This window comes from Prionailurus bengalensis, chromosome D4 (genome assembly GCF_016509475.1).
Source record: "Prionailurus bengalensis isolate Pbe53 chromosome D4, Fcat_Pben_1.1_paternal_pri, whole genome shotgun sequence".
NCBI lineage: Eukaryota > Metazoa > Chordata > Mammalia > Carnivora > Felidae > Prionailurus > Prionailurus bengalensis.
In genome coordinates this window covers 46,188,898-46,260,986 of record NC_057359.1, presented here as the reverse complement: position 1 = coordinate 46,260,986, position 72,089 = coordinate 46,188,898, and the positions used below count along the sequence as shown (strand labels likewise).

General features: G+C 39.9%; 2 long non-coding RNA genes across 2 annotated transcripts; one reads left to right on the top strand and one right to left on the bottom strand.

The window, feature by feature from the left end:
* Positions 1-42,960: 42,960 nt before the first annotated feature.
* LOC122475141 lies at positions 42,961-47,056 on the bottom strand. The gene is made up of 3 exons (XR_006295101.1): positions 47,008-47,056; positions 45,590-45,646; positions 42,961-43,637 (listed from the first exon to the last, which is right to left on the bottom strand). It is a non-coding gene; the product is annotated as an uncharacterized LOC122475141 (long non-coding RNA).
* A 996-nt stretch (positions 47,057-48,052) lies between these two features.
* On the top strand, positions 48,053-62,716 carry LOC122475139. Its single transcript, XR_006295100.1, has 3 exons — positions 48,053-48,103; positions 60,447-60,578; positions 62,003-62,716. It is a non-coding gene; the product is annotated as an uncharacterized LOC122475139 (long non-coding RNA).
* Positions 62,717-72,089: the final 9,373 nt, after the last annotated feature.

Below are 72,089 nucleotides of genomic sequence, written 5' to 3'. Positions count from 1 at the left end.
ATATGTATATACATAAAATTCTCATTATAACAGCTAACAAGTTACAGATATGTTGGCTGAGCTCCAATAACTGCCGTTGCAAGTCTATGCCTTCCCCAAGTACCAATGTCATTCTAGTACGCCTTAATTTCAAGATCCAGAAAACCCCAATGCACCAGTGGGGCACCTCCAGCCTCGGCATAAAAGTAAAAGTTTAAATATTTATTAAATGAGTAAAATTCCGGGTGTTGGCTGTCTATAGTCATAAATTGCTTTAAAAGCAAATATGGACTTTGTCTTACTGTTGTTGTTATTATTGTAGATTCTATGCTTTTTGTAAGTTAAATCATTTCTGCATTCTTCTCTGAAAGGAGTTGTCTGAAGGCTGCAGAATGCTGAGAGTTAGAAAGATTTCTGAGGCGTGGCACCACATTCTCTGATTGGGCAGCTGCTCTCGAACGATGTGGGCCTTTTGCTGTTGACTCACCAGAGGGCAGCAGCTTTGCAGCTTGATGTCAGCACACAAGAATGTCAGACACTTCTCTTTGCCAGCCACCCCCCCACCCAGCCCCCAGGAGTAGCCCAGAATTAAGCAAAGCTGTTTGGGTTAGCTTCTGACTAGCCTCCTGGTTGGGTTTCTCGCTGCCCTGGTTACTATGCTCCAGCAAAGAAAATCCCCACCAGATCTCTGCAGGGGAACAAGAAACGTTTCCAGCTATGTGTCTCTGGGGATACCAATATAATTGCCCGAGGAAGGTTTGGATATTTGGGGGAATGGGTATATTTGGGGGCCTGGGTATGGTTTTCTGGGTGCCCCTTTCCAACACACACACACACACACACACACACACACACACACACACACATACTTATCTTCCCTAGAAAGAAAACAATACAGAAAGAACCTTGCAAACAAGCACTAGCAAAATTTCTAGATTCTAAATGGATTATGCGTTGCTTGTACTCCTGGTATTTGATCTGTTTCAATCTCCCCCACATTTCTGACTTTCCCAACTGAAGCCTCAGATCTAGTTCTAGCCTAGCTGGGATATCCCCGAGGTCCTTTCTACCCTACTAGTCTATGTTCGCATGAAATTAGACAACAAAGAGCTTTCGGAAAGGATCATTTTTTTGATGATGCCCATGGGACCCAGCAGAGCTGTCCGCCCCACAGTAACTAGTCCCAGCTCCTGAGTGCCTAGTTTTATATGTGACCTAGTTTTACATCTCCTGTCCCACCATCTCCCCATTTAACAGAGAAAAGCGTCTTGGTTCTAAGTTAATTAACATGTTCATATTTGCTGTTTTTAGATGGTTCTTGTGGTTTTAGGCAACTGAAAGCAGTAAGCAGACAGTATATTGCATACCCACTTAAAGTAATTGTGGCCAAGGTCAATTAAACCAGTATAGTTAAGCCAAGGTGAAATTGATGGGTCACAGCAACTAAGTCTGTCCTAATTCAACTTGAAAAAGCGTGGGGATCCCAGAGCTTAAGGCTGTTTGATTCCGGGGATCCCAGGGCTTAAGGCTGTTTGATTCCCTTGATGCACTGATATTTGAGGCAAAATCATTCACTGTGATCTCACCCTCATTCCACTTCTTTAACCTGAAGGATGGCACCAGCCTCAACTCCCCATTCCACTTAAATGTCCTCCAGGATTCTCCAGTTTGCTTATTGCAGTGAACTAAATTGTGGCCCCTAAAAAGACATGTCCATGCCTAATGCCTGGAACCTGGGAATATGACCTTATTTGGAAAAAGTTAAGGATCTGGAGATGAGATCATTCTGGATGATACGACTGGGCCCTGAATCCAATGGGAAATGTCCTTATAAGAAACACCCAGAGGAGAGACATGGAGGGGGCCTGGGGAAGAGGACAAAGCCATATAAAGATGGAGGGAGAAGTGGAGTGATACAGTCACAAGCTAAGAAACTCCTGAAGCCACCAAAAGCCAGAAGAGGTGAGGAATGGGTCCTCCTCTAGAGCCTCTGTGGGGAGCACAGCTCTTGCCAATGTTTTGATTTTGGATTTCCTACCTCCAGAATTGTGAAGACCTTTCTGTTGGGTACTTAGTTATAGCAGCCATAGAAAACAAATACAGTTATAAACTCAAATACCTTACAGGAATCATACAAGCAATGAAATGAGCAAGCAGTCCAGATAGGGAAATCGTGGTTTTAGCATCTCATATAATTTTTCATTAACTAAAATTGATCATCTCAAGGCAGGGAAACAACAGGAAGTACAAGTGGTCTTTAGCAAAAGTGAGAACAAATATCCTAGCCAAAAGTAGTATCTATAACCCAGACCCACCTAATTGTTACCATATGAAAACATAAGCCCAGCATGGCCACATCTTCCCATTTTTATTGGATTTTTATTTTAAATCTTTTGTATTTTTTTTGAGAGAGAGAGTGATCCAGAGCATGAGCAGGGAAAGGGAAGAGGAAGAGGGAGAGAGAGATTTTTTTTAAGTTCATTTATTTATTTTGAGAGAGAGAGAGAGAGCATGAGCAGAGGACGGGCAGAGAGAGAGGGAGAGAGAGTCCCAAGCAGGCTCTGAGCTGTTAGCGCAGAGTCCGATATAGGCCTCAATCTCACAAACTGTGAGATTTTTATGACCTGAGCTGAGACCAAGAGTTGGGTATTCAACTGATTGAGCTACTCAGGCACCCATAAATCTCCTACATTTTAAGTGTTGGTTCACAAACCAAATAGGCAAACTGCACTCTGCAGGCCCAACCAAGTATGTTTGAGGACTGAAGTATGACCACAAGTAGCCAGTTGTAGGGAGCACTTTGACTCTTATAACAGTATTTAAAGTATGTGCTACCAATAGTTCATGATAAAACTAAGACCAGGGCCTTGTTTTTCTCCTACTCAACCTGGTCTGCCAACCCACACCACTTACATTCAAAATCTTTCCCATCGTTGGTGTAGGCAGAGAGAAATATTCTGTTGAACCCTAAGATAGTATATCTCCTTCCTCCTTTTAGGCCTTCTAGGCCTTGTGTCTTAGTTTCTATAAGGTAACTTAATTTGGACTCTGACCACTTAGAATCTAGAAGTTGTGTGCGTGCGTGTGTGTGTGTGTGTGTTTGCATGTGTGTCTTGAAGAGGATTACAGATAGGTACCCTGCAGTATGAGTGATTACTTTAGAAGGAAAAATAAAATAAAATTATTCACTAGGGACAAGTAAAATTCAAAGGCCATTTTTCTCTGCTTATTTTATCCCATAATATTAAAATATATTTTTACTAAAAGGATTGGTATTTAGGTCAGATAAAACTGAAGATCTAAAACTCAGACGTAACTTGATAGTGACACAGCCTCTGTATTTACTTTATTAAATGTTGCTATTTCTTTGATCATTTATCTAATCTCTAGAGCTACCCATTTCCCAATTCAGACAGTAGGTGTCCTACAGAGCACTATAAAGTAAGCCATGGTTCAACTAGATTGAATTTTTCAGTCTGTCCATAAAGGTGATTAGGAAGATGGTTATGAGCTTTGAAAGTACCACAAAAATGAATGCAAGACAAAGATTGATATTGTAGGGGCACTTGGGTGACTTAGTAGGTCAAGCATCAACTCTTGATATCGACTCAGGTAGTGATCTCACTGTCAGGAGATCGTGGGTTCGTGCCCCGTTGGGCTCTGTGCTAAGTGAAGCCTGCTTGAGAGTCTCTCCCTCTGCCCCTCCCCCATTCATGTTTTCTCTCTCTCCAAATAAATAAATAAACTTAAGAAAATATTTATATTATAACTCTTGGTTGAGTCTGTAATTAGGAAAGAAAGTTGTATATAATCAATATTCATAATTGGTCCCTATGTTCTTATGGAAATATTCTAAAAATAAATAGGACAGACTTTTGAAGGGTCCCTCTAAAAAATTTAAAAGATTTTCAGAAATAGAAAGAGAAATGAGTTTCCCTACTGGTGGAGAATTTTCCTTTGTCAAATTAAAGTGGAGGATGCAAAGAATTCTAACAACTCAATAAGAAGACAACCCAATTTTAAAATGGGAAAAAGATTTAAATAGGCATTTCACCAAAGAAGATGTATAAACGGTTTATAAGCACATGAAAATGTGTTGAACATCACGAGTCATTAGTGAAAGGCACATCAAACCCATAATAAGGTACCACCTCGACCCACTAGGATCAAATCTGTCACCAAGACAATGAAAAGTGTTGGTAAGGATAAGGAGAGGCAGGAACCCTCCTTAATTAATCAACCCTCCTTGTTGATAAGGATATACAGAGATGTAGCTACTTTGGGAAACAGTTTGACAGTTTCATGTAGAGTTAAATATTAATTTCCATACAACATAGCAATTCTTGTCCTAGATGTCTCCTAAGGAGAAATGAAAAAATGCTTCTACATGAAGACTTGAACATGATGCTCCTAACAGCATTATTAATAATAGTCAAAAAGTGGGAACAGCTGAAATGTCCATTAACTGGTGAATGTACACACAGAATGTTGTATGTCCATGCAATAGCATGTTATTCAACCATAAAAAAGAATGAAATGCTGATATATATATATATGGATATATATATATATATATGAAACATTATACTAAGTAAAAAAAACAGACACAAAAACACCACGTATTATATGATTTTATTTATATGAATTGTCCAAAAAAGATAGTCATAAAAATAGACAGTTGACTAGTGGTTGCCTGCGCCTGGGGTGAGGACGGGAATAACGGGAATGGGGTATCTTACTGGGATGATGAAAATGTTCTAAAAATATTGTAGTTATGGTTACACAGCTCAGTAAGTTTATTAGAAGTTTATTAGAAGTCACCGGATTGTGCACTTCAAATGGGTGAATTTATGGTATGTGAGTTAAATTTCAATAAATCTGTTTTAAAAAGTTAGAGAATCATTAAAAGACTAAAACCTGACATCTAAAAATTTTCTCTTTTATCCTACAATGAATCTGTCAACAAATTTGTCAATAATTCCTACCAAACACCTCTTATTTTTTTTTATCATTTTTGTATTAGTTTATTTATTTATTTTGAGAGAGAGAAAGAAAGTGCAAGCCAGGGAGGGGCAGAGAGAGAGGGAGAGGGAGAATCCCAAGCAAGCTCCACACTGTCAGGACAGAGCCCAATGCGGGGCTCAAACCCACCAGTCATGAGATCAGGACCTGAGGCGAAATCAGAAGTCAGACGCTTAACTGACTGAGCCACCCAGAGCCCCATTTTTATCATTTTATGTATTTCTTTTTTAAAGTTTATTTATTTATTTTGAAAGAGAGAGAGTGTGCGTGTGAGCAGGGGAAGGGCAGGGAGGGGTGGGGAGGGAGAGAGAGAGAGAGAGAGAGAGAGAGAGAGAGAGAGAATCCCAAGTAGGCTCCACACTGTCAGCACAGAGCCCAACTCAGGGCTTGAGCCCATGAACATAATCATGACCTGAGCTGAAATTAAGAGCCCGACACTTAACCGACTGAGCCACCCAGGCACCCCTCATTCTACATAGTTCAAAATATAACATGTACAAAATAGAACACAAAGAAAAAATTTTCTTCCACTATTTTCCCTCAGCCCCCAAATGCCCTTTCTTGGAAGCAATCATTGTTATTCGTTTCTTGTGTGTCTTTCTAGAAATATTTTATGCATCTCTAGAAATATATATGTATGTGTATTCTACCCCCAACACAGACACATACACACACACACACATACACACACACACAGACCCACATACACACAGACACACACACACACACACACTCTTTCCCACAGCTTGCAGCATATTATACATAGTGTTCTACACATTTCTTTTTTTTTACTTAATAATCAATAATCTAAATTTCAGAATCTAAACATATGAATCTAAATATTACTCAAATCTTTTCCGTCTTTACTGTCCCACTTTGCTTGGACCCACTGTATTTTACTTATTTTGAGATGCCATCAGCTATAAAACACACTGGTATTTGGGGACCATTAAGAGAGAAAAAAATGCTGCCAATTAAATTATGACATAAAATTGATTGTAAGATACATCTCAGTTTTGGGGAAAAAAACCCATAATGTTAACAAGTGCATATATATACACAAACATGTAAATAATAAAATATCATATTACAACATTGTTTAGCATCAGACATTGACCCTGGCCCCTTCTCAATTCATACTCTCCTGCCAGAATAATTTTTCTAAGCTCTAAGTTTAATCTTTTCATTTATTTCTCTGCTAAAAATCATTTATGGCTTCCCATTGCTACAGGATGAAGTCCAAATAACTCAGTGTTACAAATGTCAGTGTTACAAGACCCTTCCCTTTCCTGGCTTCATTTCTTTGCACGCTCTAGACAGGCCCAACTATTGACTCTTCCTCAAAAATGTAGCATTCTTTCAAAGTTTTGTGCTCTTGTACATGTTGTCCTCTCTCGCCTGGAATACACTTGACCCTAACTGGGAGGACCTAGCTAAATACCATTTGTCCTCCAAGACTCATCTCCGGGAAAATCGCCATGAACTTCCCCAGTTCAATTAAATGTCCTTTTTGTACTGCCACCCTCGCTGTGCTTAATTCCATCCAGAGCACTCCCTGCCCAGTGTCAGGATTTTTTGCTCCCTTGTCTGTCTTCACCACTCTTATTTTTCTCGCATCACCAGGGATTGCCACAGTGCCTAGTCCATGGTGAGCATTCAATAAATATTTATTGAATGAATGTGTACTTTAGCCCCTGGAAGTAATCAACACATCTGCAATAAGGGAGGTGTGGTCAGCTTATTATAGGGGAAAGTGCACACTGTATCTGAAGTCAGAGGATGCCGGTTACAGGCTCTGAACACTTCCTTTTTTTAATGTGTATTTATTTTTTTAAATGTTTTAGTTATTTATTTTGAGAGAGACAGCATGCAAGCAGGGAAGGAGCAGAAGAGAAGGAGAGAGAGAGAGAGGGAATCCCAAGCAGGCTCCACATTGCCAGTGCGGAGCCCGACATGGGGCTCAATCCCACAAACTGTGAGAATCTGAGCTGAAGTCAAGAGTCAGATGCTTAACCAACTGCAGGCTCTGACACTTCTTCTTTTTTTTTTTAATGTTTCTTTATTTTTGAGAGAGAGAGAGACAGTGTAAGCAGGAGAGGGACAGAGAGAGGGAGACACAGAATCCGAAGCAGGTTCCAGGCTCTGGGCTGTCAGCACAGAGCCTGACGCGGGGCTCGAAATCACGAGCTGCGAGATCATGATCTGAGCCGAAGTCGGACACTTAACCAACTGAGCCACTCAGGCACGCCTCTGACACTACTAACTCTCTGATCTTGGTTTGATGAGACTTGGTCTCATCATCTAAAAATATGAACAGTAACTACCAGCCTAGAAGGGAAAGGACTGGCATGGAGTGGGTGCTCTAAAGACAGCAGCTTTTATTAGAGTGACGGGAACATCCTATGCCGCTGAACAGATTTTGTTTACCCTGAAAGCAGACACACCACGGACATGTGTTGTACTACCAAACGGACTTTGTTTTCCCGTTTTTATTTTGTATCAGTTGAAAAAGAAAGTAACGCCTTTTTAACGCCTTTTGACAGACTTGAAAAGAGGACACAATAACCATGTTTCAGAAATCAAGAGGACAAAAAGACACACAGCCAATTCTTGCTCCCAACTTTACCCCAGCTCCAGTAGGTAATCACCTGTAACCGTTTTTTGTTTGTTTTTATTGTGAGAGAGACCGCATGAGCAGGAGGAAATAGGCAGAGAGAGAGAGGGGGGATCTTTAAAAAAAAAAAAAAGGTTATTTATTTATTTTGAGAGAGAGAGAGAGAGCAGGGGAGGGGCACAGAGGGAATCCCAAACAGGCTCTGCACTGTGCAGAGCCAGATGTGGGGCTTGATTTCATGAACAGTGAGATTACGACCCGAGCTAAAATCAAGAGTCGGAGGCTTAACCAAGCCACCTAGGTGCCTCAAGAGAGAAAGAGAGAGAGAGAGAGACATCTAGAGAGAGAATCTTAAGCAGGCTCCAAGCTCATCCCGGAGCCTGATTCGGGACTTGATCCCACAATCCTGGGATCATGACCTGAGCTGAAATCTCAACCGACTGAGCCACCCAGGCATTCCCACCTTTAACAGTTTTTTTTTAATCCTTCTCATGTTTATTCATAAGACAAATACAAGCACATATAAAAAAATACATATTATTCCTCCCTTTTTCTTACACAACGTGTGCCATGTTATATATATACGCTATTCTATATGTTGCTCTTTCCGCTTAATATCTAAAGGAATTCTGTGACCTTCTAAGTTTGCCCTGCAAAATTCCAATCAAGTAGACAGGTCATGGAAAGGGGTATCTTATTTATCGCTTTTGCATCCTGGCTCTAAACTATAAGCAAAAGTTAAAGGCTTGACTCACAGCTTCAACCACAAAGTAACTATATGACTAAAACAAGGAGCCGTTTGCCTGCCTGTCGCGCCAAGCCACAGGCAAAGAAACCCCAGCCCGGCTGAAAAGGTACAAAGAACGCTGCAAACAGCACTGGAAGGCAGGCTAGTCAGTCTTTAGCACCTACTATTGCCTACCTGGTTTTCATCACGTAAATGATAAGAGCCTTCACCTTTAAAGGAAATGATTATTTTCAGAATTGTAAATAGCTTCCATTTGGGGGCTGTGACTCAGAACAAGATCTGCATTTTTTTTTCCGAGAGCTGGTAGCCTCTAGCCTACCAGCCTAGCTGGTAGGGCAAGGGGATGTTTCGGGCTCTACAAATACCTTTATTCTTTCAGTTCTGTTGATCACATAAATGATAAAGGTACACGTACAAGAATATTAAAACATTTGGCAAAATGAGGATATTAGAATAATAGACCTTTCTTTCACTGGCAAGTTTAGTTATGGCTCAGATTGCCCACGTCCCCTCTGCCTTCTGATTTCTTTCTCAGGCATCCATCACCTGAGTTGGTGGCCCAAAGTCCCAAACTCTCCTCCAAATGGCCCCAGTTTAATCACTATGCCCCCCACTCCAAGTCTCTGACTGCCCACTGCCCTTCCAGAAGTGCTCCACATGAGCAAACAGACTAGTTAGAAGTCAGCACACACAACAGATTCTCTGTCTCATACACAGCAAACCACGTCACTCTGACCCCATTTGTCATGTATACGCACTGCAGGGAATTTAGCAGGAAGATTAAAGATGAGCTTGGAAGAGAACAGAAACTTCCTGATGTCTCAAAGGGATTGTGTCTGACCCATAAGCCCAGCAAGTGGGAACCCAGGTCACCTGTCTACACCGTTCAGACCACAAACACTGCAAGTCCAGCAGGCAAAGAAACATAAGTGTAGGAAGCTATGGGAGTCAGCAGCAAAGGCATCGAATCCAACACAGTGACACGGAAGGATGGAGGGTTATTAGGGCAATAAGGTGAAGCCTCTTAGCAGCTGATTTCTCCGGAAACCATAAGATATTGGCATAATATACTTACTATTAGTGTTTGAGCCAGAACAGTAGGAAAGTCTGAGGAATGAGCTGGGAATGGCCAGGTAGAGAAGGGCAGAGGGAACAAAACACACAAAAGCACTAAGGCTCTAAGTCTGGAAATAACAAGGCATTTGAATACCTCCAGACTGTTCCATGTGAATGCAGACAGAATACCCGGAAGCCAAGGCCAGCATCATGGTGAGAGACGAAATGAGGCTAGAGAAACGGCCAGCTGGTGAAGGATTCTGTGAGGCCATGCTCAGGATCTTGGATTTTAACTTGAAGGCACTACTGGGAGCCACTATAGGATTTTAATCAGAGAATAACAAGATCAGATTTAAGTTGTGGGAAGGTCAATCATAGCATATAGATCACGGATTTGAGTGCTGTGTCCACAGCACCTACTATTCGACTGTCCAAGCTAAGCTGTAACCTCAATGAAAGCAGGGAGTATATCTGCTGTCTTGTTATATCTCTGGTACCTGATACAATGCCTAGCACACTGCTGGTCATGAATGAATGAATGGATGGTGGGATCCAGTCTCATTCGTCTTTGTGTCGCTAATGCTTATGTAGTGATTAGCACCATGGAGGTATTTGATAAAGATCTGTTGAATAAATAAATAAATACTAACTTCTGCCTCATTCTCTCCCAACGCTCCCCTAAAACAAAAAAAAATTGTATAATTTACCCAAATTCCCTATATTGTTTGCCTCTTGTATGCTGTTCCCTCTGGAATTCCCTATGCCTCTTTCCTTTCTATCCTCTGAGTTGCACTTATGCCTCAATACTCGGCTCACATTTTACCCACTTGGGGGTCAGCCCCTAACCACTATGCTGACCCACATAGGATTCCTTCTGACCTACTTACTCCTTGGGTCTGATTATATACTTTCTCATTTGTATAGTTTTTGTTGCATTCATCACATTTGTAGTATAATTTACTTATGTGTGGCTTTAGATTTTGAGTGTCTAGAGGACTGTCTCATTTTGCTTCCTTAACACCCCTCCCAGCTTAGGTCTTGACCACAAGAGACATTCAAGCAATGTCTTTCTGAAATGTAATTGTATATTATTTGAAGCTCTTCATTTTTCATCACTTCTGAAATTGATTCGCTTCAGGGTTTACCATCCAGTGTGTTAAGCAACTCTTCCTTTTCATATCCTAAAGTCACCTCAGGCTACCTTCAGCAAGGGCTTTGGGAGTTGGTGAATAATTCTGTGTCCACAGAACCTATCACCCTTGTGATTTCCTCTCTGTCCTCTCTCCTTTCATGTCTGAAGATTGAAGAGTCCAAAGTCAGATGAGGTAGCCCCTTAATTATCGTTTTTTAAAAAACATTTGTCCTTCGGACACCATCTTTATCCAAACTATCCTGTAGGAAACTTACAGAAGCCAAAACCACAGTACTCTAGGAGCAAACACATCGCACAAATGAAAGGTAATGCATTTTGTCTCATTTACCACATTTTTTCCCAGTGCATGATCATGATTGTAGGTTTTTGAAGGAAAAGCTATAGATCAAATCAGAGTCGTGGCAATAATCTCTGTCTCCTTTTCGTAAACAAGAGCTCAACTCCCAGTGCAGCACCCCCTCACCCCCACCACATGTCTCTTTCCCTGATTACCATTATGGCCACCAACCACTATATACAAGGATTTCTTCCAACCCTGGTTACCAAGCATTGTGTTCAGCAAGATGGAGTGTGCAACTTACTCCTTCCAACTAGAATAGATGAAAAAGGGTGCCTGGGTGACTCAGTAGGTTAAACGTCTGACTCTTGATTTCATCTCAGGTCACGATCTCACGGTTTGTGGGTTTGGGCCCCGCACCAGGTCCCACACTGAGAGCACGGAACCTGCTTGGGATTCTCTCTCCTCCCCCCTCTCTCTCTGCCCCTCCCCAATTGCTCTGTCTTTCAAAATAAATAAACTTAATTAAAAAAAAAATTAGAATAGATGAAAAAACTAGAAACAACTGTCAGTTTTCTCTAAAATTAATCATTTTCCATTTTGCCATTTCCATTTCTAATTCCTGCTCTCAAGGTTTAGTAATCATTATTATTGTATTATTTAATAATCATAATACTTGTAGAGTGCCAGATTTATGTCAGGCACTATTCTAAGTGATTGGTATTATATACATATAGTTATTTAATCCTCATGAAATCCAGATGAAATTCATACCATTATTATCTCTATTTTACAAATGAAGAAACCAAGGCACAGAGAAATTGGGTAATTTGTCGATAACACATATTCTAAATCTAATATGTGGCAGAGTGGAGATTTTAACCTATGCACTCTGACTCTTGGCCTAGAGCTGGGGTTTGGTGGAGAGAAAGGGGTAGGGAAAGCAGACAGTTTTATCTGAGCCTTTGCGCTATTAGCAGTGACTTTGGGTGAATATGCAAACTTGCTGAGCCTCAGTTTTGATGCCTGTAATGTGGAGACAGAAATAGACATTTCAGGGGCACCTGGGTGGCTCAGTCAGTTAAGCGTCTGACTTCAGCTCAGGTCACGATCTCACACTCTGTGAGTTCAAGCCCCACGTCAGGCCCTGTGCTGACAGCTCAGAGCCTGGAGCCTGCTTTGGATTCTGTGTCTCCCTCTCTCTCTGCCCTCTGCTCATGCTCTGTCTCTCTCACTCTCAAAAATGAATAAATGTTTAAAAAAAATTAAAAAAAAAAGAAATAGACATTTCAACAGTTTGTTGAGAGTAGTAAGTATAAACACGCATGTAAAATACCCGGTTGACTGAAAGTACTTCACAAATGTCACGGCTCTTTCTCCTTCACCCAATTAGTTCTCTATTTTTACATTGTCACAACCATTTGAGAGCCACCACCAGAAACCACATGGTTTACTACCCAGTCCTGTCCTATACCAGCTGTGTGAACTGAAGCCCCCATTTCCTCTACTGTAAACTGGCAGTCATAAAACCCATTGTAAGATTAAGTGAGATCATGTTTGAAAGGCTATTAGCACAATGCCTGGCATATGGTAAATGCTCAATAAATGAAAGAAGCTATAATGATGGTGATGATAAAGAAGAGGAGGGGATTATGAAGGACTAAGGCAATGATGTTTTCAGCTCCATTCTCCCTTCCCCCCTAAAAAAACCTGCCATCTGCCCTCCAGGGCTATAAGAAAAAGAAAAGCGTGCCCCCGTTACTTCCTGGAAGGGGGGAAATTACTTGAAGCCCCAGTGACCACACTCAAACACAGTAGTCTCAACCTTCTAGTGCATAAAATCATCTGGGACATTTATTAAAATTGCAGAGGGGCGCCTGGGTGGCGCAGTCGGTTAAGCGTCCGACTTCAGCCAGGTCACGATCTCGCGGTCCGTGGGTTCGAGCCCCGCGTCGGGCTCTGGGCTGATGGCTCAGAGCCTGGAGCCTGTTTCGGATTCTGTATCTCCCTCTCTCTCTGCCCCTCGCCCGTTCATGCTCTGTCTCTCTCTGTCTCAAAAATAAATAAACGTTAAAAAAAAATTTTTTTTTTTAAATTGCAGAAAGCACAAGTTCTGGTCAACAGAAAAATGATGTGGGCCAGAGAACCGGAGATCTACACTTTGAACCAGCTCTCAGGTGATTGCTTTGGTAGCCCTGGGATCACACTAAAATCACTGCCTTGGGATTAAATCAGCACATTTACTGCCTTGAACCAAGATTATTTCTAAGAATCTAAACGGGACTTTCAGTGAGATTTAAGACTGATTGTTGTTTGAAGGGGATTATTTATTAGGAAATATTCATTACTACTGACCAATTCAAAGTATTGTTCAACTATCGGACAGTTTAATTCTTGAGAATAAAATAAATAAATAGACACTCCTTTGACAAATATATGTGTCCTCAAGTACATGTGAGTATTGATCTCAGGACTTTGAAGTATCCATAAAAGAACTGCCAGTCTATTTTCATTATCTCATACAACCTAGTCTTAAATTTCAGCCTGCTAGCCTATAGATGGTTTCACCCAAATTTACCTACTGTTACAGAAAGGATAATGAATTTGTGCATTGTGTAATCCTAAAAGGGCTTTATTGTTTTGTTCAAACTTTATTCCTCATACACTCATCAAGAATGTTTCCATGCAGGGACACCTGGGTGGCTCAGTTGGTTAAGTGTCCAACTGCAGCTCAGGTCATGATCTCATGATTCGTGGCTTCCAGCCCTGCGTCAGGCTCTGCACTGACAGCTTGGAGCCTTCTTTGGATTCTCTGTCTCTCTTTCTCTCTCTGCCCCTCCCCCGAGCATGCATGTGTGCATGCTCCCTCTCTCAAATAAACATTTAAAAAAGTATATAAAAAAAGAATATTTCAATGCACTTCATTAAGTTCACACAATGAACAGCTTCAATATTGGTAAAGAAAATGTATGCATGGATAGTGCCACTTGTTAGATTAAGAAGTTGAGGGGGACAAGTTTCCATTTCCACAGGCCAAAAAAAGTCAACATAATGAATTCATTGTCATCAAATGATTCTGTGCCTGAATCACTAGACTTTGTCTGCCATCAATTAAATTTAGTCAATCTTTGTTGGTTTAGAAAAAAGAACTCTTAAAGATAAAAAAATAAAATTTTCATATTTCACTTATGGCCATGAAAGATTATCATTATGGCTTCCACAGTATTATTAAGAAGTTAAATCTAAAGTCCTTCCAGGGACAAATTTAAGCTCACAACCCAGTAAGGCAGATAAATTCATCTTTACTGATCTTAAAAAAATTTGACACATTTGATAACTTTTCATTATTTCTGGCCAAGCCTTAAGTAAACCAAAAAATACAGGAAATCTGAGAGGTGGTTCTTAATATAAACCAAGGAACTTCACTCAGAGATAATGAGCGCCTCGCCTTTTATAAGGTTTTTCTAGTATTTTTCAAACATTTGTTATGCAAAGAATTAAATCAGGTGCATATCACCAATTCCAGATCTCCTTTTCAACATCACTTTGATCAACTATTTTTAATCCAAACACTTCTTGTAACATTTGGGAGTAAAATGTTTTAATTTAGCCGTTTACAAATGTTTGAAATTAATCATTGGCTCAATTTCATACCAATTTAAAGAAAAAAATTTTAAGAAGCTTAGTTTATGATTTTAAAATTTTTAGGGGCACCTGGGTGGCTCAGTCGGTTAAACGTCCCACTTTGGCTCAGGTCATGATCTCACGGTTGGTGGGTTTGAGCCCTGCATCTGGCTCTGTGCTGACAGCTCAGAGCCTGGAACCTGCTTATGATTCTGTGTCTCCTTCTCTCTCTGCCCTCCCCACTCATGCTGTCTCTCTCTCTCTCTCTCTTTCTCTCTCTCTCTCTCATAAATAAGTAAACTTAAAAAATTTTTTTTTAATTTTATAGCCCATTAACATTTGTTTCAAAAACTAGTTGGGGTCTTATTACATCTGTAATGTCTTAGCCCTACAGTTGAATGTTTTTAATATTATCTTTTAAAATTAGAGGTTAAAAGCATCTATTTCAACTTGCTATTTATCCTGTCCCTTTTAAGGGAAAAATTATTTGTCTAAAAAAAAGTTGGAGGGTGTTTTTAAAGACTAATGGACCATCACAAATTAGAATCACGTGATATCTTTGCTCGGTTGACAATGTAAGAAGCAGGTGTCTATCGGGTTTCTCTTTGGTTTGACAAGCAGGTGTGCGGTATGCTGCTGTTGCTGATCCAGTCAGACACCCAAGTTCAGACAATGGCAATCCAAAGTTCCGAGTCATTTTTGTTTATTCTAGCCAAGGCACGCCTGTGAACTCCATCCAGTCTGGGGAGTCTGCTTGCTCAGGGACAATTTTACTGGGTACATTCAGTGGTGTTTCAAAGTTTACAAGGATGAATACATATATATATATATATATATATATATATATATATATATATAGTTGACTGATTTTCTTTTTATAGAGCCTGACCTCATCTCTCGAAGCCTCCTGGAAGGCAGTATCAGTGTAATCTATGTCTATTCAAAGTAGATGTTGAGGGGAAAGTAATTCTCCAGTTTAGTGTATTTAAATTAGCCTACTACTCTTACTCATGTGTAGACATTCTAAAACCATGTTTTGCACTCAACCACAGTTTGCACTGAACTGAATCCCACGGTAAGCTCTAAAAGGACACATATGAAATATAAAGAATGCTGCTTCTTGGCCTAGGGTCCTTGGGCCCTCTGATCCTATGTGAAAATTCTGTGTGTGTGTAATTGTGCATTTTCCTGAGTAGAAGAACCACAGTTTTCCAGAAATTCTCAATAGGGCACATGATTGCAAAAACTCTCTGGCATGGAGAAAATAATAAATGATTGCTTGTCCTTGCTTTACTACCAAGTGTAATAAAACATAGCAACATTGGATTCTTATGCCCCTTCATAATCGCATCAATAAAAGGCTGATTCTTAGGCCTTTCTCCTCTCCTCAGGGTTACCCTGAGCTTCACTCCAGTAAGAATTTCTCAGGAGGCCAGGCCCTTTTGAGGGCTCTCTGGAGGGTCAGTTCCAGGGACAGAGCACTGATGGAACACCAGATGACTTTAGATGGCACAGGCATGGCAATTAGATAAATTCAGATGGCTACCAAATGTCTCCCTTAACCTTCTCTTTTAGTTCTTCCTGTGATGGCAAAGAAATAGTCCAGTTGGTGTCAGGATTATTTTTACCACCTCTAGAACACTCCCTAGTCTCTCTTTTCAACAGAGAGAGCAAGCCTCAGGCTCAGTCTTCAAAGGCATATATATCTGGCAAGAATTTAATAACATCTCTTTACTCATGGCATTTCTTTTTATAATTACCTTCTCTTTAAGGCAAATAATATTGGTTTTCAATTTACAGCTAGTGAGAACATTTATTTTTTAAATGAATGTATCTAATTTGAAAAAGGGGAGACAACATCATAAAAATAAATGATAGAAATTTGGAAAACACTAGACCCAACAGCTGCTAATCAAGTCATGCTTTTAATTTTTGAGATTGTCTTTTTGTTTTTTAATGTTTGTATTTTTTTAATGTTTCTATTTTATTTTTGAGAGAGGGAGGGACATAGTGCAAGCAGGCAGGGGCAGAGAGGGAGACACAGAATCCAAAGCAGGGTCCAGACTCTGAGCTGTCAGCACAGAGCCTGAGACCGGGCTCGAACGTATGAACCGTGAGATAATGATCTGAGCTGAAGTCAACACTTAACCGACTGAGCCACCCAGGCACCCCAAAACCGACTGTCTTTTGGAAAACTCAAACTAGTTAGGACAAATGTTATAGCCAACCATAGAAATTTCTATTAACCATCTCTGAAAAATAAGTGCAAATGGTGAGGGATGTCTTTAATATTAATCAGGATGTTTTCCAATGCTTGTAGTAGAAAACACAACTAAGGTGCACCTGTGTGGCTCAGCTGGTTAGGCGTCTGACTTCAGTTCAGGTCATGATCTCGTGGTCCATGAGGTCAAGCCCTGCATCTGGCTCAGCGCTGACCGTCAGAGCCTGGAGCCTGGTTCGGATTCTGTGTCTCCTTCTCGTTCTGCCCTTCCCCCACTCATGCTCTGTCTCTCTCTGTCTCTCAAAAATAAATAAACATTTAAAAAGAAAGAAAGAAAGAAAGAAAGAAAGAAAGAAAGAAAGAAAGAAAGAAAGAAAGAAAGAAAGAGAGGAAGGAAGGAAGGAAGGAAGGAAGGAAGGAAGGAAGGAAGGAAGGAAACACAACTAAAAGTTACCTTAACCAGTAAGGACTGTCTCCTAATAGTTTCAGAGCAGATTCAGTCAGTGACTCAGAGACATCATCAAAACCCAGGTTCTCTGCCATTCTTAGCATGTAGTTTTGTCTTCAGATTTATTCCCTCATGATCTCAAGACAGCTTCCAAGACACCAACTCCTCATCTAACAATGACCAGATTCAGGAAAGTGTGAACCACTGTCTTCTGGCCCTTTCAAGAGCAAAGGAAACTTACTCAAAAGTTTCCCAAGTTTTCCTTCACATTTCATTAGCAAGGTTGTACCTCATGCCTATATCTAAATAACATCGCCAAAAAAAAGAAACTACCAGTTGGGCCTTAGCCCAATCCCCATTTGCCCACCAGAGGGACTACTGAAGATACCAGGTCTAATAACAGAACAATACTGGGGTTCTCTTGCCAAGGAAGTATGAAGGGAATGGCTGTTGGGTAGGCAATCCACATTGTTTGCCATGAGCTTGCATTATTAATACAAGATTTTAACAAGTCTGAGGGGTACAAAAAGGTTAAAAATACAAGGTTAAAAGTAGAAGATGGTAGTTTTTTTCAGGGTCCATATAGAGCAAACTCTCAAAAAAATAATAATCTTAGGGGGGTTAAAAAACATGATTAACCAATAATCCTTTTCCCCTATCCCAACCCCTCACATATTGTGAGCAGGAAAAAGATACGCAAGGGCAATCCCACCTCAGTAAAAAAGTGGTTATTGTTGTTCTTGTTAAGAATTTGATCTATTTTTTAAGGCTGCACAATAGTTATCATGGGGAAAAGATAAGATCATTATTGGACTTTGTTAGACCCTTTCATTTTTAAAAGAAATTCACTTACATGTGGAATCTGTCAACGGGCATCTTTATGTCACCCATGCATAGAACGTATAAATATTTAATCTGCCCTGACAGGTAATTTTAGTGATAGTAAATGAAGTAGGATATAAACCTCCAATTCACCGCTCTCAGGTTATTTGTGTTATAAATGCTTTCTAAGCATAATTCTTGGCTTTATTTCCCACCCTAGAATGAATGGAATTAAAGAAATGGCTGAATTAGGATCTGGACGGAGCCATGAGAAGACAGGAAAGGCCATTCGACAAATATTGAGATATTGCTTGAGCATGTAAGGGATATCAGGTTCTTTGCATTTATTCTGACTCAATAATAACTCTTCAAGACAGACAATTTTGTCCAATTTTAAAGATGTAAAATTGAGGACCAAAGAAAGGGAGTCATTTGCTAGAGTTTACAGAGCTAGTAAAGAGTGGAACAAAGATTTGAACGCAAGGTCTTTCTGAATTCAAATCCCATATTATTTCTATTGAACTATCCTGCATTTGTACAGCCCAATACCAAAGGACAAATTCAAGAGGTTATAAAGTGGGTTCAAAACAACAAGTTAAAAGATGTAGAGAAATAGAAAACCAAAAGTCAAGAGCAAATCTAGACAACAAATAGACATTTAACACCTACTGTATGCCAACTGGACTAGAAAAGAGACTGGAAAACCTCTCTAGACATGGTGGGGGAAGGGAGGGAGTCAAGAATCAATAATGACTCTAAGATACTCTGAGATCTAAAGGGAGGGGCTTTTTATATGTTCCTTGGTGTGGGGCCAGAACAGGGAGTAGGTGTGGCTGGGACTTGGGGATAAACAGGCACACCTGGGGAATAAGGAATGTACTTTGCAGGGTGGGGTTGGGGGAAACCTACTTTATGGTAAGGTTGCCTTTTCACCGCTAGGTAAAATTTCCCTTACTTTACACTTCTATGGATCTGGGGGCAAAGTCTAGCTACCTAACTCTAAATTAACTGACAGACTTTTTCTCCTTGATCACGGACGGCCCCAATATTTCCATGGTTTATACATTGGTAGAAGTTATTTTTATCATAAATTTTAGTAATTACAGTTTATCAGGAATTATTAAAGCTATGACAGTATTACCATATTTGAGATCCCTCCAGGAAAATGATTTTAGCATTTCTTTTGCTCACATAACAGAAAGTGGGGCATTGTTGCCTGAGTTGTCATTTGAGTGTCAGTATTATCCAGATATCTGTCACTTAGATTAAATATCATTATCACAGTTGTCGGTCAAAATAATACCACATAGTTTCAGCCATATGACTCATTTGTAGAAAAGAATGCAATTTCTTTTAGTGTATCAATTTTAACCTGCCAATCTTCATAATGGCCTGCATATTTTTCATTAGCCTCTTTCATACTTATCAGTGCTACCAAGAAGACTTGGCAGATATCTGTATTTATCCAAACCTAAGGAAAAACAATGCTAGTGCTAGGACATATTTTCAACTTGGGCTCACCAAAAGCCGATCTAGTTTCAACCCAAAGTGGGATATACCCCGTGCCCTGAAAAGCAAGTTGGGAAAATCCCAGGGGGCCAGACCATGCAACAGAATTTCCCAGCAGCAAATCAATGCCACACTCCTACTCGCCCCCTTTCAGTCTCTGAAAGTGCAGAAAATGTAGACTACTCCACATGCTCTTGGTCAAAGGTCAGAAGGTACTTTGAACAGTCTAATCCTGCTGATCTGTGGGAAGTGTACATAAATTCATCTTACTAAATATAATTTAGTAAGCATCTCATTTCTCAAAAACCATTAAACTCATTTTTCTAAATGAATTTTTCAGTATTTAAACATACTTTGGAATTAGCATGCAAAAGTTACTGGTGGTAGATTGTTTTGCTTCTTTTACAAAGATAATATGAAGACTGTCTGCCTGATCAAAAGCTCTGAGCCTGGAGTCAGAAAGTCTTGGGTTCAAGTCCTGGCTCAACCATTTGGTCAAGTTACAAAACCTCCCTTGATCTTTGCATCTAACACATAAAGATAATAAATTTTATTTCAACAAGTTGTTGGTTTGACCCCAATGAGATGGTACAAATAAGTGGTTATAATAGTGGATGGCCCTTAAGGACTATAAAGAAATGGTAACATTTAAAAAGCAGTAGACTCAGTCAAGAGTCAGAAAGGAAATGTAGGGGCGCCTGGGTGGCTTGGGTCAGTAAGCATCCAACTCTTGGCTTCGGCTCAGGTCATGATCTCATGGTTCATGGGTTTGAGCCCCATGTCTGGCTCTGTACTGGCAGTGCAAAGCCTGCTTGGGATTCTCTCTCCCCCTTCTCTCTCTCTGCCCCTACCCTGCTCATGCCCTCTCTCTCTCTCTCTCTTTCTCTCAAAATAAGTAAACTTAGAAAAAAAAATTTTTTAAAGAAAGGAAATACATTTAAGATATAGAGTGATTATTTGACTATTGAGAGAAAATTGAAGGTTTGGGTATTTTAAAAATTCCATGTAAAATATAGAGCAACCACTCTCCAAATACCAAATGATCGCCACATCTTAATCTGCAGCTTTGACCTCTATTCCAAGCTTTAGACTCTGATATCCAACTTCCCACAGGTCCTTCAAGACTACTGTTATTTCCTAACTTAGCAGAGGGTACCCATAATTCACTCAGTCACATAATTCAGAAACCTGGCTGTTATCCTAAAATCCTCCCTCTCATGTTCCACCCCAAACATCTAGATCAAGGTCAATAGAGCTGTGGTTCTTGAACCTGGCAGAGTTTCAGAACTAGGGTGTTTTGTAAAAATACCAAGTCTACCCCAGAGATTCTGGTTCAGAAGGCCTGAGGTATGTCGTGGGAATCTGCATTCAAAAATAAATAAACAGGGGCGCCTAGGTGGCTCAGTCAATAGAGCATATGGCTCTTGATCTCAAGGTTGTGAGTTCAAGCCCCACATCAGGAGTAGAGTTTACTTGAATGAATGAATGAATGAATGAATGAATGAACAGACAAACAAAGAAACAAGACTTCACAGAGAATCTGATGTTCATGGAGATTTAGGAGCCACTGCTATAGTGTACCTACTAACCAGGTCTCATTTCTGTACCTTCCTCACATCCTTACTATAGCTGTTTTACTACAGACCCTCATGTCTCTCCTGAATACTGAAATTACTCTATTAGTGGTCATCTTGCATCCAGTACCCCTGGCCCTTGCCACATTCAATCTATCCTTCTCAGTGCTGCAAGATTTATTTATCTGCACCTAAGCTTTAGAGAAGAACAAACCCTTGCATTACTAATTAACAGGCCTGTAATCTTTTTTTTTTTTTTTTAATTTTTTTTTTCAACGTTTATTTTTTTGGGACAGAGAGAGACACAGCATGAACGGGGGAGGGGCAGAGAGAGAGGGAGACACAGAATCGGAAGCAGGCTCCAGGCTCTGAGCCATCAGCCCAGAGCCTGACGCGGGGCTCGAACTCCCGGACCGCGAGATCGTGACCTGGCTGAAGTCGGACGCTTAACCGACTGCGCCACCCAGGCGCCCCAACAGGCCTGTAATCTTGAGCAAGTAATGCATCTCTCTAAGACTCCATTTTCTCATCAGAAAAATGAGGATGATACTAATACCTATTAAAGGAGATTAGGGGCTCCTGGGCGGCTCAGTCAGTTAAGTGTCCAACTCTTGCTTTCAGCTCAGGTCATGATCTCATAGTTTGTGGGTTCGAGCCCTATATCAGGCTCTGAGCTGACAGCACGGAGCCTGCTTGGGATTCTCTCCGTCCCTCTTTCTCTGCCCCTCCCTGGCTTATTCTCTCCCTCTCTCTCTCAAAAAACACATAAACATAATTTTAAAAAATTTTTTAAATGAAGAAGATTAAATGAATTAAATATGTAAAGTTCTTAGTACAGGGACTGGCATATAGCAAGCTGTTACAATTATTATCATCATCATTGTTCTGACATAAGTCTAATTATGTATTTCTGTTTCATGTCCCTCTCCTGCTTACAAGCCTCTTCTTCAGTGAGCAAATCCCACACTTAGAACTTCTGGATTCCAATTCCCTTTCTCCAACCTGGACTTTTAATTATAAGCAGTCAGGAAGCATCCTATGATATTGCACGTCTTTCCAGATTTCCTCCTGTGGCTCACTCCCATGCCCGGATTATGTGGTTCAGCCAAATGGGAAGATCTAGTCTGTGATTTGGATCTTCCCCTGCTCAGGTCTGACTCCTCCAACTACCAGCTAACCAGAGTGAAGTATCCTGACTCTAAACGAAGTTAATGAGCACAATACTCTATATGTTTTGTACAGCACCATATTTACCACAGATCCATGGTATACATAATTATACACTCTTCTCCAAACATGAAGTTCTGAGTGATTCCTGCCTTAGCCAATAGCTAAAGTTTAAGCTCAGGTAGAAGTAAAGATGGATGTGAAAAAGGTAGAAGCTCAGGTAAAGGGGACCAGGGGAGAGATGTCATTTTCTGGGGGTGGGTGGGTCTTGTGGTCAGATCAGCAAGAGTGCCGTTATTCTTTATTGAAGGTGAAACATCTCGATTTCAGGAAGGTACATTGTGGTTGAAGCTGTACCCCCAGCCTGTGACTGGGGGGTATCTGAAGGGCAAAGGGAAGCAGAGTGAAGCCCTCAGGAAGGGAGATTAGTACAACACACACAAAAGGTAATGACGATGGTAATGGCAGCTGAGTTTTATGGAGTATCCATTAGGGATTTGATGCTATGTTAATTCTTTCACAAACATTTTCTCCAACTGTCACAATAACCGTACAAGAGGTTGAGTGCCAGATGGAAAAACTGAGTCTCAGAGGAGGTGAGAGACTTGTCCAAGATTACACAACTAGTAAAAAAAAAAAGCCCACCCCCAACCCCACCCCACCTCCCACAGGAGCCCAGCCATAAAAACACTTGAAGGAGACATTTTAGTTCACTGAGCACAGGCATGTGCCAGGGGCCCTTGTGAATCAATTTGCATACTGTGCTCAGAATAGCAATTAGTGCCTGTTTCTTTCATCCCTAGGATTCCCCCCGCTTTTATTTCAAGTTTTTATTTAAACTCTAGTTAGTTAACATACATGGTAAACTTGGTTTCAGGTGTAGAATTTATTGACTCATTGCTTACATATAACACCCAGTGCTCGTCACAAGTCCCCTCCTTAATGCCCATCACCCATTTAGCCCATCCTTTGCCCATCGCCTTCCATCAACCCTCACTGTATTTGTTCTCTGTAGTTAAAAGTCTTTTATGGTTTGCTTCCCTCTCTTTCTCTTTTTCTTCTTCTTCCCCTATGTTCATCTGTTTTGTTTTATTTTTTTCCTTAAGCTCAACATATGAGTTTGGTTCAAGCCAGATGGGGCCAAGCCTGGTCGTGGCAGGTGAGGCTGGAGCAGAGAATGACTTCACTATTTTAAGTCCCAACTCTAGGTTGGCAATACAGTCTCAGATACTGGCTTACACAACACTATCCTTTTAAATCACACAAGAGGTCACTCATAAATCCACTAGATTCTGCCCATTATATACAAGTAAATAATCTCCCTGAGAATCAATTCTGGAGAATTAATCCAGGACATTCAAAAATAGCCTTAGTTATAACCTTCCCCCCCACACACGAAGGAAAAAAGGAAAACAAAAGAAAAAAAACCCAACAATTACAAGGACGAGTAAGTAATTTTTGGCATAAATCTACAAAATGGCCATTAAAACCTACATGAAAAAATGTTCATGACCACTTTGAAACAGACTTAGGGTATAAGCTAAAGTTTAAAAAGGAGTCAAATCGTATCTACCATATGGACATAATTACGTTTTTGTTCAAAGCATAGGAAACAAAACAACAACAAAAAGAATGAACCACAGTCAGAAGAGAGGGGTTGATCCTAGACAGTGGGAGCATTTTTATTTTTCTGCTTGTTGACATTTTATATTTTTAATGAGCATAGGTTAATTCTCAACTAAATTAAATTCTCAATTAAAAAAAAACCACTGTATTTAAAAGTATATATATATATATATATATATATATATATATATATATATATACACACACATATATATAAAGAACTAACCTCCTGGAAAGTCCTAGTGCATTTTGGAATTGTTTCTGAGTCTGGCGTGGCCCACCCTCCTATTTTTGTCGTCATGTAGCCATGATCCCATGACCCAATAGCCCGGTGGCCTGTGGTAATCAAAGCTATTAAGTAACTTCCCTGAAGTTTTGAGGGTTTTGCCATTTTCTCCTGTACCTTATAAAGAGCCGTCAACAGGTTTTTGGCTTCATAAACTATCAGAAATTCAGTCTTCCTCTCAGCAGTCCATTTTCACAGAGTGATGTGGTGAAAACACAGGACCACACAAGCAAGGACTGGTTTCAATTGTCAAACATTCCCTGCAGTGTTTGGTTTCTTTCTTCTCCCTGATGGGCTCCACTAGAACTCATCTGTAAACTGCTGCTCGTGAAAGATTCCACAATCCAAATAGGGCCACCCCCCCACCACAGTGTATTCAGAACAGAAGTAGCCAGGTCACAAGCTTGCATCAACCAGTGATACCTAAGAATCCTTACCTAAGAGGAAACAGATGCCAGCTCAGTCACAGTGAACACAAAAATATCAAAGGACTCTTGTTACAATGTTCCAGTGGTCGGTACATACTTTTCAAGTTCTGTTCTAAAATATCTTGGCAGCCATTTTACTCCAGGGATCCAGACAGGGGAAAGTCTGTTCTTGCATCATTACCAACAGCTTGGGGAAAGCCCAGCCCCTTCACACACAAACAGGGCTGGCTGCATTTGACTGCACAAAGCCAGCCAGACTGGGACTCCTTAATATCTCATACCTTCTGTGATTATTCACTCAACACTACCTCTGAGATTTAGTGAAGAGCACAAAATACTACCACACTTTCAGACTGTAATACTACCACACTTTCAGAAGTACACCTAGTTTTTTTTTTTTTTTCTACCTCCTGTCAGCCCTGCTTTGGGGAACAGGCAGATTCAGTCAAATTCATTTCTGTAAAACAGTGCCGCTCCATATGACTGTACTGAAACCACATTAAAGGTCTCAACTGAGGGCTATCTGGATTACTAGAAAGACACTTCAAGAAACATAAAATCTCAAAACAGTGTGACGAGTGCAATATGAAGCCAGATGAACCCAAGAAGATGAAGAAGGAAAAAGCTGTAACGGTAGAGGAGGGACAGGGACATCTAAGGGGAATATAGATCGATGGATGATAAAGAAGTCAAGAGAAGAGAAAAAATAACAAACCTGGAACAAATTTCTATTCTCAAAGAAAAAGAAGCACCTCAATTAAAAAAAATGTTTTTTAACATTTATTTATTATTGAGAGACAGAGAGAGACAGAGCATGAGCATGGGAGGGGCAGAGAGAGGAGGAGACACAGAATCCGAAGCAGGCTCAAGGCTCTGAGCTGTCAGCACAGAGCCGGACGCGGGGCTCAAACCCACCAATCGCCAGATCACGACCTGAGCCGAAGTCGGACGCTTAACCGACTGAGCCACCCAGGCGCCCCAGAAGCACCTCAATTTTACTTCACTTTGGGTCTGCATCTGGGAGTATAAGTGGCACTGAGGGGCCCCAAACCTTCCAACAGGACTAAATTCACTTCTCCACAAATCGTTTCCTCACCCTCTCTCAGCCTTCCTCTCTCTTCCATCTTCCTGTGAAATTAAATGATCTCGCACATTTTACGTTTCGCATTGACTTCTTTTTAATTTTGACAAAATGAATCAGAACTGAGGAAAATAAAGTTAAAATACGAAACAAGACCAATCAGAAAAATATTTTCCAGAGATTGACAACTGCCTTGGTGGACCCCGCCTTCCCTAAGGTTTCCCTAGCTCTTGTTGGGGAGCCAAACTCAATAAAAATGGACACCGTGATAGTCTTCATCCTATCAGACTATGAGGAAACCCAAAAGAAGGGTATACATGGCTCCTCTTCCCTTAAGGAAATGAGAATTTCAAAATTCTACATACATAAGCCCCAGCTAAGATTTTAAAGGATCTCAGAGAGCTGTTTTACAGTGAGAAAATGTATATTCTTGTGATAATGAAGAAAATATGGAAGGAGGATCGGTGGTTTAAAAAAAAAAACAAAACCCTTCAGATACCCTAAGAATTTTTTACTCAAAATGTAGTCCATGGGAGCTTGCTCATGTAAAATCTTGGACATTACCCCAGATCTACTGAATCAGAATTTGCATTTTAGTAAGAGCTACAGCGTAGACATGTGTTCATTAAAGTTTTGAGAGGTACTTACCTAAAACCCTTCAGCCCCTGACACCCTCTGTTCAAACTGAATACAATGTGGTTTAAAAATGTTGGATGGGGTAAAAAGAAATCTAACTGCCTCAAATGGTATAGAGGCAAGATCAGCTTTCTTTTTTTATCAAAAAAAAAAAAAGGTGAAGCATTTCAAAAAGTAAAACAAAATTAAACAAGTACAGGAAGAAGGAAAATGGGGGTTTCAGTTACTGATAAGCTTGATATGAAGCAACAGACTGTGGTTTCAAAAAAATTGAAAAGCAAGCAAATAACAAAAGCAAGAGGCTGCATTAATAGACGCGTGGTATCTAGATCAGGAAGATGACCGCCCTACTGTGCCTCACACTTATCAAATCTTATCTTAAGTACATTCATCTCAAGCCATCATAATGAAGGTAATACAAACAAGAACATGTTCAGGAGAGAGGGTCTAGAGTAATGAAATTGAAGTCATGACACGGGATGGTGGTGGGGATTTTTTCGGAGGAACTGGAGTTGTTAAACCCAGTTACAAAAAGATTTGGTAAGGGGCGCCTGGGTGGCTCAGTCAGTTGGGGGTCCCACTTCGGCTCAGGGCATGATCTCACAGCTTGTGAGTTCAAGCCCTGCGTCGAGCTCTGTACTGACAGCTCAGAGCCTGGAATAAATAAAACATTTAAAATATTAAAAAAAAAAAGATTTGGGGAAAAGGGTTATAAGAGAATGTCATGAGGAAAGCACATGCTTGGTCTGTGGACAAGCAATCAAGAACCATTGGTTAAGATATTTGAGGACCATTCAAACCCCATAAATCCATTATTTATGGCCCTCAATGAAACTTTCAAAGTATCTTCTGCAAAAACCAACAAGGTAGAGGAACAGGTGCCATTCTCCTTGAATTACAGGAGAGGAAAACATGATTAATGACGGATCTTGATCTAGAATGAGGTTTTCTGAGCTTTGTCCAACATTTTCATACATATGGTTTCTTATGACATTCCTACCTTGGTCATCATTACAGAAGAAAAGGGGCTAAAAGTGACCCCAAAAAATCATTTTTTTTTCTCCTATCCTATGGTCCAATCTGGTTGTCACTCGGCCTCATGGAGTACTGAGCACCTGAAACATAGCTAAGTGGAACTGAAGAAATAAAATTTTATTTTCATTTAACTTAAGTTAATTGAAATAATAAATATAATTATTTATATTAAACTAATATTCAATTCAGTTTTTGGAAAACTTTAAGTATATTTGAAACATTTTAGATATATGTCTACTTTTTCAACCGCATATGTTATAAAATTTAAACATTATTTCCAGTGACAATTTAACATCTTAATTAACATATGCTACAAGTGGAAAATACACTGCCAATATCAAATTATTTCATGAAAAAAATGAAAACTATTTCAGCATTTTGTATATTAATTACACATTAAAATATTTTAGATCTATTGAGTTAAATAATATATATTATTAAAATTAATTTCCTATTTCTTTTTATTTTTGTAATATGTTTATTAAAAATGACAAATGTAGGGGCGCCTGGGTGGCTCAATTGGTTAAGTGTCCAACTTTGGCTCAGGTCATGATCTCACAGTTCGTGGGTTCAAGCCCCACATTGGGCTCTGGGCTGACAACTCAGAGCCTAGAGCCTGCTAAGGATACTGTGTCTCTGTCTCTCTCTCTCTGCCCCTCCCCCATTCATGATCTGTCTCTCTCTGTCTCAAAAAAATAAACGTTTAAAATAGTTTTTTTAAGGGATAAATGTGGCTCAGTTTATATTTCTATTAGACATCCCTGTTCTACGTTACTCTGAAAGAGCATATTATTTGTATTTCTTTGTTCATGTTCAAAAAAGAACTCAAACCCCTCCAAGCTGAGGTTGCCAGTAGTTGACTTTTCTATCAAGCATACCTTAAGAAGGAAATATAGGGGCACCCGGGCGGCTGAGTCAGTTAAGTGTCTAACTTTGGCTCAGGTCATGATCTCACGGTCCATGGGTTCTAGCCCCACATCTGGCTCTGTGCTGACAGCTCAGAGCCTCGAGCCTGTTTTGGAATCTGTGTCTTCCTCTCTCTCTGCCCCTCCCCTGCTCACACTTGTCTCTCTCTCTCTCAAAAATAACTAAGCATTAAACAAAAATAATTTTTAAAAAAGGAGGAAAGATAAAGAAGGAAATATAGGGGCACCTGGGTGGCTCAGTCGGTTAAGTGTCTGACTCTTAATCTTGGCTCAGGTCATAATCTTGAGGTCCACACGCGTCTGGCTCTGCACTGATGGTGTGGAGTTTGTTTGGTGTTCTCTCTCTCCCTCTTGCTCTGCCCTTATCCCACTCATGCTCTCTCTCTCTCTCTCTCTTAAAATAAATACATAGATTTTTTAAAAAGAAGAAAAGATAAAAACTGCCAAGAAGAGCAAGATCTCCGGCATTGCTCTCTCCTTGTGTCCCCTCCAGATTTAAGCAGAGCCTCATTCTTAGAAACAGTTTCCCTGCTGGAAAACACTCCCAAACAAAGAAATGGGACACTTCTGGAACATGTTAAATACAGGAAGAAATTCCTTCTCTTTTCTGCTTTTGTTTCAGACGCGTGGCCATCCCTCAGGTGGTTGCCCTATTTTGCTATTGCCCTAGTTGCCTTTGGTGGGACTGGTCACAGAGAAGACCGTTACCCTGTTCCTTCTGTCCTTCACAGGAAAAGAGGTACATACCAAACTGCATACACTCGAAAGCCTGTGTCAGAAATGAAATTACAGATAGCCTGGCCCTTCCCATCTCTCTCAAATTAACGAAGAGCTCAAAATTTGCATTCATGGTTTAAGAAATGAGAGTAGAATACATCATTTCTTCCCTCTTCTTCTTCGCCTGGCTAGCTCCTGCTAGTCAACTGAGGCTTCTCTCTTTCAGGAAACCTTCACAAATCCAACTGTTAAGTCAAAATGTCCTTTTCTCTATTTCAGTCATTTCCTGTGCCTCCTCCTTTCATATTCTTCACCACTCTCTAGGTTAAAGGTCCCCTAGAACCTGCTGAGGTGTGTTTCCCCATCATTGCAAGACATTCTCAAGGTAAAGGCCAACCTGCAAAGGACATCTTGACTCTGGAGTCTAACTAGTTTGTGGGCCTGGAAAGAAGCAAGGAGCTAGCCTAGGGTCTACTACAGTGCTTAGCTAACCTCACCCATTCACATGCCACCTTCATGTTTTCTGCCACACCTGAGATCCTCCAGAACTCTTTTAATGTTTGTCTTTAAATCAACACACACTTGTAATGTAAATAAATGCGTTTAAAGAAGAATTAGGGGTGCCCGGGTGGCTCAGTCCATGAAGCATCCAACTCTTGATTTTGTCTCAGGTCATGATCCCAGGGTCATGGTATTGAACCCCACATCAGGCTCCATGCTGATTGTGGAGCCTGCTTGGGGTTCTCTCTCTCTCTCTCTCTCTCTCTCTCTCTCTGCCCCTCTCCTCTGCTTGTGCTCTCTCTCTCTAAAATAAAAAATAAAAATTTTAAAATGAAGAAGAATTAAAGACATTACAGAAACTTTATATCATTGCATCAATGGAAACGAATGTTTTTCCTATGCATTAAAAATACATAACAATCAAGGGGCACCTGAGTGGCTCAGTCAGTTCACCTTCTGGCTTCGGCTCAGATCATGGTCTCATGTTCGTGGGTTCAAGCCCCACATCGGGCTCTGTGCTGCCAGCTTGGAGCCTGGAGCCTCCTTTGAATTCTGGGTCTCCCTCTCTCTCTGCCCCTCCCCTGCTCACGCTCTGTCTCTGTCTCTAATAAAATAAAACGTTAAAAAAATATTTTTAACTATATAACAATAAAAATAAAAGATTTATCCATGTAGCATCTAAAATCCTCTCTTTTACCACCAACAGTGTGCCCATGAAATGGAGGAACAATGGTCTAGAATGTCAGTGGCAGACCAGATGAAAGTCTAATGTGCGGACTGGAGCCTATGAAATTTCATGGCGAACTGATCCATATGCTTTAGGAGACCAGATAACGCTTTCTCTGAGCCACGGCCCACAGAGAGTGCAGATCCTCTCTCTGAACTCAGAGCTGAGGATGGTGGGGAGGTGGGGGGCAGGAAATAGGGAAGCACAGATATCCAGTAAAGCCCAAGAAAAGCAAAAACGATTCCCCAAACTCATTCCCCACCCCACTCCACTGCCAGCTTCCAGCTTCCAGCTTCCAGCTTCCAGCAGTGGTATCTGCCTGAGCAACATATTAAGAGTCTTGGGATGGATGAAGACTTTACTGGGGAGGCAAAAGGAAACAAGTATATGAAGTCTGAGGTTTAGACTTCGAGTGTGCTGTGTATCCCAAAATGACCAGGTAGGTTTCTCAAGTGCTTTACGCAAACCTCCCTCCCCAACCTCTTTCATCAAAGATCATATCTAGTGATAATTTCAAAATCCCCTTTAAACCAGGTTCTGCAGACAAAATCATTTCGGCTTGACTTTTTCTTCTAAGTCTTGTTTCTTCTTTGGGACTACTGTTTTTATCAGTATCATATAGTTGCTCTTTGGCCAAGCATATGAGATGAAACAAAACTCCTCCTTTTGGAAATAGGATCTTAAAATTCCAAAACCTCAAATTTTATTAAAATCCCCTAGTTGTGTATAATGACTTTAGGTCTAGACCACAGTTTAGTTTTACATACATCGTCTTATTTCAGTCAACTCTCAAGTTGAAACAGAAAGAATGTGTTTTTTAAAAAGCTAAATTAAATAAACAAATTTAAAAAATTTTTTTAATGCTTATTTATTTTTGAGGGGCGGGGGGCAAAGAGAGAGGGAGACAAAGAATCCAAAGCAGGCTCCAGGCTCTGAGCTATCAACACAGATCTCACGATCCGTGAGATCATGACCAGAGCTGAAGGTGGACAGTTTAACTGACTGAGCCACCCAGGTGCCCCAAACATAAATTTTATATAATATATCTATAGGCAGTTAAGATGGTAAAGAGAGCTTCTGGTAGCTGAATGGGTAAGCGACAGTTTCCTTTATACCAAACAAAACTAAGGGGCTGCAAACAGGTTATTTTAGAGGCAGGTTTCCAAGAAATGTCAATCACTCTCAGTTAACAGAAAGTTACACCCATATATTCTTAGAAATCTCTCAGTTCTCTCCTCACTACAGAGTGCTATGGTAATTTTCCTCTTTGAGGTGGTGTATATTAAATACACGTGGCTTGATCTGAAAATGTTAGGGGATTTTTGCAGTTTCCCAGCTTAGATGCACAGATACTATTAGAAATATTAAAAAAAAAATAAATATTTAGCAGAAGAAAGTAAAGGCTTGACACATGTCCCAGATAATCTTTTGAATAGTTAAAATATTGTCCTAAAAATTAATAGTTCCTTAGAAGGAAACAATTATTTTCTTGGTAGAAAAAAATAAGTTGACAATAGTTATAAATTTTCAACGGTATAGTGGTTCTAACTCTTTTGCTGGAAACATTTGACAAATACTGCTTTTCTGGAACCCTTTTATAAAGTACAAAGGCAGTGTTAGTTAGCCTCACAGAAATTAATAAACAGAGAAAAGATGGGGCGCCTGGGTGGCTCAGCTGGTTAAGCGTCCGACTTCAGCTCAGGTCATGATCTCACGGTTTGTGAGTTACAGCCCCCCGTCGGGCTCTGTGCTGACAGCTCAGAGCCTGGGGCCTGCTTCGGATTCTGTGTCTCCCTCTCTCTCTGTCTCTCAAATATGAATAAATGTAAAAAATTGTTTTTTAAATAATAAATGAAATAAAATAGAGAAAAGAGTTATTTTAATAAGTGGTAGAGGCCAATGGATACAAAATAATGTGTATTGTGTAAAAAAAAAAAGGAAAGGTATATAACCATATTAATTTTTAAGGTTAATTGTACCATATTAACATGAACTTTCACATTCATGTTTTCTATCACAAAGACTTTAATATTCACTATCTCCTTTTAGTTTCTGTAAAATAGGATTGCAATATTATGTTCAACTTAGCTACGAAGATATAGAAACCTAGAGAGGTGAAATAACATCCATAGAGTTACAAAGCACAGTAGTAAGTTAAGCTGGGACAACCTGGGACTTTTATCCTCTGGCCAAGTGAAATTATCAAACTGTGGTTTGTCTTCATTCTGTATATTGACCTTACAAGTTAGGCTGTCTTGTGCGCCTGTCATTTTCTTTCTTTGGAACCTAATAATTCACTTGACCACAGTTCAAACGAAACCCCACTCATACACTATTACCTAATAACATTTATTTAGGCTCTGTGCTGGGCAATCCCTTGAGAGAGATACCATTATTCCCATTTTACTGATGATAAAACTAAGGCTTAAAGAACTTACATCACGTGTGCAGGGTCACACTGGCCAACGTGGTTAGAGAGGAGACAGCACCTGGCTCCAGCAAGCTGCCCAGCCGGCGTCTTTGCCCCTTCCCCAGACTCAGGTGGAGCTGCAGAACTCCGGGTCACTGTGCAGCTGACAGAACTGTTTGTGGACAGGCTAAGAAACGGACTACAAGCTAAAAAATTACTTGGGTGAATCACATTAATTGCTATATGACAAAAAAAAAATTATCCAAAAGAGTTCATCAACCAATTAAGTGCTTATAATATCATACAAAGAAAAATGTTAGTAAATTGTTCCCAAACTTGGAGACAACCACTCTTAAAGGACCCAGAGGTGGGTTTCCTGGGTGGCTCAGTCGCTTAAGCGTCTGACTTCGGCTCAGGTCATGATCTCACGGTTTGTGAGTTTGAGCCCCACATCTGGCTTTGGGCTGACAGCTAAGAGCCTGGAGCCTGCTTCGGATTCTGTGTCGCCCTCTCTCTCTGCCCCTCCCCTGCTCATGCTCTGTCTCTCTCTCTCTCTCTCTCTCTCTCTCTCTCTCTCTCTTTCTCTCTCTCAATAACAAATAAACGTTAAAAAAAATTTTTTTTTAATTTTTTTTTTTCAACGTTTATTTATTTTTGGGACAGAGAGAGACAGAGCATGAACGGGGGAGGGGCAGAGAGAGAGGGAGACACAGAATCAGAAACAGGCTCCAGGCTCTGAGCCATCGGCCCAGAGCCCGACGCGGGGCTCGAACTCACAGACCGCGAGATCGTGACCTGGCTGAAGTCGGACGCTTAACCAACTGCGCCACCCAGGCGCCCCAAAAAAAAAAAAATTTTTTTAAAGGACCCAAAGGTATCCACAGTGATAGGTATGGTGCTGATCTTCTAAAGACTTATGATTCAACCCCAATTCTGTTTCAGACGGAAATGTATTTCCAACCTGCCTGTGTTCCTCAGGACTGTGCTCTATGCCTCCCTCTGAGTGCCGACAACAGTCTCACTTCTCCTACTGATGCACAGAGTCAAGCCGAGCCCTCTCTCTAACCCTGCTCTTGTTTGGGATCACACGTTCCCTGGATTGTTTGGGGCTACAAACAATATCAAATTGCATCTGAGAATACAAAAGTATGTAAGTAATACTGACTAGAAATAACTACTCTCTTTTGCAACCCCTAGCCCATGATCACTGTTCAGTAAGTATTTGTGGCATTGAACCCAATAATATCAAAAATAATCCAGAAGGAAGGTTAGCCCAGAATATGTAGGAATATGTAAGATCCACCATGGGTAATTGAACATTGAGTGTACTTCTTCTTCAAATCATAGAAATGGAAGAGGAATTAAAGATAATTACATCCCATGAGCAACTCAGGCCCAGAGATACACCCAAGGTCACAATGATGATTAGTGGCAAATAGACCATGAAGCGATGCTCTTTCTGCAATGTTGTCACTTGGAAATGTCATTTTAAAACTAAACTCAGTCACACTCTCAAATATGTGGTTCCCTCAAAACAGATCTCTAGATACATGTATATTTAGGTCTTCACAAGCATATGCTTTTTAAATGCTGGATGTTCCTAAATCTGGCCTCTGAGTCAAGAGACCTCAGTTTTAGTCTCAGTTTTTGACTAACCACTTGATAGTGAGTCACTTTAGCGTAGTGAAAATTAGTCTCCTGAACTGTAAATTAAGAGGCCAAATATATCTATTAGGTTGCAAATGACCAAAAATGCATATAATTTATATGTACATATATATGTACATTTATACATATATATTATATATATATATGTATCAAAATGACTTCAGCAAAACATGCAAACTGACTTATCTCTTGTAACTGAAGAATTTAGAAATGCACCTGTTTCAGGTGTGGCTTAATCCAGCGGCTTGAATAACGTCACCAGGATCTAATTTTCTCCCATCTCTCTCTTATGTTCCTATAAACTGGCTCTGCTTTCAGGCCCCGTGTGTCACAAGATGGCTGTCAGCTACTCTAGGCCTATGTGCTCCCAACTCAAGTCCTTTGGGTCAGGCAAAGTCAACAACTACACTGGACAAAATACCTTTTAGATCACTTACATGTGCATTGATTTCTGGTTCTGTGAGCTTCTGTCAATGTCTATCTTAGGGTATAAGAATAAGTTAACTGTTTGGAGGACACTTAGACTCCTACTGCCATTGCCATGACAAATAACAGGCACTTCATCATGTGCCCCACGCTTTAGTTCTGCCCGACTGTAGCTTCTTCCCTGTACTCTGTCGTCACAGGTCCCTCTGCCCTTGTACACAGTCTTCCCTCTGTCTTAGATGCCTTGATTCTTCCTTATCTCTCCAAAAAGTGTTTATACCCACTGCACCAAACTTTTCCCTGGGAAATCTTCCCTGATTACAGCCCTCCCCTCAAGTGAAACTGACCACTCGATTGTACTTAAACCTTCTCACTTACCTTGAAGGGCATGCATATCATATTGTATAGTGTTCACATGTTTGCATATCTTCTCCAAGGATTATTGGCATTTGAAAGGCAGGAACATCCTTATTCAACTTTACATCCTCAGGGCCACATGCAATGCCTGAAACATAGCAATCATTTGATAAACATTAATGATTCAATCAATGAATCAATGAACTTTAGTTCCTCCAAACTAGAACATTACTGACTCCCATTTTGTCCCTAAAACATACAATTATGCTCTAAAACCCCACCTTTCAGGTTCTTTGAATGAACCACACTTTCTCAAATCCAAGTTTGTGCATACTGTCATATCTGCCTAGAATATCCTTCTCCCACTCCCTGCCTGATTCCCCAGTGTCACCTAATCAAATTTTCTTTTCCTTCAGCTCACAGTTCCTCAGGAATACCTCCCGTGATCTCTTGAATTCAATTACACCCCCGTGCATCCTGAACTTTTCGTTCCCTGACCCTTTTCACACCTACAGTTATTTGTTCAATGTTTGCCTTCCTTGACTGACTATAAGGTCCATGAGGGCCGGGACCCTACTGTCTTCACAGCTGTGAACAGGAAAACAGGACTGTGGAGTAGTCTGATTCAGTTTGGGAAGAATGAAGAAAAGGAGAATAGAAACAGATTCTGGACACTTGCCCATCTCCACTGATTCCTTTTACCTTCTTCATCTGAACCCCAACATACAGCCGGCTTTTGGACTTGTGTTTTATAGCTGAATATGGAACATTAAAGCCTGTTTCTTCTTATTTAAGATTTATAAGACATTTTAGGCTCCTTTCTCGGTAGATCATTGTAGTCTTTCAAAAAACAATCCAATCAATAAGTATTATGGAACTCCTGTGGCCAGCACGGAGAACTCTGTGGCCAGAGATGCTTTAGCCTGCCTTCGTATCTCACGTCTCTACATCCTTCCTAGACACGTGGCTGCTTGTGTGTGTGTTCATCCTTTTCAGTTTCTTTTTATTTTCGTTTTAAAATTTTTTAACTTTATTTTTGAGAGAGAGAGACAGAGAGAGTAAGTGGGGAAGGGGCAGAGAGCGCGGGAGAGAGAGAATCTCAAGCAGGTTCCACACTGTCAGCACAGAGCCCGGTGTGGGCCCAAACTCACAGATGGTGAGATCGTGACCCGGAGCCGAAACCAAGCATCAGACACGTAACCAACTGAGCTACCCAGGCGCCCCTTTTTCAGTTTCTTTTTAAATCGGCACTCTGTGATCGCAGGAACACACTTCGGTGGTGCGTTAGGTGAGAAAGTTGAGATACTTGCTTACATGACTCAACCCAGCTCATGTTTTCTCTGAAGCTTCATTTATTCCCTCCCTCATTCTGACCACACCGTTTTGTCAACACCACTAAGTACTGAAGATGGCAATGATTAAGTCCAGTCTCCTAAATAAAAGATGCACTATACATCTGTCTGTTTATAGTAAGAAAAATCCATGCTACGATCTGTCTGAACATAATAGCCTGTACCATTCCACAAGGAACACTCATGCTAAATTTTCCCTGACTTACAAAAAAAAGGAGGATTCAAAAATTCTGTGCATCCTTGGAAACTGGGATCAGCTTTCTTCCAAAGCTGATTCTAGAGAAGGAGACTCTAACAAAAATCCTCACCTCCCAAATCCCTATGCTTTGAGGGGAACGCCCCAGGCAGTTTGGAGTGACGTGATAAAGGATAAGCATAGAGTTTGGGAAATTCTCAAGAAGCCAGAAGAGCAGCATTACCAAGGCAGAAAATGTAAGTTGAACAAGACTTTTAAACACATTAATGTTTACCTAGTAAATGTCAACTCTTCGTCACCCAGATGGTGCTGTAAAGGAAGTCAGGGGAGATTCAAATGGGTAAAATCAGAATTTCTGGAGAGAAGTCAACATGAGCGATCTGAGAATGAAGGCACTGGGAGGTCACCAGCCTTCCAGGGGAGGATTCAAAGCCTCAGACAAAATCAGTGACAGTTCAAAGAACTTCTGTCTCTAGGCGATTCTCCAAGGCAGTTTCTACCTGAAGGCCCAAAATGGCCCTTATTCCGGAATGAAGAGGCAGGGGTATGAGCCCACCCAGCATAGAATACATACATCACATAATGCTGTAAGCTAAGAGAGAAAAGGGAACATATAACCGAGTTTTCTTCTCTCGAGACGAAATCACATTTTACTAAAAATAATCTGGGCACTTCTTCCTCGTTTACCAAGTGTGTCGTATTGCACTGCACGATAGAGATAGGTGCACCCCATTACTCTAAGGCATGTGGTTTCTGCAGAAAAACAGCCTCCATGTCCCAGGCCGTGAAAGGAAAACAAAATCACCATCTGTAGGAAAGTGATGATAGAACAAAGCTAATGAACCTACTTGGAAATTACCCTTTAAAAAGTCTACTCCACCACAGAAGCTGCCTTTCCCCTTCCAAGAATATCCAACACCTAAAAACTCGAGTACAGTCTCAGTTCAATTTCAAAGGGAGCTAGGAAATACTCAGAAAGGAATGCCTTTCTCTTGGTTAGAATCAAAGCTGCCTGTCTCCGTGAAAGATTTTAGACAGTTTCAAACTGCAATTCTCAGAGTCTAGCACCACTTTCCTGTGGATGTCTTCTGTCAACTCATCCAGGGGAACCTGGCAATCTTGGCTTAAGGCATGCCAGTCAGCTCAGCTCTGCAAATGAGCCAGGAGCTGGAGGCGTTCTTAAGCCTGGAGCAAGGAACTTGGTGGGTGGTCTAGAAGGAAATCCAGGCTTTGTAACAGAAAGATACAGAGATGGAGCTTCTGGCCATGAGAAGCTGCTGAGGGAGACCAACTCCAGGGAAAGATGCCAGTCCACATCAAGACTACATAATCACCGAAGAGAATCAGCCCAGGTGCCAGCCCAACGCTATAAATAAAGAATCTTGGCTTTATCAACGGGAAGCTCTTATTATCCTAGGGAATATGTTACACATACACAGATGAGCACACAGAGAAATACATCAAAGGTGTGGGTAACAATAAAACTTAACATACATCTAGCAATTACAGTTTTTAAAGTGCTTTTCCACAAATGACTTCACTGAATCTTCTCAGCTCCAGGGATGGAAGAAAGGCAGATATTTTATTATCCTTATCGCTGTGGCCGCCTTTCGGCTTTATCATGAGGCTAGAGATGAGATGTTAAGTGAAAACTATCTTGCATGTGGCCACTCATCACATCATGAGACCACCCCAGGGATAAGAGGCCTGATCCCTCCACCCTGCACACAGGAGACAGACCATGCTCACATCCTTCATGACCCCAGTTCCCTCACAGTGAGCCCACCCACACATGACTGGGCCAGATCCCACCTCAGACCCTCAGACATCTTTGTCACCAAATGACTCACTCCGTCTTTGGAATATCTGTGGTCAATTAATTTCAATCAAGGTTTCCACTCCTATAATCCTCCTATGCCAGAAGAAGGCCAGTTTACCTCCCCTGTTCTTAACCCCTTAATTTCTGCACTTCCTCTCTCTGGCTTCTCTCTTCAAACCACTATGCCTTCGGGAATCTCCTTACTTTATGTAAAAGGAAAAAAAAAAAACTTAAAAGCAAAGCATCTCCCCACATTATGCTATGTATTTCACCTCCCATAGAACTAAGGGTAGGAGTGACAAGCTATGAGCTCTTTGATCTACTTTAGAACCACCAGAGTTCCACTCTGGTATCCATGCCCTCTGACTATACTACCATGTACAATTCTACGTTTCTATCATCTGCTGACCTTCTGGTTACATTCGTTAGGACAGGACACTCCTCTTTCCTCCTCAACCCCACTCCTGCCCACATCTAGAAAACTTCAGTATCTCTGCGGGCAATCCACCCAACACCTTCAATCAACTGTTCCTTGACCTCAAATACACAATAACAAATCTCGCTTTCACTCAGCTTAGACTCCCCCACACTGCCAGGGAAACATCCTGAACTTTGTCATCACCAAGAATGGCTCCACACCCAAAATCTTAACTGCAAACATTGCATTCTCTGACCCAGATGCCTTTCAGGATCCTCCCTTGCACACACCTAGTCCTCAAACTCACTGAGTCCTTCAGTTCCTGAGTCTTAATTTCCCCCACAGTCTCTCAGCCTTCCTCTAAAGAAACTACAAACAGTTGGGCATATGAACCACTCACCACCAGTGTCCTCAAATCCATGCATGTATCTCCCTGTATTGCATTTATCAGGCCAACTCCCAACATAGGGTCAATGTCATCCTGGTACCTCAAAGCAGAACACTCCTGAAGAAAATGTTATAACCACTCAGATTATTGTCATGACAAACATATGGCATCTGATTTTAGAACTTCAATACATCTCCTCAATGCTTTCACTTGATCAACTGTCCTTCCTACTTTCCTTGGCCATTATTTTAAACCTAAGTATCTCTATTGAGGACCTCTATCAGAGCCTGCCTCCCTACTCTAAGCAAACAACATAATCGTTTCCTTCACTGATAGAAAAAGGATGTCCAGAAATGTAAGAGGAAAATTGTGGTATCGTAAGAGCAAACTCGCTTTGAAGAATCTTCTACCCTGTCTATGAGGCTATTATAGAGAAAATTTCTCAACCCTCACCCTAGGCTCTCTTGTCTCCTCATTTTCAGAAGTATATATCATCTACTACTATAGCTCCAATTATCTCTTTTACGCAAAGGACTCTGAAGTCTCTATTAATCAGTCCAGACCTCTGTCCTAGATATCATTAAAACTTCATGGGGCGCCTGGGTGGCTCAGTCGGTTAAGCGTCTGACTTTGGCTCAGGTCACGATCCCACGGTTCATGGGTTTGAGCCCCACATTGGGCTCTGTGCTGGCAGCTCAGAGCCTGGAGCCTGCTTCGGATTCTGTGTCTCCCTCTCTCTGCCCCTCCCCCACTCATGGGTCTCTCTGTCTCAGAAATAAACATAAAAAATGTTTAAAAATAAATAAATAAACATTTTTTAATTTTTTTGAAATTAAATAATAAAATAAAACTTCAACTCAAAATTTCCACTTATATATCTATCAACAAAGCACCTCAGATCCTCATGTCCAAAATTGACATTTGACATCTTTCTCTGTATGTCCATCTCTCTGTGTGGTTCTCTCTCTCTCTCTGTCTCACACACACACACACACACACACACACACACACACACATTTCTCTTATCTCCTCCTGAATAAAAGGCATCACCACCCAGTTGCCTGAGATAGAAACCTGGTAGTCATCCTGCCTCCTCCCTCTGCCTCACCCAATTCATCAACAATTTCTAATATTATCTCCTGCCTTCCCTCAAATCCAATTACTTCCCCCTGTTCAAATAATGAATGACAACCTAGTTCAAATAAGGAAACTAGAGCTGAAAGAGAGGCTAAGACATTGCACAATGTCACACAATTAGTATGACAAAGGCACCTCAGACTCCCATCTGCTTCCAAAACCCTTGCTTGAAACTAGAGAATACTGTCTCACTTGGGGGAACTCTCAGAGCCAAAGATATTTCCAAGAAATACATATTAGACTATTTCAACCACAAGATGGTCCAGATCCCAAGTGAAGAAGGCACTGGGGGGTAATCAGCTTTGCAGGGAAGCACTTAGAGCCTCAAACAAAACCAATAGTCCAGAGAACTTCTGTGTTCAGATTTTCCTTGGGATAGTTTCTACAGAAAGACCAAAAAATGGGCCTGTGACCAGAAGGAAGAGATAGGGGTACAAACTGATGCTGAATAAAAAAAGCCATTGATGTGACCATGGATGAGCATGTGTCATGAATGAGAATAATCCTTTGTTTTTTAAGTTACTGAGATTTTGAGGTTCTTGTTACCACAGCATAACCTGGCTTATCTTGACTGATTCAATATCTTTCTGTTTTCATTCATGCTTGTGTGGTACTCTCACTATCAAATCCAAAAAGAAACAAATATTTGAAAGGGCCGCAAAGAATGGTTCTCTCCGGGAAATAATAATAATAACTCTAATAATTCTTTTTGTTTTCCTGTTAAGTTCATGTTTCTCCCTAGTTTCTCTCTTTATACTTCTGATGTCAGTGAAGGTGACCATCGGAGAGACTGAGAAGGGGAGAAAATGAAATGAACGGCAATTTTTGGGCAGCCCTCCCAGATAAAATTACATAAGAATACACCTTGAGTCCTATGGAAGGTAGATAAATAGGATCGATTCATTAAACTACACCACCTTTCTAGGGCTCTATTCTTTATGTCTTCTTGAGTGTGGTCAGCCAAAATACTCTATGAACTAGAAGCTGCAACGACTTTTGTTCAGTGGTGCAGTGTTCTAAATTACTTTCGGTTAAAAACATGGGCTTTGGAGTCCAGCAGAAATAAGTTCACATCTTGGTTCTCTGCCACTTCCCATCTGTGTGACCTTAAGCGGGTCAAAAATGAAGGCAATGACAGTATCCACCCCAGAGGGCCACTGTGAGGTTTAAACCAGCAGTGAATACAGTGTTTATTACAGTGCATGGCAAGGTTGAATAGATGCTCTTGAGTCCTACTAGCAGTAGGAATACTATTATATTTATCGTTACTGTCATTTTCACTATTATGACAGATACATGAGGACATGTATTTGTGTACCTAATCCACAGCAGCTTGGTCTGAAAGGCGAGAGAATGTGAAAACCCTTTTGGAAGATGTGAAAAACAGATTGCAACGTGCGTGCAAACTGAAGAAAACAAGGCTCTTCTGGACAACTTGGGAGTTAATTTCTGGAAAGGAATCAAGAGACGATCTCCAGAAAATCAATTTTTTTAATTTAATATTTATTTTTGTCTCAACAATTCATGCGCATTTGGAGGCAAATCTTACCACCATGAGGCTTATAACAAAAACCAACAGCCACTTGTGTGGGGTGGGGTAGAAGTGAACTCACAATACGTGTTATTAAATGGTAAGGCCATATGTCGAGTGACTCCAAGTTCGGGGGACCCTAAGCAACTAGGTGGATGGCAAGCCCATTAACTAAGATGGGAAAGACTGGTGGAAGAGGAGGATTTCCAGCAGCAAAGCAGAGGAGGTTGGGTGGAAGCTAAGAATCAAGAGTTCTAATCCGGGCCTACAAATTATCACAGTGGAGATGTTCAGCAGACAATTTGATATATAGCCTAGAGGTCAGGGCATGGGTCAAGGGAGAGTTATGGATCTAGAGGCCACTGGCATGTAGATGTTAAATATTTAGTATTTAAATGATAGCAAGTTAGAAGAAGAGAGCTAAAAATGGGATGCTGAATCCGTGCAATATGTAGAGCTCAGGCTGAGGAAGAACAGCCAGGAAAGGTGACTGAGAAGCAGTGGTAAGACTAGTGAAGAGCCAGGGGGGAGCCATGGTTCTGCAGTAAACAGTGGTTCAAGGAGGGTGGCACGCTCAACTGTGTGCATGAGACTCAGTACTCATGATATAAACCCAGCCACCCTCACTTCCCTGCCCCTACCCTGCTTGGCAATAGTCATAGTTCCCTTCAACTTTCTCACAGCTGCACTTTGGCTCTTATTATTCTCTTGCATTGGAATGCCTCCTCATCTGCCAAGATTCTATCCTCATGACCCAGCAAGAATGCCATGACCTTGGTAATGCATATCTTGACTCCACTAATAAAATAGGACCTCTTCCCCCATTATATCCCATAGCGTGTTGTATACCATATTTTATTTTGCCTTGTGCTATATTTATATGTAGTCTCTCTTCATCCTTCCTGTACATCAGTTGGACTATAGTGGAGGCCCCCAAACCCTCATAACATAGCAGAATGTTTGGTATGCACAAGGTGCTCAATGAAGATTTTCTTTTTTTTAAGTTTATTTATTTACTTTAAGAGAGAGATTCGGGGGGTGGGAGGGCCAGAGAAAGAGGAAGAGAGAGAATCCCAAGCAGCCTCATCATGGGCCTCGCAGGGCTCCATCCCATGAACTGTGAGATCATGACCTGAGTCTAAACCAAGAGTTGGATGCTTAACCAACTGAGCTATCCAGGTGACCCTCAGTGAAGATTTGCAATGAGTCAAATCCAAAAATACCTAACTCATGTCTGGAGAAGTATCTACAAAGGACAAAATCTTTTATGACTTTAGATTTCTGTTTTCCAGCACATGCATCATTTGCACTCAAGCCCAGGAATTATTTACACATTTTCCTCTTCCTCTATAGGAAAATGGTGGGAGTGATCATTCTTGGGAAACAACTTTTTTTTTAATATCTTTCTTTTTTTTCAGACTATGTGACTGAAAAACAGGGTAATGAAAGCAAAGCTCTTGCCACAGGCCTTGGTTATGTATCTCCTGAGCTAATGGCTATTTTAAAACCCATTTCGGTTTCTTCCAGATCTCAGGTCTGAAAATAGAATAACAAATCGCAGAAGTCTCATGGATGAAACAACCTTTGTGATCCCTGAGCCTCACACTAAAAACTAGAAAGATTATACTAATCCAAGCCTTGGGTTAAAAGTCAGGCAGAAGTTCTTGAATGTTCTTGCTTCAAACATCAACATGTACTTGTATTCTCTCACACTGGGGAGGAAGAGTGTGGTAGAAAGAAATCCTCTGGAAGGTAGCTCTGGTTAAGAGTTGAAGGAAGAAGAGAGAGAGAGAAAAAAAAAAACAGGTTATCAATGGTAAACACAGAATCGAAGCTTTATGAACCAAACAGAATTTCCACAGGCCTAACTATTAATGAGAATTATCTGCTCAGCTGCTATGTACAACATGCTGTAAAAATGGCTGGGGTTTATGGCAAGAATGTTAAATATTATGATTTCCTTTACCCCCTCTTCTATTGTGTACTAGGTTGTACCTCAACTGTCTTCCAAACTAACCGCTCTTTCGTGGCCAATGACAATTCAGAAACACAGATCCTTAAACTTTAGCTAAAAATTCCAGGTCTTTACAGATCTTTGAAGATACACAAATAGCCTAGTGATTAAGGATATACATCCTTTTTAAATTATATTCCAGACCCACGACATATGAACTATGTGATCATCCAAATTGGTTGTCTGTGTTAAGATTCCTACCTCCCGTGCTTTCAGACTCACGTGTTCAGAATCGGAAAAATTTCTGCGAGGACAAGGTGACACTTGTTGCCAATGCCCAGTAGTAGACTGCGTAAGCATAAATAATCAAACTCAACTCCCTTTGCTTGCTAACATTTTCTCACAAGACTAAAAAGTTCAGTAACCTCCTTTTCTTAATGGTGGCGCCACTTCAACCACACTCTGGAAGGTATTGGTTTCCTTAAGTACAATGTGGAACCATCAGAATAAAAGGGCAGCATGAGGGAAAACGACAGTATGGGGCTTTGTGGCCTATCAATTTAGTTGCTCATAAGAGAATCTGGGAGGGGGAAACCCCCAAAAGATTAGTCACTTCATTTTGTGTTGCAGAGCTCAATTCAGGTTAACAAAGCATTTGCCAACAAAGGAGATGGGAGAATGGCAGTATTCACTTGCTCCGGACTGAATAAACAAATGTGGGATTTGTGGGCTGACTAATGTCCTGGGATAAACCAGGCAGTCAGCCAAATTCTAGGAGTTTTGATGAAAAGACAGCAAGCCCACACTTTTCTTCTTGGAAAGTGCTCCATGGGAGTATTGATGTCCACCAGGCAGCCTGAGCCCTCAGCTCGCCTTAAAAGTTTTGCCCATGTTCAGCCACAGGGAATTCTCAATGCCTCCGTAATCAAAGACCTAGATCAAGTGATAGAAGCTGCATTCCTTCTTCTTGGAAAGTGTTAAATATGCCCTTCATCTCCTTTTAGAAATGTGTTATCACTGTCCCTTTTTAAATACTACATTACCCGGAAATTATACAGGTAGGCCACTAAAAGGTGACTCTGGTTCTATCTGGTTCCACTCATTCATTCATTGCATTCATTGGGCACTTTCCATATGCTCTGGATGCCATCTAAGTCTCTGAGGATAAAGTAATGACTGAATCAGACCACAGTTAATGCCCTCAGGAAGCCCCCAGACAACCTTGAAATCTTTAAGAGCAATGGAAAAGTAATAAAGCCTTATAATTTTATTTTTGGTTGGAGGAAAGTGTTAAAATCTGCAATTATTTTTATTGGGAAAGGCAATAAATCCTTCAATTAAAGACACACAACATAAATTTGTAGGGATGTCAGAAATTAGAATAAGGGCTTGCCCTTTATTTCTACCATGTTATTAGGACCATATAACCATGGTCTAGACTAAAGTTGATTTTATTACAAACTGCAGCTCCTGAAATGTCAAGGATTAAGTTTCACGGGCTCTTAACTAAAGAAAAACTTCCCGGCAGCAGCTGATACAGCCTCCTTTAAATCTATAAATCTGGCTTATCTACCCAGATCAGAAACATATATGGTACCCACATGGAATGATTCAGTGTGAGCATAATATACACCAGGGGGAGAGAGTTCACTGTGGTAACTGACAGAGAGCATCTTAAGAGTCTCCACAAAAGTCTCCAAACTTCCTCGAAATTTCAAGTCCTCAGTGGTATTTACCTGCATCAGAACTTTCATACCTCTGTTATGAAGACTAATCTTCAGACTTATTAATGCTCCAGAGTGACAGCAGGAGGCTGCCAAATGACGAATGTAGAGAATTTGTTTTAGGAGGCATTATGTGTAACTGCATTTAGGAGAAAACTAGATTAGCAAAGATTTTAGGCAGATTCTTTCACACACACACACACACACACACACACACACACACACACACACACAACCTGGCAAGGAATCTTGACGAAGTCGTCAAACCGATACCAAGTTTAACCTACTTACATTAGTCTTATAAACACAATTCGGCAAAAATGACGGTATTGCAAAATCAAGGTTTGGAAAAGGGGGGTAACTCCTCCTTACCTACTATGAAGGCAGGAGGGAGAGTTGAAAGGGCAAGCTATAGACAAACTGGGAAAGAGCTATTGCAGGCTTAAAAACTGGGAAGGAACACCGGAGACTGGGGTTGGATGATAAGCAGGCAGCAGAAACCACCCACAAAAACCCTGACCAGCGGCTCAGTGTGAGCCTTGAAGGAACAAGATGACGCCTAACAGCCCACAAACCAGAGGAAGGCCTGCACAGGAAGTGGAGAGGAAAGGTGCAGGGCTATGGACTCCCGCACAGGATGAAGCCAGTCCATGTGAGGTTCAAGAAAACCAAGAAGGCAATACAAGCATCAAAGTGCTTCCTTATGTCATTAACTCAGGACCACATCCTGATTTCACACAACATGGGACCATAGGAAAGCCATACAAACTGGGGTCATTTTTGAAAACATGTCACAGACAATCAGCACCCTCTTGGAGTATTTTGCTGGCTGGATCCCACTGAGGTGAGCGATTTGACGGGAAGCGTCCAGTTTCCCAGAAAAATGAGACAAACAGCTTGACTTGACAAGTAGCATGAAGTAGCATAAAGAGCTTCCCCAGACAGTGCCAGAGAATTTGGTGCCAAAAGCCTGAGGTGGTTATTAGAAAATGGTTACCGCCCCTGATTGGCTGACTACAGCCTCTTCATCACCAGAAAAAAGCCACGGCAGAATCCAGCCAAAGCAATCACCGCTCCCTTGGGAAGCATTCGCTGTTCACCGTGAGCTCTTGCTAACATCCCTGCTGTTTGCAAAGTGGCGAGACAGGGCAGTGACAGCAATTCCTGTCGTCAGTTAAGGAGAGATTGCCCAGTGGGATTTTAACTTTTAATTGGATTTCAGCCACGCTGTTTCCTTCGGTTACTTATCAGCTGGGAATCCTGTGGCGCCAAATTCAAGTGCAGTTCCCTTCCACAGTCTTCAGAGCAGTATGGAGGAAGAAAAATTGCCAAGGGGCCAGAACACCCCAGCTCTATCCCTAATCAGCTGCAAGGCCTTTGGCTCAGTCAAGTTGCTTCTTCTCTGTGCCCCCTATTCCTTTAGTTATAAAATAGGAAATATAAAACCCACCTCACAGGGGTGCCTGGGTGGCTCGGTCGGTTAAGCATCCAACTTCGGCTCAGGTCACGATCTCGCAGTCCGTGAGTTCTAGCCCCGCGTCGGGCTCTGTGCTGACAGCTCAGAGCCTCGAGCCTGTTTTGGATTCTGTGTCTCCCTCTCTCTCTGCCCCTCCCCTGTTCATGCTCTGTCTCTCTCTGTCTCAAAAATAAATAAACGTTAAAACAATTAAAAAAATTAAATTAAATTAAAAAATATAAAAAATAAAACCCGCCTCACATGCTTATAAAGTCGGAGAGAACAGATGAGCAAAAGGTTACAGAAGGTATAGCATATAAACTTACATATGTGTGTATGTGTGTGTGTACATACAACTTTTTAGAAAATATTTTTATTTATTTTTGAGAGAGAGAGAGAGAGAGAGAGAGAGAGAGAGAGAGAGCACGAGGTGGGGAGGGGCAGAGAGACAGGGAGACACAGAATCTGAAGCAGGCTCCAGGCTCTGAGCTGTCAGCACAGGGCTGACATGGGGCTCGAACTCGTGAACTGCGAGATCATGACCTGAGCTGAAGCCAGACACTTCACTGACTGAGCCACCCAGGCGTCCCTGTATGTACAACTTTTTTAATGTTTTCCAATTGCATGAAAGAGAAGTGTAGATTGACCAAGCACCTGAATAAATTAAGTGATACAGTAAAACCTTGGATTGCAAGTAACTTGTTCTGTGAGTGTTCCACAAGACAAACAAACATGTCTAATAAATTTTAACTTGATAAATGAGTGATATCTTGCAATACAAGTAGTATGTGATGCCGACAGTCACATGATCACAACTGAGCCAATGGTTCTTCTCTCTCTCTCTCTCTCTCTCCCTCCTGCTGAGGGATTGTAGGTGATTGTCAATGCAATGTCACATTTCCGTGAAATCCCCAAAAGGAGGCAAAAGCAAGTGTCATTGGATAGGTTCCTTGTTAAAGTTGCACAAAAAGAGAAAGATTCCATTGAGCCAATAGATGGCAGTGATTCCGTCAATGATAGTGAAAGTCGTCCTACGTAATAACCCTCTTCTCTCTTGTCTCCCTCACACCAGCCACGAAGGTTTTCAAAGGTAAGTGCAGGTTAATTTGCTTATTTTTCTTTATATTTTGTATTTTTTTATTATTTTATATTACATTGCAGTGATCATTTTTATATGAATATTTTTGGGTTGTGAAGGAATCACCTGAGTTTCCATCATTTCTTATGGGGAAATTCGCTATGATATACAAGTGCTTTGGATTGCAAGCATGTTTCCAGAACAAATTCTGCTCACAAACCAAAGTGTTACTGTACAGACAATCTAGGTATTTTAGAACAAACATGCCACCCTTGGTTTTAGGGGAAAAGACAGTTGTCTAAATTGTTCAGACCATTTTTCTTCTCTAAGTCTTTGAATTTTTTTTTCAACGTTTTTTATTTATTTTGGGGACAGAGAGAGACAGAGCATGAACAGGGGAGGGGCAGAGAGAGAGGGAGACACAGAATCGGAAACAGGCTCCAGGCTCTGAGCCATCAGCCCAGAGCCTGACGCGGGGCTCGAACTCACGGACCGCGAGATCGTGACCTGGCTGAAGTCGGATGCTTAACCGACTGCGCCACCCAGGCGCCCCTCTAAGTCTTTGTCATGGAGTCTACAGAAGACTGACTTTCATGATTGCAAAGAGGTCAGAAACCAAGTATTATGAGGGAAAAGCAGGAAGAGCAACTGATTATTAAATGTTTACTACATGCTGGCCAATCTGTGAGGTCCTTTACAGATATTATTTCACTTCGTCTTATTTACAGTCCCGTGAAATACATATTATTTAATAACATTATACAGCCTAAGCTTATGAGCAAATGTATCATCTGAACTGACTGATATTGAAATTAAAATCTGTCTCACTCTGGGGCTTCATCTGAATTAGAGCCATTCTAGCTCCCCATGAAGGAAACTATGTTTCTCTTTTGTCTCTGCTTGAGGCTTTGGCATTTTTTTAATTTTAATGTTTGATTTATTTTTGAGAGAGAGACGGAGAGACGGAGACAGAATGCAAGCAGGGGAGGGGCAGAGAGGTGGGGAGACACAGACTTTGAAGGAGGCTCCAGGCTCTGAGCTGTCAGCCCAGAGCCCGACGTGGGGCTCGAACCCATGAACCATGAGATCTTGACCTGAGCCGAGGTTGGACGCTCAACCTACTGAGCCACTCAGGCGCCCTGAGGCTTTGGCATTTTGCCTTGCTATTAAATGTTGGACCATGTGCTCCAGCTGGTCTGTGGGTCAGTCCCTATGTGGCCCTTCACGAAAGAGCAGACAGTTACTGGAGGGTGACATGGGGGAGCCGTGTGAAAGAAAAGCTCCAAAAGGAGGAGACAAAGAAGCTTCGTGAGTAAAGCACCTATGGGACCCAGTTCTGAAGGGCAGCATTTCTTGGGTAAATGCCCAAGGAATTTTCTTACATTCTCTTACAGGAATTCTCTTACATTTTCTTACAGGAAGAAATTTTCTTACATTCTCTGGTCATTCCACTTAGATAAAAACTACCCTTCAGATGTAGCAATGAGCTGTTTTGTAAATTTATCCAATTAGGATTAATGTCTAAAAAGTTGTTTCCTCTCTCCACCCACTCCCTCAGGTGGTTGTTTTGGGGTTAGATACGTTCCAAATAGGCATATAATTTTTGTCATAAAAAGAAGTATTGACTCAGGAAAGTGTCTAATATGCTTCACCAGAATGCTCTAACCCTAGAAGAACTTCACAGCATATTAGCTTAGTTATTAGAAAGTATTTAGAAACACCAATTGGGATGATTTAAACAATAGCATTTTAAAAGTGGAGTAATAGTAATATCTGAAGAGCTGATATTTGTTGAGCCTTCACACAATGAAAAGCACAGTATTACACCTCTTACCCACATTATTTCTTTTGGCTTTTGCAATATCCCTATGAGACAAGCACTGTTAGGATTCTCATTTTCAAATAAGATTAAGTTTGTCATCAATATTTCTCATTGTCAAAATGCTCACCAGAGTGACAAAGGAGGGTAGAGTTGAGGCTAAAGCAATGGAACATTTTCACATATCCCCCCCTTCCAGCCTCCCCACTTTTCCAGTGTTCTCCCAAATATCTTATTCCGTCACCCAAGGCAGTCCAAAAATCCATTCATTTGTCCTGCTGCTTTGCTGAAATGGATTGCTGACTCAGTATATTTCATGAAATTATCCCCAAAAGAGCCAAAAACAAAACAAAACAAACACAGAAAAACCTTAAAAGAAGCAAGTAAAGACAATTAACTGAAAAGGACTTGAGAATGAACCATTACTCCAAGAAAAGGGTATATGCAATTTATGACATTGATTGTGAAACCTAATAATCCAATGGAGAATCCTACTGACCAAACTTGCCCCATAAGCAGTCTCTTTCAAGCAATTCAATAAAATTATTCCACTGGAGTTATACAAAAGACAAGTAAAAAAAGAGATTCTGTTGAGAAATGCAGGATCAGGAGAGTTAGGCCAATATGATGAGCCAATATGGTATGTGTCCTTTGGCCAACTCCCTCACCCCTTAGGGCCTGACCCAGCTGAGAGATTTCCTACCAGCATCAACCTTAGAGGTACACAACCTGGGGCAGTGAGGTTAGTACAGAAAGACATTTACAGGATGATAGTGACAAGCTAATTGTTGATGAAATCCAGCTCTAAACTATACCCAGTAATCTACATCATCCTTGGGTTTCCAACATAATATTTGTTCATCTAGCATCTAAGCACAGAAAAGCTGTATCTCAAAATCTCCTTAAAGGGAAAATATTTAGGAGGAAGTTATATAGCCAGGACCCTGTTTCTTTTCCACTGTTGTTGTTACTAATTGGCTATGTTTTATAATATACTTTCTTTGATGAAGACAGTATAAATCATAAAATGATATAAGGAATTTTGTGCGATTTAACCTGAGCTATAAGAATCATAATAAATAATAATTATGATACATTTTAGCATCTGTAATGCAGTGGGTACAGCTGTTCTAGATGCTCTGCTCACTTCATACTTGCACTTGGCTAATCCATCACACGTGCTAAGTGCTGCAGCTCAGCAGTTCTTGGAAGCATGGACTTGTACCAGTGGTGAAAGACTGTCTCTCTGATGCCAGAGTCAAAGTTAAACCTCAGAAATAACTGCTTCTTTCTCACCAATTCACCAGCAGCCAAATTTTTCCCTCTAAAACTTGTGAGAATGAAATACTTATAGCAGCATATAAATGAATGCAAACATTCAGTGCTCCTTTATACATGGTTGCTGCAACCAAAGACATATACATAACTGTAGAGCTTGTGCAAAACTTTAGCACAGAAAAAAAATAAGGAAAAGAGAAGAAAAGGGAAGAGGGAAAGGAGGGGATGGAAGCTTGGGCAAAAAAAAAAGGAGATAAAAAGACTCTTTTCTCGCCCAGTTCGTTTTATGTCTACTTGTGTGATAAATTTACCTGCATTGCTTACATTTTATCTGTATGATAACTCTGGAGGTAATCTGAATCACCTTCATTTCTCTGAAGAAGAAATTGGTGCTCAAAATAGTGACATAGGCCACACCACTGAAAAGTGTCAATTCCAGGATTTGATCCTAGGTTGCTATGATTTTAAAAATACCCACTCTCTTTCATTGTATCTCATTACCTCTCTTCCCAAGGGAAACCTCCTCTAATGCAGCTTTCCATTCTTTAGGTGCTGATAACATATCTGAAGCCAGTAAGACAGAAGTCTTTTCCTTGATCTCTACATCTGAACAAGAATGAGGTTTATTCTTCTTCTCATCAAAAGAGAGACTGGATATAGGAGAAAGAAGAGGCAGATGTTAATCCTGTGATTTGGCTTTGACCCAAACATAGCAGGTATTTCCTAATCCCCCTTCCTAGACACCTTTATCACCATGGACAGTGTATGGAGTGGAGAAATACATCGAACATGATATACCTGTACTTGATAAATAGAATACAATAGCTCTACCTTTTCATTGAGTACAGATGTCTACTTGAAACCTAAGCATCACATCTTCCTACATTTTTCCTCCTCTTGAAGCAGCTATCTATACAGAGTCAAGTCTCCAAGACAACCTTGGGAGTTCCTTAAAGGGCAGGCAGTCTAGGGGTTTAAAAGTACATGGGCTTTCATATCATATCTGGGTTCAAATCCTGGATCCATCATTGATGTGGCCTTGGAAGCACCAATTTATTTTACTTCTCTGATCTTTCTGTGGTTCCTCAGTCTCTTAAATGGGGATAATATCTTATGGAGTTGCTATTAAAATTAAACAAAATGATGTGCATAAAATTCCTAGCATGGTGCTTAAGACATAATAAGAGTCAGTACATTTTTCTTGAATTATTGCTCTGATCCAGCTCAATAAAACTCTACTTTGAGGTAGCTCTAAGGGAATCATTCTGATGGCTCCTATTTGCTACAGGGAAATTTGTCTGGAAGAAAAGAAGCTGTTCAAAGAAGCTGAGAACTTTCTCAAGAAACCTGAGCTATTGAAGTTGTCCCAAATTTGTTTCCTAAGTTCTAAGGCCAGGGAAAACAAAATTTCAGTCTCTTAAATATGTAATATTTAATCTAGTCTATAAATTCATGTTAGGTCCAATTTGTGATACTGTAGTATAGCACTGGATTATTGCATGTATATATAAAATATTGTTAAATGAATGTGCATGGTGATTTATGAAGATTTTAAAGAGCTTGGACCACAATTCTGAGGAATTTACATCATGATAGAACTTTATACGTTGTATCTTCACTTTTATAACATATTGTTAAGGCTATACGGCTTATTTAACACCAAGATCTTGGTGAAGAATATAACCTCCAAGAATGACTTCAGACTTTAAACGAACTACTTTTTGACCTACACTGTGACAAAGAGGCTGTGTATTTTACTATATCCTCCATCAAAACCACAGCTACCCCCAGAACCCACCAATTACTGCTCCCCAAACCTAATCCACTTATTAAGGATTGACAGGTGAAAAAAAAATGATTGACTAATGTAATGAAGCTAAGTTATCTGTACATTTGCTGAGACAGTACAAGCTAGAGAGGTTATAGCAGTGACTCTGGGTGAGACCACCAGCTTTAAATCCCACCCCACCACTAATTTAGCAGTGTGGAGCTGAATGAATTCAACTCTCTAAGCCTCCATTTCTACACCTACAAAATCTAAACAAATTCAAAATGGTGATGAGGTCATTCAATTAGATTAGATATTTTGACCAGTGTTTCATCTAATATATAAGAAACGCTCCATACAATAGCTACCCAATGCCAGAATACAGACCATTCATTTTCACTTTATAAATCTACCCATGTTTCCTTTCTCCCTTTTTAAAAATCTACATATTTTTCCTTTCGCTCTTAGCCCTACAGTGTTATTTGGGTTTGTAAAACCCACTCAAATCTTTTGTGGAAGGAGATCAGGTATTAAGAGAAAAACATGCACAGGTAAATAAATAATATTGAAAATAGTATTTAAGTATAAAAATAATATTACAAATATAAAAATAATATTTTTTTCTATTTCTTTCATCAAAGAACAACTCTCTGAGTATTGAGTTTGTGAAATGTATGTGCAGTGGGGATCGTCTGGCACTTTCTACCTTGAATACAAAGTGCTCTTCTCAGGAGAGGACCAGGAGGGTTGTGTGAGGACACTAACGAAATATACTCAGGCACCTTTGGCCTTCAAACCTCTTTTCCCAGACAAGATAAAAAATGTGGGCGCAACATTTCCACTCTAACTGACTCATTTGGCAGAAAAAGATGTCCGGATGCCAGGAGGAATCGGAAGGGGGGAAAAAAAAACTGGCGGAGGAAAAAGGTGCCGGAAGGAGGGGGAGGTAGATGAACCGTGTCACATTTCATCAAGCTATAAAAACACCCATCTTGAGAATTAAAAAGGAGGATGCATTGACCTTCACAGATAAAAACAGGGCCCTGGAAATAGGCTGATTCTTAAAGTAGACCTCACACCAAAAAGTGTTAACCATCAAAGTGTTTTTGTAACAAATCACTATGCTGCAATTCAGTTATCTACAGGATAATAACAAAGACTATGTGAACCGACATGGGAAAGCCACTGGTGAAACCTCCAAAACATTCATGTTCAAATATACTAACAAATCCAAAGCTGCGCTTTGATTAGACTGCTGTGAAAAATGATCACAGTATGGTTACACATATGTCCAGAATCATCATATTGTATATATTAATTGTGTGCAGTTTTTGTATACTTATATTTCAAGAAACCTTGAGGGAAAAAAGAAAAATAATCAGAGTAATTGTTTGGTAATTTAATTATGTGAAATAGCTAGCATAGTTTAATCTTTTTCTAAGCATCTTATAATTCTAGCTAATTTGTTCCATAATAATCAATCCAGATCAATCGATCTTACAATTGAGGTAAGATGTAAATTGATCTGGACCAATTTTCTTACAGCTCCTGTCATTTATGTAGATGTCCAATTAAAATATTTAATCAACATAGTCCATGCACCTTAGGGTTTTCATCTTTTTAGGTCTGGCCATTCTGAAATGGAGTCTATGCCCAGAATACATAAACGTGACAAGGGACAGCATACTCTTCCAGCTATTTGAGTCTCAAATACACTGTCTGACACTTTTACAGGGAAGGTGAGTAATGGAATGCTAAATGAGGTTTAAGTACCTAGAAAGTTTATGTCAAAGAAGAATGAAAAGGCAGGTTTATGGGGTATATCATACCTTTTAGGTAGTTGAAAAATGATTACTCAGTACCAAGGAAGTACACAGCACACTGCCAAAATTGCAGGGCGGGAAACAAACATGGTTTGTCCTCAGAGCCATCATATATGGTTCAGAGCCACCAAAATTCAGGCATGCAAATAAAAACAAGTGCATGTCGTGAGCTTTATGATGAAAATATTAGTTATGAAAACACAAGGAAATTTTTCAGAATCGTTGGTGTTTCAACCTTTTTCTCTCTGTAAAGGGAGGGAGCTGTCTTTGGTCCTGTAGGTCTCTTCCAGCATTAATACTTTGAGATAATATGTTTATAAAAATATTTATTTCACTATTTTTTAGCAGAGACCTAGGAGAACTTTGTCTTTAATAAGTTAGGCTCTTATGCCAAAGAGCGCAAAGGCTTTTGAACAAATGCCTCGGTTCAGTAGGACAAAGATATTCTTGCTGATTAGCAACTGGAGAAACAGAATACCAAAAACTAAAGAAAAGAAAATGTGTTTTAATCAGATTTCTCTCACTTGATCCTGCATTCTTAGAATGGGCACAATTACACTAACATGCTTTTTTGGGGATTATTATTTTGTTTAATTAATAAATATATTTGATTAAAAAGTTTTTCAATCTGCCACCATCACGCTCTAATTTACATGAAATAATCAAATGTGAAATCTCAGTCAAGTAAAGAAAAGAACAAAAACTAAAACGTTGTGGCACATGTTAGTTACAGCTGCCCTAAGTACGATGAAATTTCACTTCTACTCTTACCTCTTTCTTGCTCTTTTGCCTCACATTTCTGTTATCTGCGTGCCTGCAAGAGAGCAAAGATTAAATAAGATAAAATTAAATGACACATGTAAAGCCTTTAGTAAATAATAGCTTTGACCATTGCCTATGATTATCATGACCATTGCCTTAGACCATTGCCTATGATTATTATCATTACTTATGCATTTTATTTTTTCCGCCATTCTTCACTCTCAAAGGTGGCCCTACTTTTTTAAAGCTTCCCAAAGTATATGTGTTGTGAGCACTTGAGAATATTTGGGGATGCATACAGACAATACGTACATAATTTAATAATCCTATATTTACATTAAAGTATATTTGAAAATTATATAGCCAGCACATCAACCTGGTGATTTTAAAGATACTATTTTTTAATGTTCATTTATTTTTTGGAGAGAGAGAGAATGTGTGTAAGAGCAGGGGAAGGGCAGAAAGAGGGATAGTGAGAACCCCAAGCCAACTCCACACAGTCAGTGCAGAGCCCGACATGGAACTTCATCCCATGAACCATGAGATCATGACCTGAGCCAAAATCAAGAGCCGGAGGCTTAACCGACTGAGCCACCCAGGCGCCCTAAAAGATATTATTATTAAATAAATTTAATTAAGCTGAAATAGTAGTATATTTACAGAGTCATAACAGCATAGGTGGTATGTGAATATAGCAAAAATTATGAAAATGGTATGTGAGCAGCTGAAGTTTGGGAAGCAATTAACTAAAGCACCAAATATTTGCTTTCACAGTCTAAGGAGCAGAGGAGTAGTGTCACATTTTGAAAGAGGCAAATGTTTTACCTCCTAAATTATAAGTTACTTAAGGGGAAATTCAGTCGTAGTAATATGTGCTCAACAACTGAATGCTGCATAGATTTGAAGATCATTGAAACTGTATGTATGTGTATGTGTGTGTGCATATAATGGCAAAGTGGCTATTGGACACAGTGGAGTCGGGGTACAACAGGGAGGGTGGGGTTTACTCTGAACTCACAATGACAGATGAGCTGGCCTTCATTTTATGTGTTGAAATCTATAAACACATTTCTATGCTATATTTCCAAAGAACATTTGTGCTCTTTCTGCTTTTTAAATACAGAAATAAAGATTTAGATTACTGAGCTCTGTCAATAGTAAAATTTCCCACTGACTATTATAATTATTCACTTATAAGTTCTAGAAGGCAGGAAATGTCTGGCTCACTATTGTATTTCTAGAGCCCAAGACAGTGCCTGACACGTTATAGGTTTTCACTAAATATTAGTTGAATGAATGAATTTATAAATGAATGCTTTAGTCTCCAGAAGCAGAAGAAGGAGTTTGGGGGAGGAAATAAGAAAGAGAACTTTTGAGACCCAAAGTCAAGCCATTTATTTCATAGCCTCTTCTGCGTACCAAGCCCAGCAATGAGACAGCCAAGCGGTGATCTCACCTGCAGAACCTGCTGAGCCAGTCCAGTGAGCAAGTGAGGTGAGTCCTTACCACTCATGTGTCAAACACAGTCAACCTGGCTAATAGATTCTCAGAAGTACACTGTGATTGCTCTCTCTATCCAAATTGGCCCTGGTGCACTGCATCTAATTATCCACCATGGAATTTGGCCAGTACAATGAGATTATGGTATATTGAGAAATTTGAACTTTAACCACACATAAATAAAAGCACAGGGATCAGGGCCACTCCTTATTACTTCTGTGTGATTCTCAAAACAAAAAAAAAAATTTTTTTCAAAAAGAAAAAAAGTTGCTTAGGAGTCTGTGAGTTTTCAACTAGAGGGAAATATAAGTCACACTGATTCAACTTTTAATGTAAACTCTCTTTCAAATGCTTTTAAAATAATTTAAATTTATTGAATAATAATATCTGGAATCTAAATAAAACTCAGTACCCTGTGTTAATCTTCAAAAAAAAAAAAAAACTCGTTAGATGCAGAGAAAGATACAAAATAAGTAAAATACAGTCCCCAGTGCTGACTTTTTCAGTCAGATTTCAACTGAAGTAGTTCAAAGCCCTAAGAAAATGTTCTCCTTTATCTCTCAGCAACAGATGCAGGAAGGTTAATTCTTTCCAATTTACCGTAGAAGGTCACCATGCACATTATCACATGTCCATGCAGTCTTAATGTTCCTTTTTAAGCAAATTTTCCCGGCAAAGAAAAATGGTCTCAGGGTTATATGCTATGTGGTATTCTCAAGCTTTCTGGGTACAGCTGGGCAAAGTCCTCTCCATAAGCAAACCAGAGGCTGATCAGAGTTTTCTTCACTTTAAAAAATGGCTTACAGTAGGATCCCAACAGCTAGACAATTTCCACAGCGCATTACACTTTTGCCCACAAGTCTTCATGATCATGCCTACTGAAGAGGGTCAGGTACACGTGTAACATTTATTCTCCTCACCATCTCAGAACTGACCTGTTGCCTTTAATCTTCTCTTGTTTCCTTTCCTCCAAATATATCCCTTTTTTCTTGCACTGAAGGACACCACTTTGCAACATGCCTTCTCATCTCTGTCTTATGTCTTATACCATCAACGTCTCTGGTACATTTGTTTTCTGTTTTCATGGGAAATTCTGCCTTGACAGAGAGCTGTTTAATGGGAGAGAGGGAGTGGTATAAAACCACAGGAGCGACTAGAAAAGTCACAGAGAGCAAAGCTGATTTTACTGGCAGTGAGAAATGATAGATAGAATGCTGGATGGAAATCAGAAAACCTAGGTTTTGGTTCTGGCACCAACGATTACTTTGTGGCCTTGGAATTCAGGGAACTTCTTGAGAATTTCAGTTTCCTCATCTACGCAATTGGCATGCTCATTTGGAATGCCTGGGTGGCTCATTCGGTTAAGCATCTGACCCTTGATCTCAGCTCAGGTCTTCATCTCAGGCTCATGAGTTCAAGCTCCACGTTGGACCCCATGCTGGGTGTAGAGCCTACTTAAATATATATATATATATATATATATATATATATATATACACACACCACACACACACACACACACATATAATAATTAGCCTGCTCTTCACGGCCCTGTCTACCTAACAGAATTGACAATAAAATTCAAGCAGACTGCAGGAGCTTCATGCTGCATTAATTTACAAACTGTATGTCTCTGTAGCACATGAGATGTGGTGGTTGATGATGTTAGACACCCAAATGCAAAGGAGGCACTCATGCACACCAGCTGTCCCCAACCTCATGTCTACTTTTGCTTGGACTGGACTAACTTGGGAAAATTTGCAGTTCATTCCTCAGGGTACAAGAAATTCATACATATGAACAATCCTACCATCTTTAGATCTACTCCAGAGAGTTAGCTTCATAAAGCTTCTCCCAACCCTGCTTTATGGACCTGGTGCTGACCATGACCTCCTTTCAACCTGTAAGTACTGTCCACACCCCCAGCTGCAGTCTGGCTCTTGTGAGCATCTGGACTAGACAAGAACTGAGTAGGGCGATGGCTCTGGTATTAGACTGGCTTCGGTTCAGACACTGGCTCTATAATGAAGTAGCTTTGACACCTTAAACTTGTTATTTGATTTCTCTGAGACTCCATTTCCTAACTTGTATGGAGAAGACACTAATAGCTACATTGTAAAGAGATGGAACAAATAAAAAACAATAAAGCTTTATTAGAGCCCAAGAGCTAAAAGTAATAGACATCACAAATATGGATAATTAGAATTGTCCAGATATTTAAGTTGTAGTCTTTTAAAAATAAAAGATTTTGGGGGCACCTGGGTGGCTCAGTCAGTTGAGCATCTGACTTCAGCTCAGGTCATGATCTCACTGTTCATGGAGTTGGAGCCCCACAACAGGATCTGTGCTGACAGCTCAGAGCCTGGAGCCTGCTTCAGATTCTGTGTCTCCCTCTCTCTCTCAAAAGGTAGTTGAGGGCCCCCACTCACACTCTGTCTCTCTCTCTCTCTCTCTCAAAAATGAATAAACATTAATAAAAAAAATCTTTTAATAAAAGATTTTAAAGATTGCGATTAAAATAAGACACATTTGTGCCTTCTTTGAGCTCACAGCTCTTGAATAGATTATCAAATCTGCACTGGTACAGTAATTAAGCCTAACAAGTACTTAATTACTTTTTAATAATTAAATAAGTAAATAATTGAATGAATATGTTGAGTGAGTGAGTGAATGAATAAATGAATGAATGAATTCTACTGAAGTTGTTTGGAGAAATGTTCAATTTCACATCTCTCCTCTAGGTGGCGAACTGAAACTTCCTACGGTGTATTGTTTCCTGTGTCTTCCACAATTGACATGAAAATTGTACTAAAAAAATCTATGATTTAATGTCTGTCATGGTATAGAAGTAAGAAACCATTAGTGTATTTTTTCCCAAAGTTATCTCTTTATTGTTACATCTTTATGCTTCTCGTCAAGAAAAAATTGTTTATAGAAAGTCATTAAGAAATATGATTGTGTAAGTACTCTAAAGAAACTGAATTGTGCAAGAGACTTTTCAAAGCACTTCTGCAAGCTTGCTGTGAGTTCTTTCCATTTCGTGGTGTACTCTTGGAAAAACACTGTTTTGTCCAAAGTTTTTTATTTTCCTAGGGTGTTCATTCTCCTCTAAATCTGGGGAAGAATAAAAATAATTCTCCTAGCAATGACTTTTTTTAAACTAAGTGTCAAATATGTATTTTTTTCTTCTAGATTCACTGTGACAGTGACAGATAAAATTAAATAAGAGCTGAATGCATTATCCTGTAAATTGAGTAGAGAAGAACAATCAAATGAGATAAATTAGTCCAAATACATTGCTATAATTTTCCTTCAAGTCAGGATATGAGTTCCCTGAATGATTTAAATAATGTCCCCCAATCCCACTTCCCTTTGTGATGACATAGTCTATATTTTCTTATACAGGAAATATGACTCGAAAATATCTTAGAGTGCCATGAAAGCTGAAGGACAAAGCTAAAATCCACCTAAGAGCACACCAAACAGGATCAACAAGAATTGAAGATGCCTGTCCTGTTTCAAAAGCAAGGGGAGGAGGTGAGTAAAAAGAACAATGACATGTTATAGCCCAAGAGCTAAAATTAAATGCATGTAAACAATTCTTGTTGGAACTAGAAGCCAATGTAGATTAGCCAAACCAGGTAAAGAGTTCTTTCTTGCCAAAACATGCCAGGAGAAGAGTCACCTAGCATTGAGACATGGCTACTGACAGAAATGAGGTTAATACTGGCCGATCACAGGGGATTCTGAACTTGCATGGCAGCTCTTAAAAGGTGGTATATACCTAAAGCCCATATTTCTTTTTTATCCTATCCAAAAAGCTGAAAGCCACTTTGTTCAGATACCGGAATCTGAGTGAGAATTGTAGCTTATGTGTAAATATTTCTCCAACACACATTTCTTAAGCAACAACTCTGAGCCAGGCCCTTGAATAATACAGAGATGAATAAGGCATGGTCCCTGCCCTCAGACATGTACACACATAATTATATGAGATTAATCAAGGGAGAGGGAGAGAAAAAAAAGGAGCTAAGGCCAAACTGGTATGTTGATGTGAGAGTATGGAAGGTCCCATTCCACAGTTAGGTTAGTGGCAACTTGTCTGACCAGAATCCAAACATAGCAGTAGTTTTTGCTGAATTTCTAGTTAAACCCATCCTTCTGGGACTTTGATGCAGCTAAAGCTATGGAAACAGACCTGGAAATAGGGAGATAGAAGCACCTAAAAAAACCTTTCCAAAGGCATCACAGGCTTGTTTCATAAGATCATTCCCAAAGGTATGCAAGAAGCCAGAGGAGTTACAGAAGAAAACACCATCCATTTAATCAGCATATTATTCCTAACTTTGTCATGAGCATGCAACCCTAAACCTTTCTAAGTAAACTAAGTATAATCATTAATAGAGGAGTATAAATAAATCATAGAATATCGCATACAGTAATTTTAAGAGAATGATGTGGCTCTAGAATAGAAACGTCTCCATATGTACAAAAATGAAAGAAAACAGCCAGGGGGAGACAATTTGGGCTATAAACTTGCCTTGCGACTTGATATAATTTAGTCTTTTTCTGAAGGTTAAGTAAAAGCAGAAAATGACACAAATATCTTAGTAAAGTATGAAATAGGATGTATTCTTTACTTATCACTATTATATTATGCCTCCAGAATCATGATGATTTAAAATGAATTTTGTATTTAAAATGTTTTTGGTGTTTGGACTGTTATTTTACCTACAAAAAACACATTTTGTCTTGAAATGCAGTGTGTGAAGATTTTTAATACCATCCCTAAATATTACTATGTTGTTTTTGGCCCTTTCTCTATAGCCACTTTTGCAAGCTAACACATATTTAAAGTCTTTAGTCCAAATAGCCCATGCACACTTCAATTTCAATTCAAAGAGAGAAAAGTAAATTTTGACCTAACTTGTATTATTAATTTGATCCTATCCCCATATCAGCCCAAGGCAGATCTGTTATCATTTGTCTTTCCTCTTCATTACAAGAAAAGAAAAAGAAAAGGAGAAAAGTTGGAAAGCGGCTCAGTAAAAGAAAGGACTGACCACCCCTTCCGATAGCAGGAACTGAAAGTTGTCTGTTACCTGTAACCCTTCGGTTTATGGTAAGACAATAACCCAGGCCCTGTGGCTTCTGCTTTACTATGATTGTTCCATCTTTTCCCTTAGTGAAAAATTCTCTTTGAGTAAGTTCTCTTCAATGACTCAGGCCCTCTAGATATGGTAATAGTTTCCTCCCCTAGGGAAAATTTTGAATACAAAAGCCAGAGTCTTCCTTCTTTGAGCCAAACTCCCCTCTAGAAATGAGGCAGAACATCACAGAAAGAAAGCTCCTGTGGCCTGCTGAGGATGCGGGGCACAGCCCCACAGCTCCAATCAGCCAGTGACCTTTCACAAGAAGACAAACACACAGAGAAGCACCGCCACGTTGGTGCCAGCGTTACACAAGCACAGCAGGTGCATCCACGCCCTTCTGGTGCCACAGCCTGAGGTGGACACACCCAGCCTCTCCCACTCGCGGGGGCCACCCGGGCTTGTCTGAATTCAAATCAGTAGAAGCTCATTGCCATGGGGATATAGGTGAGATCTAGGTTTGATGCCAATCAACATATGCATGATTGCCCAACAAGGAAAATAAAGAAGTAAAGCAAACATAGGCACCCATATCTATACAATTCTTTTAAAAAGGACTTGAAGTACAAAAGCTAAAACCAAGAGAGAATGGTATTAGCTCAGTAAGTATGAAATAGCACCAACACTCTCTAAAACAATTTTCTAATCCCAGCAGAACAATCTTCAATGATGAACCAGCAAAACACAGTTTCCACTGCCTTCAATGGCACTTTTTGCTTTACTATAAATACATTAGTTAGACTACACGACCAGCCAAAAAACCTACAAGAAATTAAAATAATAGTGTTGTAATGATGATGATAATAATTACAGTTACCATTTATTAAACACTTATTAGGTGCCAGTGTGCTATATTTTAGCTACATAGCTTAATCTTTGTAACAGTCTTATGAAGTAGATTTTATTATCCCTATACAGATAATGAAACTCTATCACATCTAAAATAAATATCTTTTCCCAAAATACCCAGCTAAAGTGAAAGTGCCATAATCAAACTCCAGTTGAATTTTTTTCACTATACCAGGGGTCAGCAGACTATGACCCTTGTGTCATATCCGTCTTGCTGCTTGCTTTGGTAAATAAAGTTGCATGGAATTCAGACATTCTCTTCCATTTATGTATCATCTGTGGCTGTTTTGGTGTTGTAACAGCAGAGTTAAGTAGTTGTGACAGAGACCATATGGCTCACAAAAGCTAAACAATTTACTATCAGGCCCTTTAGAGAAAAACTTGGCCAACCTCTGCTCTTCGGTGTGCCATTAAGAATTTTTAAAATGTTGAGGCGCCTGGGTGGCTCAGTCGGTTAAGGGTCCAACTTCAGCTCAGGTCATGATCTCACTGTTCGTGAGTTCGGGCCCCACAGTGGGCTCTGTGCTGACAGCTCAGAGCCTGGAGCCTGCTTCAGATCTGTGTCTCCCTCTCTCTCTGCCCCTCCCCTGCTCACACTCTGTCTATCTCTCTGTCTCAAAAATAAATAAACATAAAAAAATTTTTTTGAAAAAGAATTTTTAAAATGTTGACAATAAAAAATATTTCCTGAGAATTATGAAATTCTAAGAAGCAGGTGTTCACTGCAATTAATTATTAATTTTTTTGTGAACAGCTACCCCAAGACATTCCGCGTCTGCATACAGCTTTCTTCCACTCCCTAAAAACTCCATTAGGGAAAGAGTATTGGAAAACAAGAATCTAAATTTCACTGACTAATTCATTCATGTCCTCCCAGTCCTGCCTCCAGCTTCTCCTCAGCTCACCTTCTCACAGGACATCCCATCCAACTACGTACCTAAAAGAAAAGGAGAGAGAAGAACACAATGAAAAAGTGTTGTTATAGCTTCATGGAACTTCTATTTCATTTTCAGACCCTGCTCACATGCCACAGGGGACATTTGAAGGAAACATGACAAATATCAGGGTTTACTTGGTTTAGGCTTGTCAGATTGATATAAGCCTGAGTGGATGAATAATATAATTTTAACATGGAAGACACATCAGATAGTAACTAATTGAGATGATTCAGTTTATCAACTAAAAACAAACAGCAACAAAAGCAACAAAAAACAAGAACCCAGCAAGGCTGAGTGACTGATTTCTTGCAGGTTAAAGAGGTAGCAACAGAGAAGAGGCTTCTTATCCATTCTACCATACATTCAACAGGATCCAGTTTAAGGCCACAACTGTAGCTTATTCACCTGGTTCCATATATACATTGAGTTCATGTCCTTTATCAAGGCCACACCTTTAACGGAAAGGTGAATCAAGCCGATTCAGGTTCAAATCCTGTTTTGGTCACTTACTACTTATATAAACTTAGGAAAGTCAGTAAACCAGTTTAAGCCTCAGTTTTATAGAAGTAAAATATGGTTCATTGTTGCTGAGTGTAAAGAAGAGAAAATGGGACAGCCAGTGCCTGACAAAGTATCGAGCACATTGTAGGCACTTTCTCAATACATGGCAAATGCTAGTATTGTTCTCAAACGACAAGTAAAACCATCATCTCAGTCTTTTATTGGACCAAGGTCAGTAGGTATTAAGTGGACAAAAAGGCACCTCACGGTCAGTAGGTATTAGTTGGACAAAAAAGCACCTCACGGCTCAGGTATAGAGGATAACCTGCTGGCCATATACTATAGAGGTATTTTCACTCTGAGGGAAATTCAGAATTTTCACCTGAGAAAGCTAAATATTAATTTTCTAATCAAGTCCTGTACCAGTTTCACATAATTGTTATTATATGTTATGATTTATGGACAGCCCTGTTTTTAATTACGAGGTTTTTATTGGAGAGACAGGTTTCGGGGTGAGTCTGCCATCTGACTTGCCAGCACTTGTTAGAAGTTTTCATAGTGTGACTCATTTATGTGTGTGTGTGTGTGTGTGTGTGTGTATGTGTGTATTTAGGAGTGTTATTATTAAATGTTGCTGGCATATAGTAAGAAATTTGTGATTCAAATTTGTCCATGTATACCTCCCCACCACCTACTCTATCCCTTCACATGCCCCACCCCTCCCCCATTTATCAAGGCTAGTTTCGGATTATTTTCAAGGTTTCATACAGATAACCTTACCTGGAATGGCCCTTGCCTAATTCTCTTTAGCTATTTGTGCGTGTGAAATAGAAGCAAAGACTGCCCAAGAGTGAAAATCTTTTCAGGTCGTGTGGTGGATGGAAAAACTGGAGAGAATCAGTAAGACAGTGTAAAGCATGAACGTTATTTCTTTATGCTCTATGTTTTTAATTCTGTAGGTACCTGCAGGAAAAACCATCTTCACATCAAAGTCAGTGAGAGGTACTGGTAGATCAGTGCTATAAATTGCCTCCAAAGGAAAAGACAGAGAACATGAGTATACAAAGCCTATAAAAGAATCAAGACATTGCCACAAATAGAAATGGAATGAATAGCACTGAATCAACTCCATGGGGATTCAATAACACCAACAGCCGAACCTTCGTTAGGTAACTCCTACATATGCACTAGGTAGCCTACATATGGAGCTTGGCACAGAGCATCATGGAAAGATATAAATGATAACATTTTGCAGATGCAGGACTTTTATTTTGTGTTGCTACTGACTTTAAGTTTCCAACTCCTCTGTTAATTAAAAGTATGAAAGGGGTGCCTGGGTAGCTCAGTGGGTTAAGCATGTGACTCTTGGTTTCAGCTCAAGTCATGATCTCGCAGTTCATGGGTTCGAGCCCCGCGTCAGGCTCTGCACTGACAGTGCAGAGCTTGCTGAGGATCCTCTCTCTCCCTTTCTCCCTCTGTTCCTCCCCTACTCGCTCTCTATCCCTCTCTCTCTCTCTCTCTCCTCTCTCTCTCTCTCCCAAAATAAATAAATAAACATTTAAAAATTTTTGAAGTGTGAAAGAGTAGGAGGAATGAAGGGAAAGAGAGAAGGGAAGAAAGAATAGAAAAATGAGAGAAAGAAAAAGTGTCTCCAGTGTTAGATATCACAGTTCATCAGAACTGCAAACACTTGGGGTCCATGCACAGCAGTGATAACTTGGTTCCACTTCCACTGAATCACTTCTGGAAATGAGTCCTGAAGACTCGTGTTATATACTGCTGAATAACAGATTAACCCACTCCCCAAAAATGAGTAGCTTAAAACGCCTGTGGTCAGGGCTCTGGAGATGACTTAACTGGGTCTTCTGCTTCACAATCTCCCACAAGACTGCAGGCAAGGTGTCCATCAAGGCTGGATCTCATCCAAAGGCTCACTTATGGAAGGATCTGCTTCCCAACTAACACATGGGATTGTCGGCACGATTCATTTCCTTGAGGGATGTTGAACTGAGGGCTTCAGTTCCCTGCTGTCCTCGGGTCTTCTCTCCTAGGGCAGGAGAGCCTCCCTCCTGTGGCAGCTCACTTTATCAAAATCAGTGAGAGAGAGAGAGACAGAGACAGAGACAGAGACAGAGAGACAGAGACTTCTAGCAAGACAAAAGTCACAATCTTTTGCAAACTAAGCAAGGAAGTGACACCCCTCTAAGTTGCCATATTATATTAGTTAGAGAGCAATTTCACAAGTGGAGGGGATTACACAAGACACGAATGCTAGAAGGGAAGATAATCAGGGGCTATCTTAGAGGCTGCCTGCCACAACTTGGCAATCTACTCCCCTCTCCTTTGTTTACGAATTTTTTTCTGTCTCATCTCTATTCAGATTACCACAAAACTCCAAAACAGTCAGGTCTAAAAGGATAAAAGTTTATTTTGATTCTAAATTTGCATTCCTTGGAAGAGTTGGTAGTACAGAAGCAGTAGGTTGATGAGGAGAAAGCACAAGTACCAGGCCCAGTTCCGGAAATATACTGGCTATAAGATTTTATCCATGAATCTGATTTTCTGACTTGTTCATCTTTGAAATGGGCACAATTACGTTTTGTCTGCTCATCTCGCAAAATGATTATGAGGACCAAGAAATATCCTGTGTGTGAGTGTTTTCCAAAACACAGTAACATAGGGCAAGAGGTACTTCCCGTGACTATAGGTGGTATACGGACTGGAGGTGGAACTTTTTTAAGGTATTTGTTTTTCGAGTGCATTAGAAAAATATAACTCGCACAGCAAATCCATGATTTTATAGCTAATGTTGTTTAAATGGGACTTCAATAAAGTTGGAAAAAAGGCGAGTCAATTTGAAGAAAACTATTAAGAAAATAATGATAGATGGTCTAAGAATGGGGCAAACATTATGAAGGTGATATACAAATAACTGCATAAAATGTAAAATGCTCCACAAATGCATCCAATCTTGTGCATTGACTCATGCTCCATGATTCTGGTTTAAGAAGGAAACTAGATACATTCTTTACTGCCAGCAGAGTAACCCTAAATACAATGATGAAAGAGATGACCACATGAAAATCCAATCCCAAGTGCTTTGCCTACAAAGAATCCTTCCCATGTTATTAATAAAACACTTATATCATTTGTTCCCTGATGCATTTTCTTTCCTAGCAATGTATTAATAATAATTCGAGTTTGGGGCGCCTGGGTGGCGCAGTCGGTTAAGTGTCCGACTTCAGCCAGGTCACGATCTCGCGGTCCGTGAGTTCCAGCCCCGCGTCGGGCTCTGGGCTGATGGCTCAGAGCCTGGAGCCTGTTTCCGATTCTGTGTCTCCTTCTCTCTCTGCCCCTCCCCCGTTCATGCTCTGTCTCTCTCTGTCCCAAAAATAAATAAACGTTGAAAAAAAAAAATTTTTTTTTAATAATAATAATAATTCGAGTTTATTAGGAGCTTACTGTATGCTAACATCTATATATATACATTGTATATATATAATGTGTACATATATAATGTGTGTGTGTGTGTGTGTGTGTGTGTGTATATATATATATATATATATATATATATTTCCAATTAATACTTCTCCTATGAGGAAGATTGTGTTATAGCTTATAAATAAGGAAACTGAAGCCTAAAGAGGTTAAATAACTTGGCCAAAATCACTCATCTGGAAAGTTAACAGAGCTAGAATTTAAACTCAGTTTTACCTAACTCCAAAGCCCATGTTAATGTTACTCTGCCAGTAAAGTTTAAAAGGACTGAACTTCTCACTATGCCCATACTTCACCCTTTTCTACTTCTTACACTTTTACATTTGTGCATTGCAATATTTTTTTCTGGAGCATGGGAAAATACGTCCACACCAGAGCATTCAAAACAAGGTCAGAGAATGAGTCACCTTGTGCCAAACACCCAGACACTAAACACACACTAAACAGAATAAGAGAACCAACTACCTACTGGCCCAAACTCTCACCCCACTCATTCCCAGGGGCAGAGGAGCAAACAAAAAGATAAGGAAGGGCTCCTTCCCAGGCAGAGATGTGTCACTCACCACTTCCGGTATGACCTCCCAGCCAAGGACAAAGAAGAAGCGCATAGACTCTAAACACCCAGTGAGCTGTTTAACTGCACAGTCTCTCCTCAAAAGAAGACAATACCTCACTTTTGCTTTTTTCCAAATGACATGTAAGTTTTGGCTGAAACCATGTATTCCAGGTGATGAGGGTAACTGAAATGTTTAATTCTCTTTCAAGAAGAGCTTTGAGCTTTATATCTTTAGATCTAGAAAAATAGACTTAAAAAATCTATTTTGAGAAAACTAATTGCTAGGGTTATAGCTCACTAAGCAGTAAGTATGATTCAACAGAATTGCACAGAGTGAAATGGTCCCATATAGGAAATATTACTTTCTATACTCAGGCTATCTACTATCCATGTTGTAACAAAAAGCAACTTTTTGCTCATTTGAATCATGGAATATTAACATTACAATGCATTTATATTGATTATGTTTTTCCTAACTCTTTAATTTATTTTGAAACTTTCATTTCAACACTGCCTAGGTTTGTAACCACATTAAATACAACTTGAGACTAGGGTGTCAACACTAAAATCCTAAAGCTGCCATCATAATGATACTAAATTTTGGCTTATGATAATTTTCTAAACTTTCATTTCAACTATGCCTTGGTTTATAACCATATCTAGCTTTTCAGCATTGAATTATGAGTATGCATTTAGTATGGGAATGGCAAAATTAAAAATCTAAATGTAATGTGCCTTATTTTGGTACCAAAGCCTAGTTCTTGAAACTTTTATTTTAACTCTGCAAAGGTTTCTCTGAGATGAACAATCACTTTGCAATCAGTTTATGATTGTTAAGGAAATGGTTTTATCATCGATTCATTCATATAACAAAAATTATTTTAGAAGTCTCGTTGTAATGTGGGTATTGATTTCCTATAAGCCAAACCTTGTATGTTTGATGATGTAGTATAAAAACACGAAGCACTCTTTTAAGTGATATGTCTATAATGTGATTAACTTTACAACAGAAATGGACACCCATGCTACAATGTAAGAGCCATGAAGACAGGTGTCTTTTACTGTTTTGTCACTGATGTATCTTAAGGGTCTAGAAGAATGCCTGGCACATAACAGGTGTTCAATAAATATTTGGTGAGTGGCTAGCAGATGAATGGAATAATCAACACAACAGGAATGATAGTTATAGTGCATTAAAATACATCAATTAAGTTCAAATCCACAAGTTTACAATAATTCAAAAATCATCAGTCACCTTTGGAAGATGCTGAAGCTCAAATCATTATTTTTAAAACTTATAAGTAAATTTGAAAATAAAGTACTCAGCCGTCTTTCGTATATGTACCTGAGGGCAAACAGGTAGATAACAAAGAAATCTTTCTCTTTACAGAAATTTTTCAGCTAGTAAATGAAGAAGGGATGGTTGAATTAGAATGCCACCATTTTGCAAGCTCTAAGGAAATAATATATTATAGAAATAATTATCAATGGCTGCTATAATCATAGACAAAGAAGCAGATTATATGCCTTTGGGTAGAAGTTTATAATACTTATAAAGTATTTTTGCCAAAATATCAAACCTGAATCACATCCAGACTCTAGAGCTAAATAACAAATTACAAAAAATACAGGTGACAGAGAAAAATGTTAAATGCCACCGTGAAGAAGCATTCTGCAAAGTTCAGACTACAGAAAACTACAGAACTAGCAATCCAATTCCTGCAACAAACAAATTGAAAAGAATAAAAGGAATAAAGAAGAGAATCTATAGATTAAAAGAGATACAAGTTGGGGTGCCCGTCTGGCTCAGTCAGTAAGTTAGAGCATGAGACTTTTGATCTCTGGGTTGTGAGTTTGACCCCATGTTGGATATAGAGATTATTTAAAAATAAAATCTTGGGGTTCCTGGGTGGCTCAGTCAGTTAAGCATCCAACCCTTAATTTCACCTCAGGTCATGATGTCACTATTCAAGAGATCATGAGATCAAGCCCTGCATCAGGGTCTGCACTGACAGCACAGAGCCTGCTTGGGATTCTCTCTCTCTCTCTCTCTCTCTCTCTCTCTCTGCCCTTCCCACCCCCCTCTCAAAATAAATAAATAAACATTTTAAAAACTGAAATAATTAAGAAATAAATAAAAAATAAACAGAGATAAAAGAGACTGGTATCAGTATCAAATTTCAATGTGTTGATATTATTTTCATCCTTATCCAAATAAATAAATTATTAACAAAAATGATATGTGTAAAAACTGGGAAAGATTCCATTATGGACTGAATCGTGTCTCTCCAAAATTCACATGTTAAATCTTTAACCCCCACTACTCAGACTGTGACTATACTGGAAGAGAGGGCATTTAAAGAAGTGATTAAGTTAAAATGAGACTTTTGGGGTAGGTTCTAATCCAATCTGACTGGTGTCTTTATAAGAAGAGGGAATTTGGATACACAAGAGATTACCAGGAGCTTACATGCACACAGGATGACTATGTGAAAAGGCAGCAGGAATGTGACCACCTGCAAGGCAAGGAGACAGGCCTCAGGAGAAACCAAAACTGTGAGAAAATAAATTTCTATTGTTTAAGCCAACTAGTCTGTGGTACTTTTCTATGGCAGCCTTGGAAAATTCATACAGATGCTAAAATATCCACTGTTCAATAAAAGCTAAGAAATATATATGAGAATATAGAAAGAGATACCCTATGAATCCTGAAACATACATCTCAACTGATGAAATGGAGAGAATCAAGCCTCCTGATGGGAGGTGGATCATATATAGTTTGAAAAAGTCCCCAAAGTGATTTTGAATTCCCTTCTCTCTCCACTTAGAAACCATGGATCCAACCATATGCAAAGTTATGTCATTATCTCTCTTGGTCATTCAACCGATTCTATTCACACCTTCATAGTGAGTTCATATACAGTTTCACCAACTAGAATATAAACATTGTCACTAGACATTTGCATTATTTATTATATTAAAACTGATTCTATTTATTCATTCCCTTCTATTTACCTCCGAAATTCTATGTCAGTTTACCATTTACTTCCTCTCTTTTCTCACTTATAAACTATCCACCCTATTAAATGGCATAGCTGTGACAATTCTAAGTTTCAGCTGCCCACTATGTTCCCATCCACTTCATCTCTTAAATGTGTTTAAAGCATTAACAATAGGTTGTGTTTCATCCTAGAGACAGCTAGGTTTCAGGGAGAGGTAAAATGTTTCATTATCTCACCCTATTGTCCAAGACAAATGTGCTATTGTATTACGTGTGAAATGTCATCTTTGAAGTCTATTAAGGGTGTGCTGTGAGGTGAGCCATCTGGAAAACACAATGTAGACTGGAAAATAATTATAATCCAGTTAATTGCATTTTTTCCCCAGTTAAGCCTACCATGACAGCTGCTAAAAACACTATGTAGTGTTATGGATAGAGGCACTGAAGCCACACAGGTCAGACCCTACCTCCAAAAATGCTTAGCTAGTATGCAAGTTACTTTCTCTGAATCTTTGGTCTTGTCTGTAAAATTGAGAAACTAATGCATTTTGCATA